The 72,089-nt window shown below is 38.9% G+C and overlaps 1 pseudogene; it reads right to left on the reverse strand.

Annotated features, from left to right (window-relative positions):
• Window positions 1-11,629: 11,629 nt before the first annotated feature.
• LOC126428265 (sex-regulated protein janus-A-like) lies at window positions 11,630-56,284 on the reverse strand (annotated as a pseudogene).
• Window positions 56,285-72,089: the final 15,805 nt, after the last annotated feature.

The following is a 72,089-nucleotide window of genomic DNA, read 5'->3' on the forward strand; positions in this document are numbered from 1 at the left end:
GAGAGAGAGAGAGAACACACAGACAGCACCATAAAGCATTCCCCATCTCTTTCTGCACAGAATGCACCACACTGCTGCCTTCTTAAGTGCACCCCAGTATAATATGTTGTTTGGGAAGTGGGTGGTAGTTATCACCATTGCCACGACCTCCCCTTGTATCCACTCCTGCAAGATTGTGAAATCTACAGCCACTGAGGAGATTTATGTGAGATGTTCCTATCAACTTTGTGTAATATTCATATTGCACACTTCTGCAGACAAAACAGATTTTCGACCTTAGCTTAGGAAAGAAAAGAATCATCACAGATCATTAAGGTTCAAAGAACTTGTCTTGAACACTGTAAGGGATCCGTGATCCCACAAACATAGATGCTAGTATCTGACGCCCAGGTCGATAGCGGACAGGAGTCGATTGTCGAGCACTGTAGTAGGCAGTGAGACTAGTGCTGAGTGCGCAGTAGTATGGTAGAGTGTCGAGTGAGAAGTAGTGCGGGAATGACAGGCAAGAATGGTGGTCGAGTGAGTTGTAAACGGTAAAACTCACCGGAGTATGACGAGTGAGCACGTCCCCCTGATCGTCGTGGGGTTGACTCTCACTAATGCCGATTCGCAAGTGATATGAAACAGAAAGTGACAAGTGCCGAATTACGTGTTTCGCATCAACCGCATCGGCCAGCAACAACCATGGATTGCAGTGAGGATTGTTGTGAATGTTAACCATCAGCATTGCGTGTGACAAAGTACTGAAAATAAGCAATCAATAAAAAGAAATAACCGCAATTAGACGTGTAAGGCAAAGGTAGCAACTGCCTCAGAATTTGTGTGTTAGTAGGAAATATATATCAGTTGTACATCACAACCTTTGTGATACTTAATAATAGACAAACTTTCAATCATTAGCTATTCTGTCTCAGAACAGCCGCATTCGCAGAACAACCAATAGCCTTTCATCCATTAAGTATACCGTCATATATCATAATAATTAACTGTTTGGTGGCTTCGGTAAATTACCCAAAATCCAGTAAAGGAATTAATCAGGGATGTTTCAACACGAATGCTTAAAAATTCTTTTGTAGTTAACCTATTTTCTGATTATGAAGAGTTCTTTGTTACAGCTTGTATTTTTGTTCCAGGTGGCACTGAACTTGATGGCTGTAGTGATGTCATGAAGGCACAAAGTTGGAAGTTGTTAAACCTTCAGAAACAAGATTTTCAAAAGTACTTCTTCTCAGATACCAATATTTTGCCCCTGTTTGTGTCGGATACACAGATGTCTCAGTTGTTATCACATAATTTGAGTGTAGTGACTGAATCTAGAAAACAGTTTCTTTTGCTTCCCTGTACCCCAAGCATTATGTGCAATGCAGGACTCCTAACAAGCCAAACACCCAGAGCACAGCCCTCTGTCTTCTCTTGCAGTTTCTGCAGTTCAGGAGCACAGTCCGGAAGTCTGACTCATGTTGACCGGACCGGCAGGGCGAAAATGGTCAACGTGGGTTCGAAGCTGGTGACAGAACAGACTGCTACAGCACGAGCAAAGGTTTTTGTGGGACCCGAACTGATGAAACTCGTACGAGAAAGGTGACGTACTTAGCGTTGCTCGCCTGGCGGGAATTGTGGGGGCCAAGCAGACGTCCAGCCTTATCCCTCTGTGTCATAATATATCTTTATCCTCTGAGGCTGTGGACATTGAACTGGACTCTGCTCTCAACTGTGTGATTATAACTGGCACGGCAAAGTGTAGAGGGCAGACGGGCGTGGAGATGGAAGCTCTCACTGCTGTATCGGTGTCTGCCTTAACAGTGTACGATATGTGCAAAGCTGTGAGTCATGACATTGTGATATCTGAAATAATGCTTCTGGCCAAAAGTGGGGGAACTAGAGGAGACTTCAACCGGACATGAGCATCTGTGTGGGTCAGTGAAATAAGTTAAGTATACCTGGTGTGATGTAGGCAAATTTCAAAGTCTGTTCGTAGTTATCATAAATTATATACACATCGAATTGGACTGAATATAAGTTGCACCTTTAATTTCGAAAAAGAGAGAAACTTAATTAAAAATAATTTGTCAAGTTGCCCATTTACAAAAGCTTTTCAACATGTGATTTACCCTTAACCACTTTTTTTGTAGTACACCGTAGATAAATTACACACAAAAACAAAGCTTTCAGTTGCAGTTTTCATGTAAGACACTCTTAACTTCACTAACATTCATTGTTTTATCACTGTCAGTATTTTTGTCACTCTCCTCCCAAAGTACAGTGCCGTCACTACAATCCCGGGCATTGCATGTGCAGCATTTCTTGAACCGTACCTTTAAAAAGCACATCTGTTAGATGAATAACTGTGAGTTTGAAATTTGCAACGTAACTGTACCGAATTCCAAAATTTTCTCTCAATGTTGTGCTTCATTGGTGAAGAATAAATTATATTCTTTAGTTAGAGAAAAATTGTGCCTGTCCCATTGTCTAAAATAGAGAAACTGTGAGAATGGTAATACAGAGGGGTCCAGAAAAATGTAGACTCTCTTTGATAGTCAATATTGATGGAACAAAATGGCATAGTGTCAAAATTCTTGCATGGGAGGAAGATCATTTTGTGTGTTCAAAGTGACACCTGTTAGCAGCCAAGCAACATCAATGTTGCTGAATTGTTGACTAAAGTGCAGCTGTCAGTGTTGCCAGTGTGGTAGCTGCACAGGATGTCTTGATGGTTTCTCATATCTCATTCAGTGTAGCTGGGTTCTGTTGGTAAACTTTGTTTGTTGAGATCCCCCATTGGTAGAAGTCGAGAATTGTAAGGTCCCGTAACCTTGGTGGGCACTTGACAGCTCCTCTTCGACTTATCCGTCGTCCAGGTAAATTTTCATCTAAGTAGAATCTGATATCTCTGTGGTGGTGAGGCGGAGTAGTCTTGTAGGTAAAAATCTTTTGTTTCCAAACACCTCTTGGATGGCTAATAAAATCAATGTTTGCAGCATATGATACACCTCACCAGTTATGTACCTTCAAAGAAGAATGGGTCAGAGAAACAATACTATGACGGACCACACCACACATTAACACCAAGTGAAGTAACATGTTTGTCCATGTGAACATGAGGATTTTCAGCAGCCCAATACACGCAGCTATGACAGTTTACATTACCATTCAGGTTGAATTGTGCCTCATTAGGCCAGATAACCTTCCCTGCAAACCATTCATCTTCGTGAAGCATGCCTTCAGACCACTCGTAGTGCTCCATCCTTCGATTCGAGTTGTCCTCATTCATAGTGTGAAATAATCTTGGAATGTACACTTTCCACTTTGCAGTCTTCAGAATTTATCATGCACTTGATCAGCTTACCCCACTTCCCCATACATCCTGCTTCATAGATTTTTGAGATGATCTACAAAAATGTTGCAATACAGCAGTGCTGGAACCTGGAGGTTGATGTTCTTGTTCGGAGGACCTTTCCTTGTGCACATTTTAAACAGTATTGTCGGCTTAAAATTTATACCAAATACAATAAATTGTTGTTTCAGTACAGCCTTGCATTGCTCAAACAATAGTTGTACTTCATTCAGTGCTGCATTGTCATCTGCTGGAAACCCACACGACAAGATCTGTTGGGAAAACAGTGGTTTATGCTACCACTCAAAATTGCAGCCATATAACACATTGTTCCAAAGGTAATAACTATCAGAGAATGTCTACATTTTTCTGGATCCCTCTGTAGTCACTACCTAAATGGGATATCAACAAAGAGAATGTTTGCATTGCTACCTCATACACAACAATTGATTTACAAACTGTAGTGATATTTTTGTTTCATTTCATACTTAAGAAGAAGCACTACAGTTGAGGTTTCTATGATTCATAAAAGTCCCAGTTTTTATGGGGTGTGCTGTATACTCTAATTTTTTTGGAGATTTTTTGTAGAAATGGTGTATCTTATATTCAGGCCAGTATGGTACCCGTTTCCATCCTGTTTTAAGTCTTAATTCAAAATATTTATCTTTCTTTTTCCAATACCTGATCAATTTGAGAGAGATATTTAAAACAAAAAATAAGCACTAGCAAGTACGTTAATTTGCTATTGTTAAAACTTTATCTCGTGTATGTTTTCTACAATTTTGATATGACACCACCTGCACTCTTATCTTGTTGCCAGTAAAAAGTGAGTAAGTAGGTCATTAAACTCTCTCTCTCTCTCTCTCTCTCTCTCTCTCTCTCTCTCTCTCTCTCTCTCTCTCTCTGTGCCCTCCCCCAGCTGTGTGGTAGTGTCCTCTGTGTTGCTCTATTGTTTCAATTTTTGATGGTCCCGTGCTGTGAAAAGTTGAGGTGAAGTGTTCATTCTTAAATAAATAGTGTGTATCAGCTCTTTTCTCCTAGGATCAGGTTGTCATTGCTGTGTTCATTGAAGTAAAATGACACTTTTTTAACAGTTCCTAAAATGTGCACCACTTCATTGACACTTTTGCTCAGGTGTAGAGCATATTGGCCAGACTAATTTACATGTTTCAGCTTTACACTGTATGGTATCCTCTTTTTTAAAGGCCTATCATCTTTCTTGTGTGTGACTTGTCCAGAGATTGAAAATGTTTTATTTTGTAAGTTACCAATCCAGAACAGGTTTCTGTCAATTTAATTCTTCAGGTTTTTCCAGAAGTTTGCTGAAATTCCCGAGTTGTCCTTTGCACAGTCGGACATCATTGTCTTCCTCGCATATTTCGGTGACATTAGTCGTTGCTTTTACAAAGTGCTACTTGAGACTGATCGTCAAATGGAGCAGGTCTGTAATTTGTTCCCTCTGCCTTCCTGCTTCATCTGCAATCTGCTCTGACAGACACCATCCTCGGGTATCCGTGTTGCGTGATATTCCGAGAGCCATCTACACTCACGGGCACGATCCTTGTGTGTTATGTTTTCAGTCCAAGCTGGCTGGTAGAATTCTGTTTGTGGGCTGCCCCCTTTGGGGACAAGGATCGGCAGGGCATGCAACCCTAATCTTTCATCTTTCAGTTAACTCAAATGTCGAGTGTCACTTTTTTCATGTACTGCGGTTACAAATATAAGAAAATACAAAATGAAAATTTCTCAACATAGTCATGTTTTTTTCAGTATGTTTCTCAGATCAGTACACTGCAATGTAAATATTCCATTAAAAGAATATATTTTTGATTGTTACTTCAGTCAAAGATGCATTGCCTTTTTGACTTAACAATCAGTGTCAAATCATTGTCCCTCAAACAATCCTGCAGGGGTTTGACAACGTGAGACCATGGCTTTATGGAGCATCACCTACAATTAGCTGCCGTCTTTTCTGACATGATTTTAAATCAATGCTATCATCACTGTTTCTTTTGCTTAGGGTTTTGAGTCTAGGAATGATGCAAACAATCAGCAGTTTATTTCTTTCTTACGTGATCTTTTTTCTCCTCCCTAGCCCCCTTTCTTCTTTCATTTGGTAGCCGTGAGCAAATTGAATATTCCTGATTTTGTTTGTATTTATTAATCTGTTTGTGCCCCTAATTCTTAAAAGACTTCATTATGACACTAATACTCTGAAGCAGCAAATTTGGGAAAAAGAGCTGCATTCATTTATGCTGTTGTAAAATGGAGGAATTGGTTGTAGTTGGAAAAAAAAATCTGCCTTTTACAGCTGCTGATTTTTGTCATTTATTTTACGTAGCCCACCCATGATCTACAATCAGGTCTTCCTTTTTATGTTGTATTTTTTATAAGAATGTTGAAATATAGATGATTGTTATGCATCTTTGCAGCAGCTAAACTTGAATATTGTACTTAAAAATGTTATTTGTTGTCTTTTTTAAATTAAATTGTTATGTTTAAGAAGTGAATTAAATAATTGTTACCTGTGACATAATTTTGTAGCAGCTAAAATTAAATGCTGGTCTTCAATATTTTAATTGTTATAGTTTGGGGTATGATTGTTGTAATTAGAAAATGAATGTGTGCCTTGTGCACTATGTTGTTACAGTAATTTGGAGTTTATTTTGTACATCATCTGGTGTAAATTATAAGAATTTAAGCAAAAACTTCTGTCTCTCAACAGCTTTCTTAATAACACTATTCCAGTAACTGGATATGCATATTGAACTATCTGTGTTGTATATTAGATTCGATGACCTGTACCAAGGCAATATTTTGCGGTTGCAAATTTTCTTGACTATTATTAAGTGTGTGTGTGTGTGTGTGTGTGTGTGTGTGTGTGTGTCGCTTATGCCCTACATACGAGTCCTCCAAGCTACTGATGATCTGACCAATGTACGACATGCCAAAATGCTACGGCTGCATGGGGAGATACAATTAAATCCCATCCCCCCCCCCCCCCTCTCTCTCTCTCTCTCTCTCTCTCTCTCTCTCTCTCTCTCTCTCTCTCTCTCTCTCTCTCTCTCCCCCCTCTCTCTCAAAGATCGGCAGGTTCTGGAATCTAACACAGAAAGAATTTAATCACGGTTTCTTTTTCATCTCTATCATACAATGTAGTCCAATTTTTTGCTAATACAGAAATAACATTTTGTGATTTATGTTGTGTACTCTTCAAAAGATCTAATGATGTCCTCATTCCTTTCTTATAAACAAAACAAGAAAAAACTGACAATAATTGTTGTTAAAATAAAACACAGAACAGTGTCTCCATAGCATCAATGAGAACATCCTTTCAGCACCTTTGACCCAGGCAGTGAACACAGCAGCGGTCAGTCTATGACTTGCAGCAGGTGAATCCCAGTCAGCTGCATTGCTCATGCACCCCACATAAATAATAATAAACAAAATCTAACAATACACATAACCAAGGCTTGATTTGTGACAGTATACTACCGCTGATGACGAAAAAAATTGGACCCAAAGATTTTGAGATGTGGTACAATAGAACTTTTGCTCTAGTTGAAGCGGTAAGATGCAAATGTTGTATTCACACTTTTAAAAAGCTCAGAAAAGTGTTATAACTTTTTCAGAAGTCTAAATCAAACTATGGAAACTCTCTGTAGGAACTTAGAAATATAGGAAATGATAGAGTGCTACTTACCATAAATACATGTTAAGAAGTCTATTTTTTTTCTTTTAACAAATCTAGCACTGCATATTACTGCCAAATTAGTCATTACCTATGATTGCCCCAGTGGCAGAAGTATGTATAATAATGTCAAAACGTTTGTGACACTACACACTAGGAGAAGCTCAAGTTTCAGATACACATTGATTGCGTTCTTGATGATGCTATCTACATGTTCATCCACACTCTGAAAACCACTATGAAGAGTATGACAGAGGGTACATCTCACTGTACCAGATATTAAAGCTTGTTCATGTTTCAAGGCCATTTAAATCTTTCTCTGCATGCTGTAATTAATCTAATATTGTCCTCACGGTTCCTATGGGAGCAATAGTTACAAGGTTGTAACATATTCCTAGAGTCGTCTTTTGGTAAGCATACTTTCTTAGGATAGTGTACATCTTATCCTGAAGCGTCTGCCAATTCAGTTATTTCAGCATCTCTGTGACACTCTCCCTTGGGTCAAACAAACCTGTGACCATTTGATCTGCCCTTCTCTGCATGCATTCAATTCCCCATTAATCCATTTTGATACAGGTCCCACACATTTGAGCAATATTCTAGGATGGATCACACAAACGATTTGTAGAATGACTGCATTTCTATGGTATTCTACAAAAAAAAATCTCACTCTTTCGCCTGCCTTACCCCTGAGTAGGCCCATATGACTGTTCATTTCATATCCCTACAAAGTGCTTCACCCAGGTAATTGTACGAATAGACTTAATCCAAGCAAGACATCCTGATACTGTAGTCATACCACACTGCGTTTTCTTCATTTTGCAAAATGCACGATTTTCCATGTCTGAACATTTAAAAGAAAGTTTGAAATTATCAAGATCTGACGAATGTTTGTACAATTTCTTTCAGACTGTACTTTATTCTAGATAAATGCACTATCTGTGAAAAGAGTGCTTTACTATTAATATTGTCTGCAAAGTCATTAATGTACATGAACATACCTCTCTGTGACACATCTGAGGTTATTTCTACATCAGATGATGACTCCCCAGCCAAGATAACATTTAAGTCATTCCTACCAAAATATCCTCAATTCCAGTGACAAATTTCACTCGATACCCCTCACGGTAGCAATTTTGATAATAAGCATCGATCTGGCACTAAGTCAAAAGCTGTTCAGAAATCGAGAAATACTGCCTGCACCTGTCGAGTCAGGAAGACTAAAGTTTTAAGGTCAGGTTGACAAAACAGATTTTTAATACTCTTGGAAACAACCCTAAAGTTTCTGATGTACTACAGGGGAATGACAAAGGGATCTTTGGCAGACTAGATTAAATCTAGGCGGCATCTCAGACCGACCAGAGTTACAACTTTAAAGGCTTCTACGCTGAGCAAATACAACGGGCTGTTGGAGGAAGAATGCAAAGGCAGCTTCTAGTAATGTGCAATTGCTATTCTGCGTGGTCTTTAATGGCCATTATCAAATTTTAAAAAATTAAGAATAACAATAACACAGTACACAACAGGAAGGGTACAGCAGACTTTCCCTGATTGTTCCTTACATTACCTTTCCTTGATTTTTTTTTTCTTTATGATAATGTTTCTAAGTCTTTCCTGGTTTCCATTGAAAGGTTTGGATTGTTTCAAAGATTAATTTACACATTTTTTAATATTTTAATGTATTCTAGGACAGGAACTCAAAGAGCACAAGTATAAAAAAACTGCATGTAGGACATTCATGTAAAGCTTCCCATTTTTAACTGCTGGGTAATGACAGTCTATTTTGTTACAAGAAAATGAATCAGGACTTAGTTCTCCAGAGGTGATACTATTATAAGGAGTTGTGATGGAAGAACATGAGTTCCAAACAATGGATGCCTTGGATCTGTTTGCTGCTGCTTCTTTTTAATCTCTGCTGCTAATCCCATGAGTGAAAGATCTCTACCAATGCAAAAGTAGATTTGAATGACATCAAGTTTCTTCTCTTGTCGATAGTTGTTTCTACTGAAGAGAAATGAGTCTGGTCATCTTTGTCCATTTGCAGTAGTTCAAAGGTGTCGTAGCACCTGACACGTATGCTTGAAAATAACAAACGATCAATATTGTAATTAACAAAAGTATTGTCAGCAGTAAGCAGTATTTATCACATCCAAAAAGTTTGTAAAAGCTGTGGACCCTTGTTTTATCATGTCAATCCATTTGTGCCAATGGCTAACAGAGTACCATTCACCATCATGTCAAGTGGCAATAACAGTTTGCTTGCATCATAAATATTGAGTGTCAAAAGTTAATTCTAACAATATGAAATAGGACAGATTGCTACTCACCAGTTAGAGCAGGCAATGTGCAGCAGACAAGCATACTGAAAAAAAAAGAAACTGTCAGATATTATATACTCAAAAAAACACTTAGGTACTGAAGGAATTATCCAAATACCAAATAGGGCTGAAATCAGTAAATGTGACATACATGTGAAGACAGAAAAATAATTACAGTTTCAGAAAAAACTGGGTGATTTATTCAAGAGAAAGAGCATCACAAATTGGATGAGATGGTCCACCTCTGGCCCTTATACAAGCTTGGCTCTGGCTGATAGAGTTGTTGGATGTCCAACAGAGGGACATCATGCCAAATTCTATTCAAATGTCACTGTAGATAGTCAAAATCCCGAGGTGGTCTAACGGCCTGCCCATAATGCTCCTTACATTCTCAATTGGGGAGAGATCCAGCAACTTTGCTGGCCAAGGTAGGGTTTGACAAGCATGAGGACAAGCTGTGTGCGGACAGGCTTTATCTTGCTGAAATGTAAGCAATGTAAGGCTTGCCAAGAAGGGAAACAAAATAGGATGTGCAGCATTGTCAACAGACAACTATGCTGTAGGGGTGACATCCATGTCACCCCTACAGCATAGTCGTCTGTTGACCAAAAGGGATTTGTTATGAAAAGAAATCACACCCCAGATCATCAGTCCTGGTAGTTGGACCGTATGGGATGTGACATTCACGGTGGTATCCCACCGTCTGGGGGGTCTTCAGACACATCTGTGCTGATCATTGGGGCTCAGTTCATAGTGGGATTCATCACTGAAGCCAATTATATTCCAGTCAATGCAATTCCAGACCAGGGACGTGCCTGGGGACACACCAGATAGCAGTGCGATACCAACCTGGCTGCTGGCTGCCATACAGCCAAACGAGGACTGATGGTCTACTGTGCCATTTCTTTTCATAACAGGACCCCTTTGGTTGTCATCTGTGTCACCATTACAACACAGACATCTGTTGACGATATTATAAACCCCGTTTTGTTTCTCTTCATGACAAGCCATCATTTGCTTACATTTCAGGAAGATAATGCCTGCCCACACACAATTCGTCTTCATACTTGCCACACCTTATCTTTGCCAGCAAGGTCACGGAATCTCTCCCCAACTGAGTATGTCTGGGGCATTATGGGCAGGGCCACCCAACCAGCTCATGATTTAGACAATACAATGTGCCACTTGGATAGAATTTGGCTTGATGTCCCTCAGTAGGACATCCAACAAATCTATCAATGCCAAGCTTGCTCAAGAGTCAGAGGTGGACCAACTTGCTCAATTTGTGAAGCTATTTCTCTTGAATAAATCAATCAGTTTTTCTGACATTGTAATTTTTTATTTTTTTTTTTTGTCTGTGCACGTACATCACATCTACATATTTCCATCCCACACAGATAATTCTTTCATGCTGCATAATGTTTATTTTTATCTTACGAGTGTAATCTAATGGACAGAGCCCACCTCAGCATAGGGAGTCTCTGCTGGTTGGGAGTGTGGAGGTGGACAGACAGAGAGAGGTGTACTAGGGGGACAGTAACAGTGTGTGAGATTGGAATGGGAGCAGTGGAGGGCATTGAGGTGTGGGGCCACAGGAACGAAGCCTAGAAACTTTAGCTGCGACATATTCTTCACTCCTGTAAACCCCGTTACCTAAACCTTTGCTAGTCTCTCTGTCTCACATATCTAGGCCTTTACCTGCTCCCACCCCAGCCTCACACCACCACACCTGCTTGATGAGGACTGTCCCATACTTTCTAATATCTAAAAATCTTCCTTCAATGTGCCAGTCTGCCACTCAGTGTCTCCTCTAGGTGGGGAGCAGAAAGCTATCCTATTTCATATTATTGTTATTCCATCCCAGATTTCCCAATGTTTAAAAATTAATTTTACACTTGCCGTAAAGTATTACACAAACACTAAGTGGTTATTTTTTCTGATTTTCAAATTATATTTTAATCTCATTTTTGTCCCTTTATCTAATCAACTTTGCAGTGTGAGATTTCTGACGAAAGTACGAGTTATTCAGAAAGTAGGTAAAAAGTAGTGAATTCTTCCTTTGAATCACTCTCACTTAGTCTCAGGCGCGAGCAAATGTGTGTACCCGTATATGCATTTAGCTGTATCAAATTATCTTCCCCAACACACAAAATGGGGGTCATTATTCATTTTATCTTGAAAGTATGTGTGAAACGCACTTTCCACAAAAAGGCTCAGATGCATAACTCTCAAAATATGTGTTTGAACAATAGGTCTGGAATTTTTAAAGACAAGGCGAAGAAACCATTGGATTGTATAACTTTTTTATTAATCACAAAGAAACAACATGATTCAAAGACATCAACAACAGCAATGGACGTTCAAGTGAATTGTCTGCCTCCAATTCTGATCACAGAGAAACACTCCAATAGGAAAGAGGGCACAACATCCAGCTCCATTTTCAAAAGCTGCAATGTCAAATATTACAACCTGTAACAAAAAAAGGTCATGTGATAAATATTGTTTACATATCGATTACAGTAACAGAGGCATATATGATCTAATAGGAAGGGGGGAACAGAAGGGCAGGACATGGGGAACAATGAACAGATGAGATGTGAAACCACGGTAAGTTAATAGTGGTGATAATGCCAGTTAATTACATGTGTGGGAAAAGCAACCACTCTTGCAATTCAGAGCTACTCTTGTTTCTGCAACTGATCTTCCGTTCTTTCATTGTTCCTATTTTTCTCATATTAATAATTCTAGTTATAGAAGGTTTTCTAACTAAAACCTTATTAGCATTTTGTAATGAAACCGATAAACAATACAGTCACATTCTCTAATGGAAGAACACAGTACATCGCGTTCGTAAATAACTTGATCCAACAAAACTTTTTATATGAGTATCTCGACATTCATTACATGACATTTAATTTTAAGTATCAATACAAACACTTACATAAAACATTATTTACACTCAAAACCCATTATTCAAAACTGATGTCCATATGTGTAACTGTTTACAGTAGCAATTATTAATATAGTTACTATTGCTAGCTTTAATATGGATTGTTAAAAAGTTTAGAAATGTTAACTTAAAAATGAACTGTAAGCAAAATCTTTTCTGTTAAAAAGTTAATGTTGAAACCACTGGAGAAACATTATAATGTATTATTGTAGTCATCATGTACACTGAAAAAAAAAAAAAAAAAAAAAATTGCAACACCAAAAAGTAATTAACGTAGAGTAATGAAATTTCAGGAATATATATGTTTAAGTAACTTATTTAAGTGATTAACGTTGCAAGATCACAGGATAATATAAGTGCAAGATACACCATTGCAAATGTGATACAGTAATACATTGAAATCCAGTGTAACTGCCCGAATGTAAGCATGCAAACGTGCATGCATTGTGCTGGATATGAGTTTGTGGGATGAAGTTCCATGCCTGTTTCACATTGTCATCGAAACAGGGATGGTTAATGCTGTTTTTGGGAGACACTGGAGTTGTTCGACGATGTCCCGTGTGCACTGAATTGGAGCCAGACCTGGTGATCAAACAGGTCAAGGCAACATGTTGACGTACTGTAGAGTATACACCCATGCCTCCATCTTTGCTACCCTCCCTGTTTACCTCTACCCTGTTGCTTCATAACCTGGGTTGTGAGTAACTGAATCCACTTTCTCTTCTTCCCCTTCTTTCCCCTCTCTCCTCCCTGATGAAGGAACAAAGTTCCAAAAGCTAGGATACGTAAATTTTCTGTTATGTTTTGTGTATCTATTGGCTGTACTGGCCAGCCCCTCTATCTCTTTGTTAGTATTTGTTTCACGTCTTTATATGAGATTTTCCATCATCACAATAATGTTAGTTTATAATTTATGGACAGCCTAATCCATTATTTCCTGTCACGGTTTGAAACTTTAGTAAATCATAATTTTTGTCTTGGTAAAATAAAGGTGATTAGATGTTTCCCTCATGCACATGTAAGAGACTCTCAGTTCACATCTACGTTTATAATCTGCAATCCACCAGGAGGTGCATGGTACAGGGTAAGTCCCATTGTACCAGTTATCAGGGTTTCTTGCTGTTTCATTCATGTATGGAGCGTGGAAGAATGATTGTCTGAATTTGTCTGAATGCCTCTGTGTGAGCAGTAATCATTCTAATCTTATCTTCACGACCCCTGTGAGAGCAATATGTGGGGGGTTGTAGTATATCCCTAGAGTAATCATTTAAAGACAGTTCTTGAAACTTTGTTAATACACTTTCTTGGGATAGTTTACACCTGTCTTCAACAGTCTGCCATTTCAGTTCCTTCAGTATCTCTGTGACACTCTCCCATGGATTAAGCAAACCTCTGACCATGCTGCCTTTCTTTGTATACATTCAATGTCTCCTCCTAGTCTTATGTGGTACAAGTCCCACACACTTTATCAATAGTCTATGGTGGGGGGGGGGGGGAGGGGGTCACACGAATGACTTGTAAGCATCTCTCTAGTAGACTGATTGCACTTCCCCATTATTATACCAATAAACCAAAGTCTACAACCTGCTTTACCCACAACTGAACCTATGTGATCATGCCATTTCATATTCCTACAAAGTGTTACACACAGGTATTTGTACGAGTTGGCAGATTCCGACAGTGACTCACCCATATTATAGTCACAGGATACTAAGTTTATACATTTCTAAACATTCACAGCAAGTTGCCAATCACTGCACTATGTTGAAATCTCATCAAGATCTGACTGAATATTTATGCAGCTTCTCTGAAATAGCACTTCATTACAGATAACTGCATCATCTGCAAAAATCCTGATTTACAGCAAGGTCATTAATGGACAAGAACTGCAAGGGCCCCAACACACTTCCCTGGGGCACACCTGAAGTTACTTCTACATCTGATGATGACTCTCCATCCAAGGTAACATGCTGTGTCCTTCCTATCAAAAAGTCCTCAATCCAGTCACGAATTTCACTTGATACCCCATATGATCGTACTTTTCACAGTCAGTGTAGGTGTGGAACAGAATCAAATACTGTTAGGAAATCAAGAAACACTATCTACCTGTTGCCTTGATCCAACGCTTTCAGCAAGTTATGTGAGAAAAGTGACAGTTGGATTTCATATCATCTATGTTTTTGAAAACCATGCTGGTTGATATTGAGAAGGTAGTTCCGTTCGAGATACCTCATTATGTTTGAGCTCAAAATATTTTCTAAGAATCTACAACAAATCGATGTCAAGGCTACTGGATGGTAGTTTTGTCACTCCTACAACCCTTCTTCTAGACGGGTGTGATCTGTAATTTTTTCCAAAAACTGGGTAAGGTTTTTTGGATAGATTACAGTGAGAAGAGAGGATAACTCAGCCACAAATTCAATATAGAATCTGACGGCGATTCCATCGGGGTCTGGAGCTTTGTTTAATGATTTCAACTGTTTCTCAACACAACTCACACTAATACCTATTTCATTCATTTTTTCAGTGTACTAGGATTGAATTGGGGCAGTTCTCCTGGGTTTTTATTTGCAAAGGAACATTTGAAAATTGAGTTCATAATTTCAGCTTTTACTTTGCTACCCTCAATATCAGTTCCTGTCTCACTTGCTAGGGACTGGACACTAACTTTTGTGCCACTAACAGGCCTTACATACGACCGGAATTTATTTGGATTTTGTGAAATGTCATTTGACAGTATTCTGCTACAGTAGCCATTGAAGGCTTCATGCATTGCTCTCTTGACAGCCAAACATGTTTCATCCAGCGTCTCTCAATCTATAATCCTACACTTTGTTTTACACCTATTATGCAGTAATCTCTGTTCCTTTAGACGTTTTCTTTACAGTGACTGTATACCACGGAGGTTCCATCCCATTATGAACTGTTCTACTAGGAACCTATCTACTCAGTGCATGGTCAACTGTTCTTTTCAAGTAGAGGAAGAGCACCTCTACATGCTCCTGACCTGTCCTGAAAGTTTCAAGTTCCTCACTGAGATAAGATAATACTAATTTCTACTTAGTTAACTGAACGCATAATAAGAGGATCCTCACGACACAGTAAATAACTGTGCGTCAGTCGGGTGTGGCCAATGCGGAGCCAACAAACGACGACTAAGTCCCTGCGGGTGGCTCGCAGGGATGACCGCCAAACAGTCGTCGTCTCCTTGATATGACGGAGTTTGTTTGGCACGGGCAGGTTGCGCCATTCAGTGTCCCAGAAATCGAAAACTTTGCGGCGTAATAGTGCCCGCAAATCAGTCGCCGGGAGGCCAATCTCCAGAGGTGGTTTACTGATGGCCTCTTTCACCAGGCGGTCAACATTCTCATTGCCGGGGATCCCAACATGGCCTGGGGTCCACACAAAGACCACAGAGTGGCCGCTACGTGCAAGAGTATGCAGGGACTCATATACAGCCATCACCAGACGAGAACGAGGGAAATACTGGTCGAGAGCTCGTAAACTGCTCAGGGAATTGCTACAGATAACAAAGGACTCACCTGAGCAGGAGTGGATATACTCTAGGGCACAAAAGATGGCGACCAGCTCAGCTGTGTAAACGCTGCAGCCATCCAGCAAGGAACGTTGTTCAGAATGGTCCCCTAGAGTAAGCGCATATCCGGCACGACCAGCAACCATCGAACCGTCAGTGTATACAACGCCAGAGCCCTGATACGTGGCCAAGATGGAATAAAAACGGCAGCGGAAGGCCTCTGGAGGGACGGAGTCCTTCGGGCCCTGTGCCAAGTCGAGCCGAAGGCAAGGCTGAGGAACACACCATGGGGGTGTCGCAAAGTGGCCCGGAAAGGAGGTGGAACTGTAAAAACCCTAAGCCCGGAGAGAAGCCCTTTGACGTGGACTGCGATCGTACAACCTGACCGGGGCCGACGTTCAGGAAGATGGACGACCGATTGCGGGAACAGGAGACGATAGTTTGGATGCCCGGGCAAGCTAAAAACATGGGCAGCATAAGCGGCCAGTAAATGTTGGCGCCTCAATCGCAGTGGAGGGACACCTGCCTCCACAAGTATGCTGTCCACAGGGCTGGTGCGGAATGCTCCTGTCACCTGTCGAACCCCACAGTGGTGAACGGGGTCCAGCAGTTGCAACGCTGAGGGCGACGCTGAGCCATACGCCACACTCCCATAATCAAGCCGGGACAGCACAAGGGCTTTGTAGAGCTGCAGCAGCGTATTACGATTGGCACCCCAAGTTGTGTTGCTGAGGCAGCGAAGGGCATTCAGATGCTGCCAGCACTGACGCTTGAGTTGACGAATATGTGGAAGCCAAGTAAGCCGGGCATCGAACAGCAATCCCAGAAAACGGTAAGTGTCAACAACCCTGAGCATGGCATCCTGAAGATAGAGCTCAGGGTGGGGATGGACAGTTCGACACCGACAAAAGTGCATAAAAAAAGTCTTCGCAGGAGAAAATTGAAACCCATGAGCTAGGGCCCATGCCTGCGCCTTGCGTATGGCCCCCTGCAACCTACGTTCTGCAACACTAATGGTGGAGGAGCTGAACAAGATGCAGAAATCGTCAGCTTATAACGTGGGTGAGACAGACGACCCAACTGCTGCTGCAAGGCCATTAATGGCCACAAGGAAAAGGGGCACACTCAATACTGAGCCCTGTGGAACGCCGTTCTGCTGGATATGAAGTGAACTATGGGATGTGCCAATTAAAACGCGGAATGTCTGAACAGATAAAAAATTCTGAATAAAAATGGGGAGAGAGCCCCGGAGACCCCACCCGTGCAACGTGGCGAGTATATGGTGCTGCCACGTCGTGTCATATGCTCTGGAGAGGTCGAAAAAGACGGAGACAAGGTGTTGGCGCCTGGAAAAAGCAGTGCGGATTGCAGACTCAAGAAAGACCAAAGTATCGGCGGTGAAACGGCCCTGACGGAAGCCGCTCTGGCACTGAGCCAGAAGACCCCGAGACTCGAGCAGCCAACACAGCCATCGACACACCATACGTTCCAGTAGCTTGCACAGAGTATTTGTCAAGCTGATGGGTCGATAGCTATCCACAGTAAGCGGGTCCTTACCAGGCTTCAGCACCGGAATGATGGTACTTTCTCGCCACTGCGACGGAAAGACACCATCGCCCCATATGCGGTTGAAGATGGCAAGAACACATCGCTGACAGACCGGGGACAGGTGTTTGAGCATCTGATTGTTGACACCATCTGGCCCAGAGGCTGTATCGGGGCACTGTGCCAGGGCGCTTTGGAGTTCCCACAAACTAAATGGGGCGTTATACGTCTCAGGGTGGTGAGAAGCTAAAGAAAGCCGTTTGCCTTCCTCCCGGCGTTTAAGCGCGCGAAACGCAGGCGGGTAATTCCCCGACGCAGAGGCCCGAACATAGTGCTGTGCGAAATGCTCGGCGATTGCATCAGCATCGGTGGATACCGCCCCGTTGATGGTAAGCCCTGTTACACCTGTAGAGTGCTGCACTCCAAAGATGCGCCGAATCTTCATCCACACCTGGGAGGGTGAAGTACGGGAACCAATGGTGGAAACGTACCTCTCCCAGCACTCCTGTTTCCGCCTCTTGATGAGCCGCCGTGCCTGAGCACGGAGACGTTTGAAGAAAATGAGGTTCTCCAAAGACGGGTGCCGCTTATGTCGCTGAAGAGCCCGCCGACGTTCTTTAATGGCTTCAGCGACCTCCAGAGACCACCAAGGCACTGCCTTTCGCCGGGGGCACCCTAACGAACGAGGAATGGTACGTTCCGCAGCGGATACAATCACTGCAGTCAGTGTCTCAACCGCCACATCGATGGTACCGTGGGGGAGAGATGCTACAGTGGCAGCAGAGGAGAATGTTTCCCAGTTTGCCTTGCTAAATGCCCATCTAGGCAGGCGTTCATGGGATCGACGCTGGGGTAGTGAAAGGAAGATGGGAAAATGGTCACTACCACACAAGTCATCATGGACTCTCCAGTGGACCGATGGTACAAGCCCTGGGCTGCACAACAACAGATCTATGGCCGAGAACGTGCCATGCGCCACACTGAAATGCGTGGCAGCGCCAGTGTTTAAGAGGCAGAGGTCAAGTTGGGAGATGAGATTCTCGACATCTCTGCCTTGGCCAGTAATCTTCGATCCACCACACAGGGGATTGTGGGCGTTAAAATCCCCAAGGAGAAGAAAAGGCGTGGGAAGTTGGGCGACAAGAGCAGCCAATTCGGTCAGGGAGACTGTACCACCTGGAGGGAGATAGACACTGCAGACGTTTAAGTCCTGGGTAGTCCTTACGCGGACAGCCACAGCTTCCAAAGATGTTTGAAGGGGCACAGGAGCACTATATACAGAGGTAAGGACATACACGCAGGCTCCACCTGACACACTATTGTAAGTGCTTCGGTTGCAGTAATAACCCCTGTATCCACGGAGGACAGGGGTCCGCATTGCCGGGAACCAGGTTTCCTGGAGAGCAATGCATAAAGCAGGTGTCAAGCTTACAAGCTGACGTAGCTCAGGTAGATGGCTAAAATAACCGCCACAATTCCACTGGAGGATTGTACAAAGCGTGTCCTGTAGAGGCATTCAGGCACTGAAAAGGCAAATTACTGGGCAGGGTCACATGCTACCACCGACTGAGTGACGGATGTCGCTACGGCCATCGTTTCTGAGGAGACGGCGAGATCCAGGTCATCAGGGGACGCAAAGAGCTCGACCTCATCCTCAGAGGCTGAGCTGACAGGAAGCGTTGGTGCGGGAACCACTGGGTCCTTATCCTTCTTGGAGAGGTTCCTCTTCTCTCTCTTGTCTTTCGGAGGAGGGTTGGCATGCTGGGTGGGCTTTCCTGACGCATTATCAGGAACAGAGGAAGAGCGTGAAGCCCTTCGACCAGCAGCTGGTGGCTTCTTCAGCCACTGGCTAGTGTCTTGTGAGACACTGGGGAAGTCCTTGGAAGGGACTCCCCCAAGGGATCCCTTCCGAACAAGTGAGGCCGGAGGAGGCTGTTGCGTCTCTGGCTGAACAGCCGGAGAGAGATGTCGCTTCCCCGGCTGAGGAGCCGGAGAGGGCTGTCGCCGCTCCAGCTGAGAGGTGGGGACCGACGTCCCCGGTTGCTTGGGGCGCACTGCTCCCAAACTGTGTGTTTTGGGAGCAGTGGAATAGAGAGTGGCCCCCACCGGTGGTGGGGCAGGTGAAACGTGACTGTTCGGTTGGCCAACTGTCAAAGGAGTCTTTGCAGGAACTGGTGGCTGCAGTGTTACAGCAGCATAACTCCTCAACATAGGTGTGGGGTTGAGCCATTCTAATTTCTTCCTCGCCTCTTGGTAAGTTAAATGGTCCAGGGTCTTAATTTCTTGTATCTTCCGCTCTTGATGGTAGACTGCACAGTCTGGCGAGCAGGGAGAATGATGCTCCCCACAGTTAACGCAGGTGGGAGGTGGAGCACACGGAGCACTTGGATGCAAAGGTTGTCCACAATCGCGACATGTGGGGCTGGCAGTGCATCTGGAGGACACGTGTCCGAATTTCCAGCACTGGAAGCATCGCATAGGGGGCGGGACATAGGGCTTGAAATCGCACCGGTAGATCATGACCTTGACCTTCTCAGGCAAGCAGTCGCCCTCAAAGGCCAGGATGAAAGCACCGGTAGCGATCCTATTATCCTTGGGTCCCCTAAAGACACGACGAACGAAGTGTGCACCTCGTCGTGCCAGGTTCTCCCATAGCTCGTCATCAGACGGTAGCAGAAGATCTTTATGAAAGATAATCCCCTGGACAAAATTTAGTGACTTATGGGGAGTGACGTTAACGGGTATGTCACCAAGCTTCTCACAGGCGAGCAACGCCCTTGACTGTGCAGAGGAAGGTGCTTGTATCAAAATGGCCCCGCTCCGCATTTTGGAAAGAGAGGCCACTTCCCTGAACTTATCTTCAAGATGGGTCACAAAGAACAGAGGCTTAGTCCCCAAAAATGAATCCCCATCAGTTCTGCTGCACACAAGATATCACGGTGAATATGGCTCCTGTCTGTCCGCAGCCCTGCGTCCCTCCCAGGGCGTGGCTAGGGAAGGGGACGATTTGGGGTTACATGCCACAGCGTTAAAGTCTACTTTATTGCGCTTAGAGACGTTGGTGGTCATGCGACCACCGGATTGAGATTGTACCCATTTCACTGCGGGATATCCACCCCGATGCCACCCACTCCGACCAGGTGGCTCTCCCCACGGGTGGCACCCAGCCACAGCAAAGGCCACCTAGCAGGATGGCCGTTGCCGGGAGTCCTGATGCCCCGGAGAGACGGGCATCTACTCCTTGGCTTACGTGGGGAGGCGGCAGCTCAGGCATCGGCAGTACGATCCCTGTGTTGTCAGGGGGCTACAACCTAGCGGGTACATGACGACCCCACCACAACGGGCTGACTACCGTGCTGGATTTTGGGTGCCATGGGTAGTCCATAGTGATCGTGGGTGCAGATGATGATGCACTAAGGGCGTAACTTACACAATCCATCAGGTGTGCATGCCCAAAATGAGGGATGGAGGGTGCAGTTACGACGCCCAGACGATAAAGAGTGCCAAGGTCTTAGGGCACAGAGGACTGATGGTGCACCACGTAAGGGGTCCTTCCCCAAAAGGCTCTTACTTCTGTTGAATTTGGAAAAATGGAGGTCAAACCCTAATGGGGACCATCACATTAAAGGCCGAAACAGTTGAGACTCCTTTTAGTCGCCTCTTACGACAGGCAGGAATACCGCGGGCATATTCTAACCCTCGAACCCGCAGGGGGGAAATGGACACAGGCAGACAGTGTTTGTTGGTAATGAGGATCACCCTGTGGCTAAACTTGCCTTGGTGCACAGCCAGCACATCTTGGCACAGTGTTACACCGTCCGGGTTATCTGGATACTTCCCACTAACACCAACCTGTCAGAACTCCAGAGATGGGAACTTGCCCTTCAGTATATCCTCTCTTCTCGTTATCCGCCAGGCCTCAACCTCCGCTAATTTCAAGTTGCCGCCGCTCGTACCTCACCTGTCTTTCAACATCATTTTTGCCTCTGTACTTCTGCCTCGACTGACATCTCTGCCGAATCTCTTTGCCTTTGCAAATGTCTGCTTGTGTCTGTGTATGTGTGGTTGGATATGGGTGTGTGTGCAAGTGTATACCTGTTCTTTTCTCCCCCTAAGGTAAGTCTTTCCGCTCCCGGGATTGGAATGATTCCTTACCCTCTCCCTGTGTGTTTTTCCCTCTATTATATAAATATAATCATACTATCATTTATTGTTGATGTGCCCCATTCATGTATACACGTAATATACAGAGAAGAATTGCATTTTATGTTCTTTATATCTGCTTTTTTCATATTCTATTCGAATTTTACGATTCCAACAGGATAAAAACATGACGCGTAAACTTACATTTGAAGAAATTCTAGCAGAACTAGAGAACCATCAAGAGAGTGACGATGAAGATGATATACAGAATTGGCGATTATTCCACCCGATGCAGATGTAATAACAGATGAAGAAGACACTGACGAAAATGTACTGTTGTACAAGATGACGCCGGTACTTTAGAACTCACAACCAGCTGAGATGAAGTTAATGCTACAGTTGTACATCCAGAAGCCAAAAGAAGGAAAGCGTTGGGAGGTGGAGGAGAAAGTGGTATGTTATCTACAAAAAAATATATATGTAAGTGGTATAAATGTCAACCAACGTACACAAACAATAGTGAACCAGGGAAGAGCAACAAACATTATGATGCGGAATGTCTAGAAAATAACACAATGCCCCAAGTGTTTGAGGATTTTTTTTCTGAGAAACTAATGGATACTATTATTGAACAAAGCGAAATTTATTCTTGCCAACATAACAGAATAAATTTTCTGCTAACCAAAGAAGAACTAAAATTATTTATTGGCGTACTACTTCTGAGTGGTTATCATAAGCTTCCCCACAAGAATAAGTACTGGGAACAGGCTCCTGATGTCGGTGTTCCTTTAGTCTTCAACTCTGGGTCAAGAAATAGGTTTGGGAAATAAAGAGATTCATTCATCTCAATGACAACTCCAAAATAGACAGAAACGACAAGATGTACAAACTGAGGTTATAATTTGAAATGCTGAAATAGGAATTTGGTAAATTTGGCGTATTTCATTCAGAACTCTCAACTGATGAAATAATGGTACATTATTATCGCAAACATTCAGCTAAACTGTTTCTGAGGGAAAAGCCTATCAAAGTTGGATATAAAATTTGGTGTCTTACAAGTTCCAATGGCTTTCTTTATAATTTTTCACCATACTGTGGCAAGACTGACAACAAACAGGAGCCTTTAGGTGCAAGGGTAATAAATGAACTAACCAGCATGATTCCAGAATCAGAGTATCCGAATTATAAGCTTTTCTTTGACAACTTTTTCACCAGTGTTGACACACTGATCACACTCGGAAAGAGTAAAATGAAAGCTGCAGGAACAATAACAGAGATCCGAACTAATGCATGTCCTTTGATTGACTCGAAAAGAATGGCAAAAGGAAGGAACGAGGATTCTATGACTACAGATTTGACAAAGAGAATGAAGTTCTGGTTGTGAAATGGAGTGACAACAAACCAGTATGTGTAGTGACAAATAACAGTACTATTATTCCTCGAGTTCTACAAAAAGATATTCACGGGCAAAAAAAAAAAAGGAAATATCTGTTACACTGCCACATATCATTGAAGAATACAATGCCCATATGGGTGGCATATATCTACTGGACAAGCAGATATCACTTTATAGGACGAGGATAAGGTCAAAGAAATGGTGGTGGCCATTATTCACACAGATGATATATATCTGCGTAGTAAACACAGGGCGTGCATACCAAATTGCTAACTCTAATGAGAAGCTCTTACTTTTGGATGTCCGACAGAGAATAGTGATGTTTTTTCTATCAAAGAAAAAAGGATCAGTACCAAAACAAAGAGGACCACAAGGAAGCAAATTGATGGGAGAACGGGTGAGCACAGATGTACGACTAGATCCAGGAAATATTTTCTTTGTGCCAAGTAAAACACAGAAGAGATGTGCTTACTGCAAGAAAAAAACAACAAAAATTTGTGATAGGTGCAATGTTGGTGTACATGACAAGTGTTTTGCTTCATTTCATACTGAATATACATTCCATAACATTAAAATATTCTTCATTTAATGTTTGTGTTGCTTCTTACAATATTATGCATGGAGAATAAGATTGTGAATTTGGATAGCGCATTTGGCCAATGTCCCAAAAATGGGACTTCTGTAGTTTTTGTTCTAATAAACTGAAACTTTTCAAAACAACTTTTTATTCAATTTATCACTCAATGTAACATGTTTATGTATAAAAGTTTGCAAAAAAAAGATCCAATAGAGTTTTGGCCAGTAAAGGGTTAAGGGAAAACCAGATGTAACACAAAATGTCTGGCAGAAAATCTGCTACAGGAACTACATCACAAACCCCGACTGCCCACAGATTATGCAAAGGACAATGGTAACTTCCCCCCCATGAACCATGGACCTTGCCGTTGGTGGGGAGGCTTGCGTGCCTCAGCGATACAATTAGCCGTACCGTAGGTGCAACCACAACGGAGGGGTATCTGTTGAGAGGCCAGACAAACGTGTGGTTCCTGAAGAGGGGCAGCAGCCTTTTCAGTAGTTGCAAGGGCAACAGTCTGGATGATTGACTGATCTGGCCTTGTAACAATAACCAAAACGGCCTTGCTGTGCTGGTACTGCGAACGGCTGAAAGCAAGGGGAAACTACAGCCGTAATTTTTCCCGAGGGCATGCAGCTTTACTGTATGATTACATGATGATGGCGTCCTCTTGGGTAAAATATTCCGGAGGTAAAATAGTCCCCCATTCGGATCTCCGGGCGGGGACTACTCAAGAGGATGTCGTTATCATGAGAAAGAAAACTGGCATTCTACGGATCGGAGCGTGGAATGTCAGATCCCTTAATCGGGCAGGTAGGTTAGAACATTTAAAAAGGGAAATGGATAGGTTGAAGTTAGATATAGTGGGAATTAGTGAAGTTCGGTGGCAGGAGGAACAAGACTTCTGGTCAGGTGACTACAGGGTTATAAACACAAAATCAAATAGGGGGAATGCAGGAGTAGGTTTAATAATGAATAGGAAAATAGGAATGCGGGTAAGCTACTACAAACAGCATAGTGAACGCATTATTGTGGCCAAGATAGATACGAAGCCCACACCTACTACAGTAGTACAAGTTTATATGCCAACTAGCTCTGCAGATGACGAAGAAATTGAAGAAATGTATGATGAAATAAAAGAAATTATTCAGATTGTGAAGGGAGACGAAAATTTAATAGTCATGGGTGACTGGAATTCGAGTGTAGGAAAAGGGAGAGAAGGAAACATAGTAGGTGAATATGGATTGGGGGACAGAAATGAAAGAGGAAGCCGCCTGGTCGAATTTTGCACAGAGCACAACATAATCATAACTAACACTTGGTTTAAGAATCATGAAAGAAGGTTGTATACATGGAAGAACCCTGGAGATACTAAAAGGTATCAGATAGATTATATAATGGTAAGACAGAGATTTAGGAACCAGGTTTTAAATTGTAAGACATTTCCAGGGGCAGATGTGGACTCTGACCACAATCTATTGGTTATGACCTGTAGATTAAAACTGAAGAAACTGCAAAAAGGTGGGAATTTAAGGAGATGGGACCTGGATAAACTAAAAGAACCAGAGGTTGTACAGAGATTCAGGGAGAGCATAAGGGAGCAATTGACAGGAATGGGGGAAATAAATACAGTAGAAGAAGATTGGGTAGCTTTGAGGGATGAAGTAGTGAAGGCAGCAATGGATCAAGTAGGTAAAAAGACGAGGGCTAGTAGAAATCCTTGGGTAACAGAAGAAATATTGAATTTAATTGATGAAAGGAGAAAATATAAAAATGCAGTAAGTGAAACAGGCAAAAAGGAATACAAACGTCTCAAAAATGAGATCGACAGGAAGTGCAAAATGACTAAGCAGGGATGGCTAGAGGACAAATGTAAGGATGTAGAGGCCTATCTCACTAGGGGTAAGATAGATACCGCCTACAGGAAAATTAAAGAGACCTTTGGAGATAAGAGAATGACTTGTATGAATATCAACAGCTCAGATGGAAATCCAGTTCTAAGCAAAGAAGGGAAAGCAGAAAGGTGGAAGGAGTATATAGAGGGTCTCTACAAGGGCGATGTACTTGAGGACAATATTATGGAAATGGAAGAGGATGTAGATGAAGATGAAATGGGAGATATGATACTGCGTGAAGAGTTTGACAGAGCACTGAAAGACCTGAGTCGAAACAAGGCCCCCGGAGTAGACAATATTCCATTGGAACTACTGACGGCCGTGGGAGAGCCAGTCCTGACAAAACTCTACCATCTGGTGAGCAAGATGTATGAAACAGGCGAAATACCCACAGACTTCAAGAAGAATATAATAATTCCAATCCCAAAGAAAGCAGGTGTTGACAGATGTGAAAATTACCGAACTATCAGCTTAATAAGTCACAGCTGCAAAATACTAACACGAATTCTTTACAGACGAATGGAAAAACTAGTAGAAGCCAACCTCGGGGAAGATCAGTTTGGATTCCGTAGAAACACTGGAACACGTGAGGCAATACTGACCTTACGACTTATCTTAGAAGAAAGATTAAGGAAAGGCAAACCTACGTTTCTAGCATTTGTAGACTTAGAGAAAGCTTTTGACAATGTTGACTGGAATACTCTCTTTCAAATTCTAAAGGTGGCAGGGGTAAAATACAGGGAGCGAAAGGCTATTTACAGTTTGTACAGAAACCAGATGGCAGTTATAAGAGTAGAGGGGTATGAAAGGGAAGCAGTTGTTGGGAAGGGAGTGAGACAGGGTTGTAGCCTCTCCCCGATGTTGTTCAATCTGTATATTGAGCAAGCAGTAAAGGAAACAAAAGAAAAATTCGGAGTAGGTATTAAAATTCATGGAGTAGAAATAAAATCTTTGAGGTTCGCCGATGACATTGCAATTCTGTCAGAGACAGCAAAGGACTTGGAAGAGCAGTTGAATAGAATGGACAGTGTCTTGAAAGGAGGATATAAGATGAACATCAACAAAAGCAAAACAAGGATAATGGAATGTAGTCTAATTAAGTCGGGTGATGCTGAGGGAATTAGATTAGGAAATGAGGCACTTAAAGTAGTAAAGGAGTTTTGCTATTTGGGGAGGAAATTAACTGATGATGTTCGAAGTAGAGAGGGTATAAAATGTAGGCTGGCAATGGCAAGGAAAGCGTTTCTGAAGAAGAGAAATTTGTTAACATCCAGTATTGATTTAAGTGTCAGGAAGCCACTTCTGAAAGTATTCATATGGAGTGTAGCCATGTATGGAAGTGAAACATGGACGATAAATAGTTTGGACAAGAAGAGAATAGAAGCTTTCGAAATGTGGTGCTACAGAAGAATGCTGAAGATTAGATGGGTAGATCACATAACTAATGAGGAAGTATTGAATAGGATTGGGGAGAAGAGAAGTTTGTGGCACAACTTGACCAGAAGAAGGGATCGGTTGGTAGGACATGTTCTGAGGCATCAAGGGATCACCAATTTAGTATTGGAGGGGAGCGTGGAGGGTAAAAATCGTAGAGGGAGACCAAGAGATGAATACACTAAGCAGATTCAGAAGGATGTAGGTTGCAGTAGGTACTGGGAGATGAAAAAGCTTGCACAGGATAGAGTAGCATGGAGAGCTGCATCAAACCAGTCTCAGGACTGAAGACCACAACAACAACAACAACAACAACAATGGTAACTTCCGAAAATTCTCAAAAATACACATTTATTTGCATTGATATACAATGTAATTCAGGGGTGATGTATACTTTGGCTGAGCTGTGAACCACAAATCATTGATTTGCTACGTAAATTACATATACAAAACACTGGTAGCACTAACTTACAAAGTATAGTTTTGCAGGCATCTCAAAATTCTGAAACTAAACTATTTCTCACATAATTGGACAACAAAATAAGAGACAGACTATTTTGAATGAGGATGATAGGCATACTGTTCTAAAAATTTTTGAAAGAGCACAATTTAGTTTAAGCCTACAATTGACGCTAATAGTACTAGTTTATCACGGGATTCCCAAATGTTTGAAATTTCACAACATATCAGAATTCAAACAAGTATCGATACAATCAATGAAAAATTATGCAGAAGTGACATGAACAGCAAAATATACAAATATAGAACTTCAAACAGACACATTATCTAGTACAAACAGTCCCCACATAAGGGAAAATTTCTAAGTCAGCTTTATTTAAATGGGCAAATAAAATAAATAACAAAACTGGAAATTGTCCCTCCTCTTGCAATGAATTGCTACTGGACAACTGCTTTTGTACATTAAATGGAGAGTACAGTACACATCTAATTAACACCAATGGATTTCTTTTCGCAGAATAACAATCTTCGGATACTGTACTGCATAGTGTGGGAATTCTGAGACATTCTGGGTTGCTGCAGAGTGATTCATTTTCTAAAATAGACAATGTGTAGTGGTGTACACTGTTAACACACTAGGCATATTACACGGGCCACTTGTTCACTCCTTTTGTACACACATCACTTAGACTGAGGTAGCAATGGAGTTTAAAAGAAGACATTCATACATGGCACTGAATTTAAGATAGAAGTGAATTTAAAGCAGTATTTGGAATCTCTTCATGCAATAAACCAACAGTCTGCTGCTGATTTAATGATTTCTGAGACACACTCTTCAAGACTGAAGTCAATAATGACAGCCACTACTGAAAGAAACTAGCTTCACCTCTGGATAATGATGACTGAAGAGGACAGCTTCCCACTGCCTCTACCAACAAAATGAATGCAATCTTTGAATCAGATCAGAACTAGTTTGTTGAGTTCCTGCATGGCAATCTTCAGATCAGAAAAATAGTTGTGAAGATCAGAAAAATAGTTGTTAGATACAACACCTTTTAACACTTCAGTAAAAAAACTTGCTGCTAAATCCTGATAATAAACAGTTGAAAAATTTGATTCTCAGCGGTCAAAAGCAGCATACAATAACTAATGACAGAAAACAACTGTACCAATCTTAGAAACAAACATGTGATAGACCTTCTCAAACACACCCATATGGCAGAAGTGAAAAAGAGGACACAAAAATTATTAATGTCATTGGATGAAAATGATATTTTTCAACTTAAGATAATAGAGTTACTAAAAATATTTTTAATTAAGCAACTAGTTTCAACTCGAAAAGCCATTTTTCGGTTTACACACATAGCGAGGTCCCACAGAAATAAAAAGGCAGCAAACTCACACTATGTGCTACTGTTCATCATGGCTTACAAATTACAGTAGAAATGCTACTGTTTGTTGTACTTTAAAAACATTTAAAATGACTTTTTGGGCCAGAACTACCTGTACAGGGTGATTCAAAAAGAATACCACAACTTTAAAAATGTGTATTTAATGAAAGAAACATAATATAACCTTCTGTTATACATCATTACAAAGAGTATTTAAAAAGGTTTTTTTCACTCAAAAACAAGTTCAGAGATGTTCAATATGGCCCCCTCCAGACACTCGAGCAATATCAACCCGATACTCCAACTCGTTCCACACTCTCTGTAGCATATCAGGCGTAACAGTTTGGATAGCTGCTGTTATTTCTCGTTTCAAATCATCAATGGTGGCTGGTAGAGGTGGCCGAAACACCATATCCTTAACATACCCCCATAAGAAAAAATCGCAGGGGGTAAGATCAGGGCTTCTTGGAGGGTAGTTGACGTTCAGGTAGTTACGGACAGATAAGTGCCAATGTGGTGGTGCTCCATCCTGCTGAAATACGAATTATTGTGCTTCTTGTTCGAGCTGAGGGAACAGCCAATACTCTAACATCTCCAGATACTGTAGTCCAGTTACAGTAGCACCTTTGAAGAAAAAGGGACCAAAATCTTTATTGGCTGAAATGGCACAGAAAACGTTCACCTTAGGCGAGTCATGTTCATACTGAGTTGTTTCCCACGGATTCTCAGTGCCCCATGTACAGACATTGTGACGGTTGACTTTCCCGTTAGTGTGGAAAGTTGCTTCATCACTAAACACAATCTTCGAAACGAAAGATTCATCTGTTTCCATTTGAGCAAGGATAAAAACACAGAAATCGATTCTTTTAATCTGATCAGCTGCAGACAGTGCTTGAACCAATTTCAGACGATAAGGTTTCATAACTAACCTTTATCGTAGGACTCTCCATACAGTTGATTGTGGAATTTGCAGCTCTCTGCTAGCTCTGCGAGTCGATTTTCCTGGGCTGCGAACAAATGCGTGCTGGATGCGTGCTACATTTTCATCACTCGTTCTCGGCCGTCCAGAACTTTTCCCTTTGTACAAACACCCATTCTCTGTAAACTGTTTATACCAACGTTTAATATACCACCTATCAGGAGGTTTAACACCATACTTCGTTCGAAATGCACGCTGAACAACTGTCGTCGATTCACTTCTGCCGTACTCAATAACACAAAAAGCTTTCTGTTGAGCAGTCGCCATCTTAGCATCAACTGACGCTGACGCCTAGTCAACAGCGCCTCAAGCGAACAAATGTACAACTAAATGAAACTTTATACCTCCCTTAATTTGCCGACAGATAGTGCTTAGCTCTGCCTTTTGTCGTTGCAGAGTTTTAAATTCCTAAAGTTGTGGTATTCTTTTTGAATCACCCTGTATAATTAAGGAGAGGTCTTATTAAAATACAACAGCTTAAATGCAAAAAATATCACCTTCATTCATTATGAAGGTTGTCGTAATGTCAGAGACATTTTGAATGTATCACGCATATGTAAATTTAATTACCTGAGCAGATCAGTATCCTTCATCACTCCAAGTAATGTTGTAAACAGGATATGCAGTCTTCAGAATTTCTACTGTCTTGCTGTGGTCTGCCTTCCCAAACCCCTGAAATGAAGCAGTCTTTGGGTATTTTAAAACTAAAGTACAATTAAACAGTGTGCTACATATCACAATAATAATTAAACACTAAAACGAGAACTCTTAACTACAACTACATCATAAGTAACCGATGTGCTTGTACGTACACTAAAAATGCATCTAATACAGAGCACATGAAACCGTAAAGCAATCTGAAATTTTCTAAACCACACATCACAACACAAAAGCAGCAGAAAAAGGGAGTGTGTAAAGACCTTCAGAACAGATGTGCAATATGCAGCATCAGAATTGGCATTGTACACAACACTGAAACACAAGCAGCAGTAATCGTGCAAAAACATTAAACACGTACCCACAATCTGCAACTGTATTAACTGTGTTAAATGAAACAGGTAGGTTACAAAATGTGTGAAACACAGTCTGAAAAGTATAAAATAGGTGCGAGGGGTACAGAGGAATCATTTGGTCTGCTCCAAGTGCAAGTAATTGTTGATTTGAGTAATTATGACAACTGTCCTGGCAACTGGAAAAAGTCTTGTAAAAACACCAGGCTCACCACAATTCATGTGCTGCCGTAACTATACTCAATCAAAAGATACAGAAGCTGGTAATAGTAATAATAATAATAATAATAATAATAATAATAATAATAATACAGATTAAGTGTGGAATATACCAAGGAGACTCATTAAGTCCTTTCTGGTTCTGCCTTGCTCTGAACCCACTATCCAACATGCTAAATAATACAAATTATGGATACAATATTACTGGAACATACCCACACAAAATCACACATTTGCTATACATGGATAATCTAAAACTACTGGCAGCAACAAATCAACAACTCAACCAATTACTAAAGATAACAGAAGGATTCAGCAATGATATAAGTATGGCTTTTGGAACAGACAAATGTAAGAAAAATAGCATAGTCAAGGGAAAACATACTAAACAAGAAGATTACATATTGGATAACCACAGCGACTGCATAGAAGTGATGGAAAAAACGGATGCCTATAAATATCTAGGATACAGACAAAAAATAGGAATAGATAATACAAATATCAAAGAAGAACTAAAAGAAAAATATAGACAAAGACTAACAAAAATACTGAAAACAGAATTGACAGCAAGAAACAAGACAAAAGCTATAAATACCTATGCCATACCAATATTGACCTACTCATTTGGAGTAGTGAAATGGAGTAACACAGACCTAGAAGCACTCAATACACTTACACGATCACAATGCCACAAATATAGAATACATCACATACATTCAGCAACAGAAAGATTCACATTAAGCAGAAAGGAAGGAGGGAGGGGATTTATCGACATAAAAAACCTACATTATGGACAGGTAGACAATTTAAGAAAATTCTTTCTAGAACGAGCAGAAACTAGCAAAATAAACAAGGCAATCACTCATATAAATACATCGGCTACACCACTGCAATTTCATAACCACTTCTACAACCCTTTAGATCACATAACATCAACAGACATGAAGAAAGTAAATTGGAAAAAGAAAACACTACATGGCAAGCACCCGTATCATCTAACACAGCCACACATCGATCAAGACGCATCCAACACATGGCTAAGAAAAGGCAATATATACAGTGAGACAGAAGGATTCATGATTGCAATACAGGATCAAACAATAAACACCAGGTATTACAGCAAGCATATTATTAAAGATCCCAATACCACAACGGATAAATGCAGACTTTGTAAACAACAAATAGAAACAGTAGATCACATCACAAGCGGATGTACAATACTAGCAAATACAGAATACCCCAGAAGACATGACAATGTCGCAAAAATAATACATCAACAGCTTGCCTTACAACATAAACTTTTAAAACAACACATTCCTACATACAAGGATACACCACGAAATGTACTGGAGAATGATGAATACAAATTATACTGGAACAGAACCATTATAACAGATAAAACAACGCCACATAACAAACCTGATATCATACTCACCAATAAAAAGAAGAAATTAACACAACTAATCGAAATATCCATACCCAATACAACAAATATACAAAAGAAAACAGGAGAAAAAATTGAAAAATACATCCAACTGGCTGAGGAAGTCAAAGACATGTGGCATCAGGATAAAGTTGACATCATACCAATTATACTATCAACTACAGGAGTCATACCACACAATATCCACCAGTACATCAATGCAATACAACTACATCCAAACATATATATACAGCTACAGAAATCCGTAATTATTGATACATGTTCAATTACCCGAAAGTTCCTAAATGCAATATAACACATACCGTACAGTTAAAAGGAAGTGACGCTTGATCAAGGTCCGCGTCACTCCATTTTTAACGGACTTAACGTCTGAGAAAGTGAAGGTAATAATAATAATAATAATAATAATAATGTCATAAAATTATGGGACAGAAGATTCTCTCTCTCTCTCTCTCTCTCTCTCTCTCTCTCTCTATCTCTCTCTCTCTCTTGCTACATATACAACTCTCTCTCGCTATATATACAAGTGGAAGCAAGGATTGTGGCCTCAAAAGTAATCTGAAAGGTGTAAGAAAAAATCATGAATCAGATTGAACAGCACAGTTGGTATCAGCATTGTCCACGGAAGACAAGGTTTCAGGATGTAGTCCTGGCCCGGCACACAGTTTTAATTTGTCAGGAAGTTTCATAATCATGGCTGCTACCCAGAACAACAGTGGCCATTTCAACCATAACACTTGTCCACAACACTACACACAAATTATTGTACACGGTTGTAAGAAGCATGATGATGATGATTTACAGGTATTAACATCTGGTGACATTTGCTTCTGACCATATAACAAGGTATTCTATAATTTGTGCCATGTAACCGAAGCAGAAACTGCTTTCCCATGGAGGAGCTTGGCGTATAACATTCTTAAAAACTTTAAAAATACTTGAATTATAGGGCACACAACATATGAACAGAAACTTCACTGTTCTTAAAATATTTTTTGTTAACTGTGGTCTGCAGCTTATACGAATTGTAGAAATGACATCACGTAACACTTTAAGCTGTTGATAAATTTTTTTTACGATGCAACCAGTTTTGGTCAGAGACCATTCTTGAGCACATGTTGTACCCACAGCATGGAAACAGGAAAAATTCAGGCAAAAAGGATACTTCAAAATTGTAATAACAATACATACAATGATGTGGATATTTAATTTATATTTCTGATATTGTATTCTTTTGATATATATAGTTTTTGCTGGTAATCAAATTCTGTAAGTGTTGCTTGTATTGTTACTATAACTTTCAAACATTCTTTTCATCCCAAATTTTCCCGTATCCACGATGTATATACAACAGGTGCCTGAAAATGGTCTTCAACTGAAACCAGTCACACAGTAAAAAATTAAGTTGAATAACAGCTCAAGATGACACATACTGTCATTTCTGCAACTCACTGCTTTAGGTATCACCTGTGAGTAGCTGTACACTTTGATGACCTTGGCACTGGGGTCGTGCTGTATTCTGCCACCACCAGTGCACTCGGTATCAACGCCGAGGCCTTTCACCCTGTCCATCGTCTCATCGTAGACGTCCGAATGGAAGCCAACTCACTTGTATTCTCGCACCTAGTAGCAGGAACCATAGTCAAACTTTGAACAAAATGTATCAAGAGTACTAAGCAAGAAGAAAACACAAAAGTAACAACGTGAGTGGAAATTGTGGCATCAAAAATAATCTGAAAACATAACTTAAAGGAGCTGTTGTTATATCCACTATCTATAGGAAACACAAACAGGAGCTTCTGTTTTTTTTTTTTTTTTCATACCTACTGCAAATGCAAATGAAAGCTTTTGTATATTCGGACATGTGTTCTCTCGGAAAACACTGAACATAAAGTAAATCATCTAGCTGACAAGGTAGTTGGCAACATCAGCACACGGCTTTTGGAGAACGGATTAATACTTCATTGCCAACAACTGAACTCTTGTAAAATAGAAATAGTCTTGTCCTGAGCTGGTCGAACAGACATTTTAAATTCTTAAGACTGAAGATAGATGAAAAGCTCTCTCAGAAGTATCATGTTCAACACCTTAAGCAGAAAATGAACACTTCTGTCTTCACTATACACTATGTCTTGGACACAAACACAAAAGCTTGTTTACTTTTGCTCTGTTATCTCATATGGTGTTATAGTTTGGGGCAATTCTGTGCACTTCGCAAGAATATTCTCATCCCTGAAAAATGCAGTCAGCAAGCTCTGCAGTGCCAGCTTGTGAACATTCAGGGTTGCCGCAAGTTTCCCCAAGTGACGTTCCCCGATTTCCAGCAACTTTTAGCATTTTTCCCTGACAAATTTCGAGGTCTCAAGAGCAAGTAAAGACATAAGTTCACAAAAAAAATGTAAGGACTTCTGTATTTCTTCCCCTCATGAGCAAAAATCTTAAGTACTAATGTCAGCATCTTTTGTAATGAACAGTTTTTAGATGGAGAAAGAAAGACGATGGTATATAATATTCCATGAAGACCACTGATGTTATTTTATTTCAATAAAACTAAACATATTTGGTGACACAAATACGCATTTCCTTGGAGTCGCAAGACAGATTTAAAATACCTACACTGATTTCAGAAATAACCTCAGAAAAAAGTAGGCCTATTGAAAGAAGTATATAAGGCAGGCCAAAATATACAGGTACATAGCATACAAACCGCCTGTGACTGCCGCAAGTTGTTCTTCCTATCACTCATACTTTCTAATATACAGGGTGTACATTACATCTGGGAACACTTTCAATTATTTATTGCACAAGAACCAAACATAGCACAGATATCACACATATGTCATTTTGAAGAGAAACCCTGAAAGTTCTTTTTCATGTATACCACCACAGCATACTTTGGTGATTTGCCGATAGCACCAGTCATAAACATGGCAAGTTCAGGTGCGGAGCGAGCTTTCTGCGTGTTGGAGTTCGACAAAAAAAGTGTGTGCTACAGCTGTTCAATGGATGTTTAGAACAAAGTACAGTAAGAAACCACCAATAAGGAAGGCACAACAAATTTATTATGACCGGTTGCTTGTGCCCAGCACAGAGAAGCAGACATCCCAGTGTGAGTGAAGTGAATTTGGATTGCATACCAGAGACATTCATAAGGAGTCCAAAGAAATTGGTGCGTCGTGCATCCCATGAACTCGAAATGGCTCCACTGACTGTGGCAAGTCATGCGACAGAAATTGTCTATGAAACCATTCAAATTGGAGCTAGGGTAGAAGGTCAATAACAACGACAAAGACAAGTGTTTTGAGTTTTGTTCACAGTTGCAACAATTGAATAAGGACGGGGATGGAATTTTTGATCGCTTAAGTTTTAGCAATGAAGCCACTTTTCACACTAATGGGAAAGTGTACAGGCATAATTGTCGAATCTGGGGTGCAAAGCATCCACACTAATACATTGAATTTGGGTGTGATTCGCTAAATGTAAATGTTTTTTGTGCTTTGTCGTGTCGAAAACTGTACGGGCCATTCTTCTTCGCCAAGAGAACTGTCACTGGATATTCCTACTCGGATATGTTGCAGCAATGGCTGATGCCTCAGATGCAATTGGGCTCTCCGTTCATCTTTCAGCAGGATGGGGCTCCACCCCATTTTCATTGTTAAGTTTGTGGGTACCTGAATACGGAGCTGCCGCATCGATGAACTGGCCGTGCTACAGAAGGGAACAGCTGTTTCATGAAATGGCCTCCCTGATTACCAGACCTCACTCCGTGTGACTTTTTTTCTGTGGGGACACATTTAAGATCCGGTGTATGTATGGTCTCTACCACGTGATGTAGCGGAGCTCCGGGAGAGAATACGAGAAACAAATATCACAATCGACGATGCCATGCTGGGACAGGTATGGCACGAATTCGATTACTGTATTGATGTCTGCCGGGTCACTCATGTTTCGCGTACTGAATGTTTGTAAAAAAAAAAAAAAAAAAAAAAAAAAAAAAAAAAAAAAAAAAAAAAAAAAAGATATGTACATCCTGTATAAATTATTTTCTAAGCCCCAAAATGTACTAGAATAAATAAAATGTTTATAAAACAATGTACCACACAATGTACTTGCAGTGAGAAAGTCACAATTCCTGAACTCCATCGCCCATGGCCTCTGGCCTGCGAGGAGCACCACAGTCCTGAGTCCTCGGATAAATCACGAAAACCCACTGCATTATACCACACACAAACAGAGCCGGCCTGGGAACAGATCGGCGAGACTAGATCCGATGGGCAGGGCTTGCACATTATTGGGAAACGATGGGCTTCAAATCGGCAGACCCAATCCGTTAGAGAGACCCACAGAAATGACCTGTGGTTTTGGCCCATCATGGAAGTCCATTCATGTGGCCAGCTTTACACAAGTCACTGACATTATGTTGACGAAATGAGATGGTGGTGGTAAATCCATCAATTTGTGCAAATACTCTGAGAATTAATGCTAATGAAGATAGGTAGCAACTCACCGTAAAGATGATCGCTGAACCACGGACAGACACGTAGAAAAGACAATCACACTCTCACAACTAAATTTTTGGCCATAGCCTTTCTTGGAAAATAACACACACACACACACACACACACACACACACACACACACACACACACACATATTCACACAATCACTCAGACACAACTCGTGCACATATGACCGTTGTCTCCAGCCACTGGGTCAACAATCTCCAAGAATCATATCAAAACAAACCACCCTTCACGCCTCCCATCGGCAGCTACTAGGCTAGTGGCAAGAAGTGGTGGCAACACTGACTGCAAGCTGAGGGGAGTGGTAGGAAGTGGAGAAGCAGTAAGAATGAGGGAGTAGGGAAGCGGTGCATGTATTAAGCTGCACCCAGCCAGCGACGATGCAGGAAATCCCAGTAAACAAACTGTTTCATCTACTGAGACAAAAAACTAGATTTCTCCAGGTTTTTTTTTCCAAATTTCCCAGCAGGGCAGAAAAAAAGAGTGATACACCTAAGTATTCAAATCCACACACAAAGGTTACCTTGTGGTATGCTAGAATTCCGCACAGGAGGCCCTCACAACACATGAGAACTTCTCTATGCAACATGTAATTTATCCTAATTTCTCTTAATTTCATATTTTATTAATTCTGTAATTTTTTGTTTATAAATTTTATATTCAGATTTCTGTAAACTAGGTACCACCTCATCCCACGAGCTTTGGCTCAAAGTCTCAAGATATGCGATAAAAAAAGTAAATGTCAATCCCAAAACCTCACACGCCAATATAATGATCTGCATGCAATCATTCTGTTGATAATGGCACATTAAATTTGGGGGGGAAAAAAAAACTGATGTCCTTGATAATTCAAAGTTGTCATTTAAAGTCACAATTGTATGTATTATTGAACACTGTACAGGAAAAATGGAGTTGTAAATGTAGCTGTGTTTTAGTGAAAACAACGTTTTTTTCCAATGATGGAGAACCAATGGAATACTTGTTGGTAACATCTGCTCTATACCATAAAACAGCACAGTACGGCACTTTATGAAGTTTAGTCAAAGGCCTGTTTTGTGAGATAATTTCTTTCTGGAAGTTGAATGCATTGCTTCCGTCGCCAAAGCAGGCGTAAAAAAAAAAAAAAAAAAAAAAAAAAAAAAAAAAAAAAAAAAAAAAAAAATATGCATTCAGCCCACTCACATCATTACATCATCAGTGCAAACCAGACGATATTTCTCGTGTAAATCTACACAGCTATCTGGCAGTTCACACTTAAGGATACATGGCATTTTTCCAGCTCAATATTATGTAAAAATCAACACCTATTTCTTTCAGGCACTGTTTATAATGTATATGTTTTAAGATTTTTTTGTTGATATCAGGTAATAGAGCACACTTTCTAAACAAATTAGAAGTATTTTGAATATTTTTGAACCTGCTTAGAGTTATTTAAAAAAAGTAACAAGGAAATTCTTCCTCAAACTGAGGTACCATTTAATCCAATGTTATACATTTGAAGGAGACCAAATTTTTACCAGACATGCATGACATGGCTGAGGTACTAGACCTATTTAATTCCACCTATTACGTATATTACAAGGATAAAAAAGTATCACATCTTACATTTAATATTTATAATTTTTTCCTAATAAAAATGTTATTTTTTCAATGATTTAGCTGATTCTGCAATAAAGCTTAGGTCTACTACATAAGTATGGACTACCGAAAGTTACAGAAAAAATTAGAGCAATGCTTTCTAAACTTTAGGAAATATTTGTACCTGAATTCTGAAGAAAACAACTTGCGGGAAATTGCGAATGAACATATGAGTCCAATTAAACTGTGCCTCAGAACATTCCTGAAGCATAGTCTACATCCTGCAGCCTTTCTTCATCTTCAAGCTTCCTCTTGGCATTCCTTTTAGCACTTCTTGCTTCTTTGGTAACTTGAAGAGCGAATCTTTCAACTTCATGCACCCGTTGTCTGTCACACAGAAGAAATTGATCTTTCATATTAGAGCCACATTTTATGCCTAAATTTCTCAGGACTTCCTACCTTCCTATCACTCCATCACTGAAACATAGCACACCATCTAGTACACCAACTATTAATGTATTTATTCCTACAAAAACATTCTTGAGTAATCTTTCCCGTATGGAATGGTTGAAACTTTCATTTGTATTCTGAGTGCCCCCATGAAGACATTTACCGTATTTACTCGAATCTGAGCCGCACTTCTTTTCCGGTTTTTGTAATCCAAAAAACCGCCTGCGGCTTACAATTGAGTGCAAAGTAAGCGGAAGTTCTGGAAAATGTTGGTAGGTGCCGCCACAACTAACTTCTGCTGTCGAATATATGAAGCGCTACACAGGCATGCTTTGCAGGCACAAAGATAAATACTGGCGCCAAACCCTCTGCATGAGTGTATTAAAAAAAAAAGAAAAAGAAAAAGGGGTGGCAGACAAGTTTTTCCTCCGCCTCGAGTTTTGACCACTGCATTTTCATACATTATCCAACGAAGTAAATACAAATTCCGTATTGTGCACCTTTGAATGTAGCAGCATTTCAATGCACTATGAAAATCCCACTGCCAAGACTGTTTGGGATGTTTGTCAATATGGCCAACTCTACGTTCTGAATTTTTTCCTAACTGTGAGAAGAGATGGTTCCTTATAGGAACTTTTATGAATTGTGAATAGCATGCAGTATTCTCTTCACATAAGAATAATTAGAATATAAACATTTTGCCATGTATTCTTTCGTGTTTGCTGCTAACTCATTTAAATCCTGTCTGCCTAATAAACTACGAAACTAGAGTGAGACAACAGCAAACGCGGAAAAATATAGATATCATCCCATGTTTATATCTGTATTATTCTTATGCCTAATAGTGATACAGTCAGAAATGAAGCACGGCAATTGACTAGATTTTTAAATCTAAGATGACTAATTTCAATGCAGAATGTAATGTACTAAAGAGGTGCCTGCAAAGATTTTCAAACGGAGAAAAATTTTCGCTAAACTCCCGTTCAGAATATCTTCTATCATACGCTGTCTATTATTTGTTTCTTGTTGATCATTCTCAAAGAAAGCAGGAGTGTAGGTAACAGCAAATAGCAGTCTCTTGCCATTGTTTCGCTAACGAAGTACGCGAAAGAGGAAGGGTACCCGTATAATACGGATGGAGCGCCTGACGCATAATAATGGCTACCTGGTAAAGCTTAACTACTGAGCTTACGACTCGAACCAAACTACTGTAGCTGTATCGTCATTCATTTGACCTAAATTGTGTCTCATATTACAATGGACCAACTTTGTTTCGATTTGGAGGTGCGGCCTAAAACTTTTCTCTCCCCTTGAATTTCAAGTCTCAAATATCAGGTGCGGCTTAGATTCGGGAATTTTTTTTTTCCTGGATTTCGAGTCTCATTTTTCAGGTGCATCTTAGATTCGAGTAAATGTGGTACTAAGCAAAACAGGGTCCACTCAGGTCTCCAAAAATTGGTTTTATTTCATTCATAACAGGCTCAAGAAGATAATGCTTATGATATTTTGATAGTATATTTGACCACTTTCTTTTGCTTTTTGGTAACCACACCTAAGAATCTGCTCCTTTAGTGCAAAGTCCATGAACAGTGTGGTCATCTGTGGACAACTTATGAAAGTAGGTGGCCCATACAGCTTTCCTCATTGCTGTATCATCATTCAGAGGTGCAGTTTGTCTAATGGCCAGTCCTTAATACCTCTGAAGGAGGTCTATTTCAGTTTCTGTCAATCTGTCTCAGCCAGACAGAGATTTTCCATCAGATAGCAATTTTCCTTTCATTTCTCTTCTTAGCTTCCTCAATCTAGCACCCATCCTCTTTTGCACGTGTCCACAACACTCCAGTTTTGTTACGAAGCTATCACCATAAACATTGAACTCATTAATTTTATTGAAAGCTTTAGATTCCCCTTCAGCTAGGTACTTTGTATATCTAACGTTATAAACGGGCACTGACCTCTGAAATAATTTTAGAGCTCCATCACACTCCATACCTCTACTGTAACCATCATAATTATTATAACACTGATGTTCAATAATCCTTCAGTGTTACTATGGCAGGTGTGGCAATAATTAGATAAGCACTCAACATCAAAAACTTTTCCATTCTCCACAGAAGTAGCACTTAAAACACCATTCAAGGAACGATGTCCTCGATGTTGCCATGTCCCATCAAGTGCAACAGCAATGTCCCTTGTTTCACAAATATTAACAGTTTTTTCTACTGCACATTTCACAGATGCTTTAGACACAACCGTCAAGGCACCTAAAAGTATTCTTATGTACTTGCTGAACCTACTGGGAGGAGGAAGGTCAATCAAATGACAAAACGTTTGTGCAGCCTTTTTTTCCTTTTCCTATTGCACGCATTGCGTACACTAACTTCAAATTCACATCATATGAATTATGCACAATGTTCGAAGTCATTTTCGAGGTAGATTTATTGCAGGATCTACACAGACCAACTAATTTTGACGCTAAACCCTTCCTGCTACTTTGTTGTTCAGTTATTTCCAGACAGCCTACACCATCACATTGTTTACATTTTTCCACTTCCTTTATAAAAGAAGATAAGATACCCACACCAACAACAACAAATCCACTACAAACAGCGTCATTTTTAACACAAAAATTTGAATCACCAGGAGGTGTGCCATGTGCGAATTTCTTCACTGAAGAACTGACACGTACGTTACTTTCAACAGTGTGGCTTGTTTTGTTTGCCAACTGGTTACCACAGAATTTCCTTTTATTGAATTTCTTGATGTGTGGCACACTAAAAAATATGTATTTTCACAAATATATGTAGCACTTGGGAAACAAAATTTTATTAACATGTGAACAAACTGCTTCAGAACACAAAAGTAAATACTTGCAAAGATAATCATTTACAGACGCTAGAAACCTGCACTGTTACCAACATATACAAAGTATCATACATATAATCGCTGGAAACAGAAAGAAAGTGCACAGTTCTTTTCAAAATAATACTGGTTTCTGTAACAGAAATAAAGGGGGCATGGCAGTATACAAGGTGCGAATGTAAAGTAATGACACTGATGTGAAAAAAAAATGTTGCTTACAGTTTTAGTCAATTTTCGTGTTGTCTCCTTCAAAGTTCCCTTCAGATTGCACACACTTTTTTTAGCACTTCTGTCATTGATGGTAACATTTCTTTAACTCATCTTCTGTAATATCCTCCAAGACCTTCGTGACAGCTTTTGGGACATCTTGTGTTGTTTGAAAATGGTGTCCTTGACCACCATTTTGACTCTTTGACAGAGAAAAAAGTTGCACGGAGCAATATTTGGTGAATAACGTGGCTCTGGTAGTACTGAAATTTGTTTTGAGGTAAAAAATTATTGTACTGACAGAGCAGTATGGGATGGTGCATTATCGTGATGCAGAATCCAATTATCAGCAATGTTATTATTAGACGAACCGTTCCTCGATTGATGTGTAGCTCTCCTGCAATCATTTTCATGGATAACCTTCTATCAGATTTTACGAGTTCATGCACCCTGGCCAAGTTGACATCCGTCCGTGAGGTTGACAGTCGTCCACTGCAGTCTTCATCTTCAACATTTGTTCTGCCTTCACTAAACATTTTATGCCAATCAAAAACTTGAGCTTTTGACATAATCTCCTCTCCAAAAGCCTTCTTAAGCTTACCGTAAGTTGTCGTCGCGTTTTCACTCAATTTAACGCAAAAAGAAATGGCATACTGTTGCGCAATATTATGCAGTTCCATTTCTGTGATGAGAGACACTAACACGTGTTAACTTATTACAGCACAACTCATGACTGAGCAGTTGCTTCAACATGCCGCTTGGACTAGAAGCGGCTTATAGACCAAGGTCACAGATATTGTGCCTACGCAAGCCTGCAGGGGTGCCACACCTTGCAAAGAAAATCAGTCTCATTACTTTATTGTCGCACCTCGTACATGACCGTAACTTTAAAATTTGGTATGTATAGGTCTTTTTTCATTTCAAACCCTACAGTGTATATATCAATGTAATCAGGAAAGACTATAGAATTTAATAAAGTCATTAAAAAAATTTTGATTTTTCCACCATTTATAAGTATCCTGTATCCTTAAGTGTTCGGCAGAGGATTCATCGAAAAGCCTTCAGACTATTTCTGTAACATTCCACTCTTCAACAGCACTGGGGAAAAATATCATTTAAATCTTTCTGTGGGAGCTCTGATTTCTCTTACTTTATCACGATAATAATTTCTCCCTATGTAGGTGGGGCCAACAAAATATTTTGCCATTCAGAGGAAATTTCCTGAAAACATCTCATCATAACAAAAAACACCTTTGTTTTAATGACTGTCAGCCCAACTTGTATATCATTTCATGCGATTTCGCCAGCCGATCACAGCAGGTATTCAGAGCTTAGGACACATGATGTAGTCAACCAACAGCAACATCACTGTTAAGTAGCGCGAACACACAAACAGAAAAAGTTAATGGTTCAAATTAATGTAAATAGAGTTGCTAAACGAAACGCAAAGCCTTCACATATAATATTGGTCTATCAGATTAATACGCTGCAAGAGAAGCTAAGCTTTCACATAAAATGTTGGTCTTTTATGCGCGTATTACAATTTAAGTTGTATCACACAAAGGTGCCAGTAAAATTTTTAATAACGACATAAATGTCTGATCTTCCAGGCTCAAAATTCATCTAAATGGCTCATCATCAAAGAGTTGATTTTTAAATGAGAGTCAAACACTTTGTGATTTAAGAAATTCATCGTACATTACCTCACATATTTCTGGTGTAACTGCTAGAATGGTACATTGATGGTAACGATTTTCAACCCACCATTCGAAATATTTTCCCACGACCTGTTAGAAATAGGTTCGTTTCTGCAGTTGCCAGAGAGCGCCAGATGACAGGCATCACTGCGCAAGCGCAGCTACGATGTCGTAGGGAGCCCGCATGTTCGTACGTGTGAAACAATAAAAGATATTACATTATGTAAGAAACAAGACATCAGAGGATACTCCAAGAGAATCGGAATTTCATGGCCCATACTAAAATGTTCACATTTAAAGTGCAAATTTGTATGTCCAGAATCCCACGACCTGTTATTAAGCTTTTCTATGTGGTTTTTGGGATGTAAATTTTCTTCGAGTACCAGTACTGGCCTGTCTCATGTTTGGTTCTTTATTATGGCGTAATGCCAAATGTGCTAGAAGTTGAAAATGTGCACTTGAAATGCAGCAAACACAGTGTGTGGAATTAAACACTTTGTCTCAAATATATTGTCTGCCTTAGTGGAAAAGATTAATGAAAGAAAATTTCTTTGGCAAACCAACAAAAATAACTTCATTGTTCTAAAAGGCAATTAATGCTTGACTGTCAGAAAGATGGAAATAAAATAAAATCTGCAACTAATAACACAGTTTAGCCTTCCATAATTATGTGAATGTATTTTAATTCACTTGATAGCTCCCGGCCACAGAAATCAGTTTTGTCTTCATTTGACGTGGGAGCAGTAAATGAAGAGGAAACAGCAAAAACACTAAATGTAAAAATGGGTCACGTGGAGACTACCCACTTCCCAACTGTAATTCAGACTGTTCTGCGCATCAGTCCCGGATCTCTAATATTTCCGAACCGGGGCAATACCCCGCCATCCCCTCGAGCGTTTGAGATAGGACGTTAAAAAAAAAATTTTATGGATGATGTGACTTACCAAATGAAAGTGCTGGCAGGTCGACAGACACACAAACAAACACAAACATACACACAAAATTCAAGCTTTCGCAACAAACTGTTGCCTCATCAGGAAAGAGGGAAGGAGAGGGAAAGACGAAAGGATGTGGGTTTTAAGGGAGAGGGTAAGGAGTCATTCCAATCCCTGGAGCGGAAAGACTTACCTCAGGGGGAAAAAAGGATGGGTATACACTCGCGCACACACACACATCCATCCACACATATACAGACACAAGCAGACATATTTAAAGACCATTTTTTGTGGGGGTGTTGTGAGGGTGACATGGTATTAGAAGGTGGAAAGTGTAACATGAGGTTGAAATGAAAATGAAAGATAAAAATATATGGGTAGAGATAAAGGTGAACTAGAAAGCAACTGGAGATCTGGTATGAAAAAAGGCGAAAAAGTGTAGGTTAAGTTGAGACAGCAATGTGCATAAAGGTTAGGTGGTTGTGTTGCCGCTAAAACACGTTAAAGGATGGACAAATTCGGGAAAATTTCGAAAAAACGTGTAATATGTCTGCTTGTGTCTGTATATGTGTTGATGGATATGTGTGTGTGTGTGTGTGTGTGCGCGAGTGTATACCCGTCCTTTAAGTTCATTTTGTAGTGCACGTCTTTCTGAAGGGTCTGATGCATGCAACATGTGTGTTCGAGGAAATTTTTCGCTCTGTGGAATTGAAATGTGTATATTTTGTAATGGATGCCATCAAACCATATTCAGGACAGTGGAAATTAAAATGTCCTGTGGTGCCTCTCCGGTTTACAGTTGGCCGGTTTGACATTCTGTCCCTCTTTTTTTTTTAAAAGAAAGAACTCTTCAGAAAATCTGCACTCTTTGTTCCCTATCAGCTAACATCTTGCTGCTTTGTGTGACATAAAATTAAATATAGGATACATAAACCCAGTAAAGACATGAGACAAGCAAGACAATACATGTTTCTTCAATCCTTAGCTCCTAGAATTTTTTACCCTCTAATCTTGGTACAGCTTTACATGGAGTGCTTTCCTTCTGTGAAAGAATCTATTACCTCATCAAAGTTCGTCAAACATTTTGCTACACGAAAAGTCGAAATGTCGTTGTCTAATACTGAAAAAGCTGTTAATACAAATAGGACCCAAGACTGGTGTTGTTTCCTGATCTGATTACATCTATTTTGTCACTGTCTGCTAGATAAAACAAAATAGGCCTTTCTAATACTACAACAATTGTAATACACACAAAATAAATGAGACTGTTTTGGCACAAACGGTCTTTTTTGTAAGGACAGAAAATAATTCACAAAGTACCCATATCAAATGCCTATTAGGCCAACTACAAGCAAAAAGCTTTACGTTAGGAAATAGTTTCACACTTCATTCATACACTCCAGTTTCTCAAGCACGAGATCGAAAAGTAGTAGTATGAAATTTTTATACGAACTTGGAATCGTCATATTGTTCCATAATTTGTGTGATGCCCCCATTTCTTCTCCTTCATCATTCTAACAAACAGTCTTGTTATCACTAATTCTGTAACTATTCCTGCCAATGTCAAAGCTTATTTGCAGGTTAACTTCATTAACTCTACCAGAATCACCGGTTTAGCTATCCCGTGATTATTTTCCGGTTAGGCATTGTTACATGGTCATACAACACGTTTTCCGTGCTTCTTCCAGAACAGAACCTAAAGTAGCTGCTAGCTGTGGACTGCACAACTCGCCCTTACTAGTATAGCGATCTGCCCAAAAATTTTTTGTCAAAATTTCATTTTCTTGTATACACCGAGAAGGTAATACGTAATCATTCTTACCTGTTATTCGTTTATTTCCACTCCTGTAGTCTGAATCTATGGATTCCGCTAGTAATTACAACAACGCTCATCATTCGCAAACACAATCAACCCCACAATCAGACAGCGGTTGGCATTCATCCGTTCAGCCTTACTTCGCTCAGCTCTGTCAGATTCCACTGACAGAGGAAACATGTACACTACGCACGCATTCACAAATCAACTTGCGATTCATTCAAAATCAACTAGAATGTGTTAAAAATGTTCAAAAACCGACAGGGATGAGTTTCAAAGTAATATGAATAATCAATAAACTAACAAACTAACGTGCGCTGGATGCGAGTCGCTTTGTGAAACAAGGTTTCCTCCCCCCCCCCCCCCCCCCTCAAGAATATGAATTTGCCCCCCCCCCCTCCCTAGATTTGGACCTCCTGCGCATGTATAAATCTGGCAGCTTGGGCGCTCCAGTAAAATTTTTCCCGGTAGCATCTAGCTGCTTGCTGCGACTGCTTACACAGCCAACAATTTCTGTAGCCAGAAGCGGGAGAAGGTACTACTCAACTGTGCATGTGCATGATCGAGCTCGTAACTGTTAAAATGAATTTAATGTAAACAGTTGTGACGTCACGCTCAGCGGAGGCAAATTGCTGTTACAAAGCATTGCACAGTCTTCCTATAGCCTTTGACACATTTTACTGTTGGCGTACACTTGTATGAGCACCATTTTGTTGCTGTATATGGTGCATTTCCCTTGAAATTTAAGTTTTATTTTCGTTTTTTCTCTTGTTCATGTTTTATTGCTGCAGTATTGAGACACAGTAATATCCTTTGTTAGAGTATTGGTTCTTACCAATCAAAATTACAAAAATTTAACTGAAAACAAAAACAATGAAAAATTTCCCGGGTTTTTCCCCGGATCTTCTGGGTCGTATACACCCTGCATGTCCATGGCGCACTCCCCCTTCTTAGCAATACAACAACATAAGTTGCTCTTCTTTGAATGCTTTTTCATATCCTCTGTCAACACTATCTGGCAAAGATACCATAGCACACAGGGCCATAACTGTAGTTCAACAGTGTTTCAGTGAAAATCTTTTGTGTGTTTTCAGTTGTATCGCCATCCACCATCTCACTTCCAATTTAACAGTAAACACTGAAACACTATGTTATGCAGATAACAACCAACCTTAGGCTACAATTCCCCATTGCAAGTCACCGACATCAAAAGAAAAATTCAACTGAGAAAATTGAAAAATGATGCAAACGACTGTCTCTCAAATAATAATGTATCACAAAGTTGACCAAATATTAGTTTACCAGTTACTGACCACTAATTTGCTCGGTTCTTTGCCATCAGGACCCTCTGGACCAAAGACATGTATTAGAACATACTTAAATGTTCCCTCTGGGTCGATATCCACATCAGGAACAGCGGCAAGCTTCTCTGCTGCTGTCATTAGTGTCCTGTTAAACAGGTGTTAAAATTATTCCAGAAATATTTATATACAACAGGTGAGAGAAGAGTAGTGGTGCAGTCACAATGTAAACAATACAATTCTGCCTCTAGGATTTATACTGGAAAAAATGTTTCCTTCAGAGAAATAATGATCTAATATTTGGATTTTGAAACGTGTGCCTATTAAGTAAATACAAGCATTCTGTGGAAGATCGTACACCATCCAAACCATAAAACTATCAATTAATTGTATCCAAAGGGAAACATACTTGAGAAAGCCATAAAATTACAAAGAGAGACAACTGCATTCTCGTAGAAAGAATTCGCTGGGTGAATTCCTTCATGTTTGGTGGACTCAAAAATATTTTTTAAAAACATTTATTGGTTATCGTTTAGAAAGAGCAGCCATTTTTGTTTCAGGCTGCAAGCATTCTTACACTTTTATAAGTGTCTGTGGTTTTTAAAATTATTCGGTAATGGATTGCCCCAGACCTTTCATATAAGAGGTATTTATTTCAGCAGACACTGGACTACAAATTAAAACCATGATCACCCTGCTGAATGTATTAGGGAATACACTTTTAATGTCTCAAAGTTGTTGGTTGTAAATTTAAAAAACCCATTTTTAATACTATCTTTCCAAAGAGTAGTTTCTTAGCCTTAATACATTTTGTGGTATTACACTACTCAGTACAGATACCTTTTTTTTTTTTTTTAGAGAAACAATTATGACAAGCTTATACTATAAGCACTTTAAAAACAAATGTTTTGAATTTTTTCATTCTTTGGTCTGCAAATCTTTGTTAATGGACCAGATATAAATCTGAAAATTACACATTTAATAGACCTTTATGATATCAAACTTCTGTATAAATTTCAACCTTGAGATTCCATGGACAAAAAAAATTTCAAATATGAGTCAAAAATATGTTTCTTACTGTTTGCAATATCTGGGCTGATGGAAACAGTGTATAAATTACATAACTTAAAAATATCTAGGATAACTCTTTAAAAAATGAGACAATTCATTACATTATCCCGTTTTCAACTTATTTGTTTTTACTATGTTGTTTATTGAACAACAGAGATATTTCTTCACTCATGTTGGGCACAGGGTTAAATGTTCACCTAGTCACAGTCATAAATTCCAGGGGAGAAGACAACTCCTTTAATGATTTTTAACGGGCCTCTCGAATTGATCCTTTTCAAATTTTTTAAACGGGGTTCTTGGTGCTGGTAAAATGTAACATCCACATCTTGGTTTTGACGAGCAATGTTACCAACTTTGGCAATCCACCACTGTTCGCCATAGACACAAGCCACTATGTCCTTCCTTTGAAGTGTCAGTGGTACAAGTTTTCCACAGTGATGACGTTCACTATCAGAGGATGTTGATGTGAACTTACAGTTGAGCAAGTTGTATGACTAAGGTATAAAACAATGAAAAGATCAGGTGCCTTTAATCTTCTGACAAGTTTTGAATCTTTCCTCCAAGACATTGGCATAGAGTTCTAGTATTTCCTCACATTTAATGAAACATACGTAATCCCTTTTACCCATTCTTTATACAGAATTTGAACATTTCTTGACGTGTCCAGATTTGGTTCTCATAGGTCCGTTGCAGACTAGCTTTTGTGACAGCTCACTTTGTTGTACCCTTTATGCCATCACACTCACTCTTCCAAGGGCATGATGCAAAAAAGTGCTATTCTGCACCGAGCCAACGGTCTTTTTTCTTTGAGAAAGGAGATATTAATATTTGTTTGCTTTTATATTGGCTTGCAGCACCATCAGAAAAGTTCATCAGTTTGTTTATGGAACTGTCGTGCTGTTTTACGTAGTTTGTTAACTGCAGGTGAAAAGCATGCACTGCTGTAGCTTTGTGCTCAAAGTAATCATTTGCAACACAAAAACTATGACTCTAGTTTATCTGGATCTTTATAACAGAACATAAATGGACAAACTGTGGCCTCTTTGTTTACCCAGTGGTGCCCTTGTATTTCACTTTAACAACAAAGGAATAGTTTTCAGAAAAGTCAGCAAGAACTATACATTCATCAACTGCCAAGGTTTGCTTTTGTCCTTCAGAAATTTATCCTGACTTTGGCAATTAAATGACACACTATTGAGTTTTCAAGGTTAGTAACCAACACTTAGAAAAACTATTCTCGTTATTTTGAGACTCCATTGTTCAACTGCACACTTCAAGGGCTCATTATTAACTAAGTGTGAGTGAACAGATGTTGGTGGAAGGGGGATGACAACACACAAATTTGTACAGGCTTGTCTACATCTACATGGATACTCTGCAAATCACATTTAAGTGCCTAGCAGAGGGTTCATCGAACCACCTTCGCAGTTCTCTATTATTCCAATCTCGTATAGAGCGCAGAAAGAAGGAACACACCTATATCTTTCCGTTCGAGCTCTGATTTCCCTTATTCTATCGTGGTGATCATTTCTCCCTATGTAGGTCAGTGTCAACAAAATATTTTCACATTCAGAGGAGAAAGTTGGTGATTGGAATTTTATGAGAAGATTCTGTTGCAACAAAAAATGCCTTTCTTTTAATGATGTCCAGCCCAAATCCATTATCATTTCTGTGACACTCTCTCTCATATTTCGCAATAATACAAAATGTGCTGCCCTTCTTTGAACTTTTTCAATGTACTCTGTCAGTCCTATGTGGCAAGGATCCCACACCGCGCAGCAGAATTCTAAAAGAGGACGGACAAGCGTAGTGTAGGCAATCTCCTTAGTACTGCCAATAAATTGCAGTCTTTGATTACCCTTCCCCACAATATTTTCTGTTTGTTACTTCCAATTTAAGTTTGATATCATGAAGATCCATTAAGTGTGTAATTTTCAGACTTTTATCTGCTCTCCTTACAAAGATATTGTAGGTCAAAGAATGAAAAAATTCAAAAAATCAATTTTTTAAAATAGTGTACATTTTGTGTAAGCTTCTCACTATAAGAAGTAGTTATACTGTATAGTGTAATAGCACAATAAATATTAAGGCTGAGAAATTACTCTTACTTTGGAAAAATACAATTAGGGTAGATAAAAAATCTACTCACCAAGTGGCAGCAGAACTCGCACATAAAAGACGGAAGAGGGGTGAAGGAAGAGAACTGGAGAGGTCTAGGAAAATTGGTAGATATTGGGAAAGTCACCCAGAACAGCGGGTCAGAGGAGACTTACCGTAAGTAATGTCTTTCCTTCTCATCCCGTATGGTAAGTCTCCTCTGACCAGCGGTTCTGGGTGACTTAACCAATATCTACCCCTTTTCCTAGACCTCTCCAGTCTTCCTCCTTCACTCGATTACTTCCCCTTCCACCCTTCTGCCTGAAGAAGGAGCCACTGGCTCCAAAAGCTTGCCAATTACAGCTGTCTTTTATGTATGTGTTCTGCTGCTGCTTGATGAGTAGAATTTTTATCTATCCAATTAAATAGTTTAAAGAATGAGCTTTTTTAGCTTGCAATCAACAAGTTTGAGCCATTAAAAGTAGGGCCTATATTAAGGAATACATTCAGCATGGTTATCATGGTTTTTAATTTATAGTCCAGTTAATGATTCTTATTTGAAATTTCTGGGGCAACTCAGTACTGAATAATTTTTAAAAAACAGATGCCTGTAAAAGCAAAAAATAGCCACTGTTTCTAAATGTTGAGAATAAAATTTTTTTAAAAATGTCTTTAAACCCATTAAACATTCGGGAATTCATCCAGCAAATATCAATTTTTTTCTGAAATGACCGAGCGACTGGTTACTTTTTTCCCTGGCCCACTAGTCCTAGCTTACATAACAGAAATTTTGATTTTTATCAATACCAACTGTCTGCTTTCACCTATCACATCATCAAAATGCTGGACATAAATCACTCATCAAAATCAGCCACACACTGCAACGACAATTTTATCTATTCTCATAACGAAACAATCATAGGCTCCCCAACTTGCATTTAAAAATAATGCAGAAGCAATATAAATATGGAAAAAAAAAATGACATACTGTTTTAGAGATAAGGGATCTAAAATTCTTTTATATATTTTTTGACATAATCTCACAAGCATTTCACAATGCTGTATCCAATTTTGACAAGCCAGCTAACGCCTTTAGGGTAAAGGCACATACTGGTTTCCATTCTGTTCTCAACAACATTGAACACAACAGAAACAGATCTCTGTCTACCATCAGCATATGCCTTTCGTCTGAAGACTACCACTGACTGGTTGAAACTAACACAACCCATGTGTTTGTGTGGAAGTTTTGTGCATGGATATCATACACACCACATCATCACTAGCATGCTACCAGTCAAAGGCAGTGTCAGTAGATCCAATTAAACCTTCAGAACTCGGCATTAGGGAAGCATCCGATTTAACCCATCTGCTTTGACCCATGACGTCATCTATATGACAGAAACGCCTACGTCCAGAGTATACAAAATGTCGACAATATTGTCACTATGTACACATGCCAACAAACCTGCAGGAAAATAGAAACAGTGAAAGTAATCTTACTTCAATGATAAAATGAAACTACAGAACAACCGCGGGAAATAGGGGGTCTAGGGCAAGGACAACCTAATTTTAACAATACAAAACATCACATCACATCACCCCTAAAAAAGTCTCAACCTACGACATAATGCTACAGCCACAAAGCCAGCAGGAATCATACCGTTCACTCGACCTATATAGCTCAAACCAAGCCCACAATACCAAAAAACCATCATCTGCAATAACGAAAATGGCACTTACGTAGTTTAGGGGGTACATGCGCTGATCATGAGAAAAATACCTATTTTTGAAGCAAACACATATTTCTGAAGAAATAAGCATATATATGCATGGAATACCAAAAAAGTACGTATTTTCATATGGTGGTGGGGGGGGGGGGAAAGATTAATTAACTGCCTGCTTTCACCAGGTTATTCATGTTGCTATGCCAGTATGCTGCAGACATTTTAATATATTTCTTCACAGAGTTCTTTAGCCATAGGTAATGCTTACAGTTTCATACATCCTTACCATGATAGCTATTGTTGGCTTTGCATATTGTTGCATGTGGTATATGTCCCTGTTGCTCACAGTTATGCATCTTGATCAGTGCGACCAACAACCTATATTTTTCTGTTGTGGCTGTCCATTTTGAAGTATCGTATATTACTGCGTGTGCCAAAATGGCGAGAAATTTTCCAGATTTGAGCGACTTTGTAATGGAAGATTTATACCATGTTATGGAGAACACCCAAAGCTCAATACAATGGGCTAGGCAACAAGGTCTTATGAAGAACGATTTGGTGTGTGAAAATGGGTATTGTGTTGGATACAACGAGATGAAGCTGGAGAAAACTACAGGGAAAGATGGCGAAATTTGGAGCTGCTCCATTGGCAGGGACTGTACAAAGAAATGTTCAATCAGGAAAATGTCATTTTTTGCTGGCAGTCATTTAGACATTTCTAAAATTTTGCAACTGTCTTACATGTGGGTTTTCGAACGCAATAGGCAAAAGTTTTTAATGAGGGAGCTCAAAATTGGCAGCGAGCACACTGTGGTCGATTGGTGCCAATTTTGTAGAGATATCTGCCATGAATATTTCTTAATTGAGCCAATACTTTTGGGCGGCCCTGGCCATACTGTTGAAATAGACGAGAGCTGCTTCGTCAGCACCATCGAAGTCATAGGTGCAAGAGCAATGGGTCTTTGGTGGTTATGACGTTGAGACAAAGCAAAGCTTTATGGTTGCTGTGCCACAACGTGATGCTACCCATTTGCTGCCAATTTTGCAACAGTATGTTTTGCTACTGGAACCACAGCAGTTTCTGATTTGTGGCAACTTACAACACCATAGGTAACTTGGGCTACAATAATCTGGCTGTTAATCATTCGCTTTATTTTCTCGATCCCTTTACAAACGCAACCACAAATCACATGGAGTCAGTCTGGCAAAAAGCTAAAGAAAAAAATCCTATAAGGCCTTTCAGAACTCACTGTGCTATGCTGAATAACTACCTGGCGGAATTTCTCTGGCGTCAACGTTTTGGGGAAAATCCATTCCACAATTTTGTTATTAATTCCACCTTTCTTGAAGAGAAAGAGAGAGAGAGAGAGAGAGAGAGAGAGAGAGAGAGAGAGAGAGAGAGGGGGGGGGGGGGGGGGGAAATAAAAATTAAAATCCGTGCATACATATGCAATATGTCATTTTTGATACAAAAAAAATTTTTGAGACAGTTAACTGATTTTTTCTTTGCATCCAAATGAAAAATAAGTACTTTTTTGGTGAAGAGCGCGCCAGATATGACTGTAACACTCAAGTTTTGAAATAAAAAAAATTTTGGTATTCAGCGCATATATATGCTTATATCTTCAGAAATACGTGTTTCCTTCAAAAATAGGTACTTTTCTCGTGATCAGCGCATGTACTCCCTAGACTGCATAAGTGCCACGAAAAGCAGAATCAGATGTTTCCCTCGACCTATACAGCTGAAAGGAAGCCCAGATAGCAAGGAACCAATACAGCTGAAAGGAAGCCCAGATACCAAGGAACCAATAGCTACAACCCGAAGAGTGGAATCAGACATTTCCCTTGACCTATGTAGCTCAAATGCAGCTCTCAATACCTACCAGCAATAATAATAATAATGAAAACAATGTAAACTTCACACACCAACATAACTCAAATAACACCACAAAAACCCAAACCTTCAACAACTCGAAAACACAAAAACCTGTATATACACCAGATCAATTAAAACCAACCAAAGTACGATAAATGTAAAACAGACAGAACATCAGAATTACTACAGATTAAAACCAAAATAAAAGTTTATTACCAACAAAAGCATGCAACAAAATCACCTAGGTTGGCCGCCGCCACCAGTACACACACACACACACACACACACACACACACACAAAACTAATCAAACCTAACAAAATGCCACACACATAAAAAACCATCACTGAAAAATGAAGATTTCCAAATCCACATTGCAGCACTGGCTACCCAGACTCAAATAAACCCACCATGTTACCATAGTGATAATGAACCCAATATCACATGTTAAACTCAACAAACACAAACCAATTCAAAAACACACACACAACACCATTATGTCATGGGTCAAAGGAGACAGGTGGAATAGAACACTTCTAATGGCCCCTTAACTTAGTTCCTACCTCACGCAGACAGACAGGATGTGAGGACAAGAATGAATAGTTCTGAAAAATAAGATTAGTGTTTCACTTTTAAAAGTGTTAATCAGCAGTAGGGCCTCCTGGGATCTTGCTTCCTTGACTATCAGTAGTGACCAGCCATACTGTTTCTTTGTAAAACAATTCCTTAATAACTTCATTGTTTAATATTTGGATTCTTGCACTGATGTCACCTCACGTGTAAGATTGTTCCCCCTATTGTTATCTAGACAACAAACTTGAACTCTAAGACATGATATCACAGTACATAAAAAGATTTTTACATGTTAGTCTGAGAACGTGGACAGTGACCAAGAAGGCATACCCTAAAATTGCACTTACTTTAAGTTTTCAAAATGTCACAACCCCTTTCTTCTGTCATTTATCACTCTTTAACCTCTGGCAACAATCTGTTAATATAAAAATTGCACTGTTTTTAGGGTTCATGTTAAACCACAGACCTCTCTATAACTGACTGGTTGGAGAAAGGCAAGACAAAGAACTGGTTATGAACTGTTGTGTCCAAATCAATCTTTGAAATGCCAAAAACAGGATTAGTTAAAAATGTGATACCAAGCTTATGAACGACAACACCCTTAACGTGGTGGAGATATAAGACACAGAACTGATCAACTGCTCACCTAACTAATAACACGAAAATGTTAGCGAAATAAAATGCTAGAGACTACCAGGATCTCTGTGAGAAAAGGTAGTTTTGGGCCCAGGATGTTCTTTCTATTAGTCCTTCAAATATATTAAAAAATTGAAAATACCAGACCACAATTCGAAAATGGAGCCTCACATAGGTACTTAAATGTATCTATGGAATGACCTACCAACCCAACCTATCCTAGATATATGTTTACACTAGTCTACAGATCAGCCTGTCAATGTAAATGAACACATATATACATCTTGTATGCCACAAGCATTCCCCCAGTCGAACACCATCTCCAGTAGGCCTAGACTTAAAGTACACCTAGCAAACAATACAGTCTAAGCTACCAGCCACAAAAAATAAACTTCATATTATGATCAAAACACACACTCAAAATATTTTACTGAAACAAACAAAATATCCTAGATGCCATATGACATCACACTTCATATAGGCTACCTATGGCTCATGTTGTTCACTGAACTCCAAACACGTTTATTTTTTCACACACAAGCATTTATTGCTTAGTCCACTTTCTTGAATAAGTATCATGAGGCTATCGTGGTTAAGTTTGTCAAATTAACTCCCAAAAACATCTTTTTGATAGCAATATTCTTGAATACTGGTTGTTTCTCAGATCCCTCAAAAATAAACAAATATTTTCACTGCAAATAACCAAGCCTCAATATTGTCTTCGTAACTTTTGAAATTGCAATAAAATTTGTCATTTGCATCTAAGTCCTGGCTGTTGTCTACAAGTAGATTCCTGCACTTGACACAATTATGTAAAGAAAAAAGTTTCTTCAATATGTAACCAAACGCATATCTCATACTGTATTGTTCTCCAAGGTCTGCTGGAACTTCCACATTTGGTAGCTTTGTTGCAGAACTTGTATCACTACTGCATAACAACTGTGAGACCTTTAATGTTTGAGCAGATTTCATGTCCAGTATTGCCTGATCCCAGTCAATTCCTTCACAATTACTGCTTGCCACATTAGAAGAATTTATCAGTTTGCTTAGTGTACAGTTGTTAAATGCAGCACAAAACTGCCTTGGAGATGGGTTGCTGCAAAAACCACCTCTCTGCCTCATAGTTGAAAAAAAGTTTTCCAATGTGTCTTGGTTAATTTTACGTGAGAATAAGTACAATTTTGTTCCAGTCAGTACCTCGGCAGCAAGCATTTCCAAAGCACATATATTGCTTAGAAGCCCCTTTACACATTTTATCCTCAGGAAGTAATCTTTTCCATCAGAGCCTACAAATTTCCAAGAGTGAATCCATGGCTTCATCACATGTAGAACATCCAGATGCTCTGAATCACTCCTAATACAGTTCCTTAGATGCACAGGCCCTTTCACACTGTATGTATTAAAGAAATCAAAAATGTCATTAACTTTCTGACGAAAGTCTGAAGTGCCAGTTGCAGATAATGGCATACTACCACAAAATACAAGTGTGTCAATACCAGCTGCCACTCTGTGGCTTAACACACAAACTGCAATACCCACTTTCATTTTTGAAAAAGCTGGCAGTTCGACAGCTTTTTTAGTCAGCTTCGGAGCTAACTTGTATTTCCTGTGCAAGTCATTTGAATAGAGCTGAGAAATGTCCTTCCAAGAAGCAGTACCAACCAAACCATCATTTGATGTATGAATTATGTCATACCTAAATAGGTTGTTTCTGATGTTCTTAAACAAATGTGGGGTATCATAGAAGAAATAGATCTTCTGCTCCTCATATACCAAACTTGGATTGACTTGTGTAATTCCGTCTCTTTCTCCAGTCCACAAAATTTGAACCCTGATCAGTCACACAGGTCTTTACAACCAAGCCAATTTCCTTAAGTCTCTTGACTACTTCATAAAATATAGCAGTCGAATGCATAGCTCCCACTGTTCCTTTACAAAAACAGTACAGCAATGGTTGTTTGAAACATGAAAAAATGCCACTAATCATTATCACCAACATACTGTTCGCAATTTTAGCTGTGCCTCATATGTCAAATTTGCCATTAGAGACATTTCATCCAATGACATGTTCACAAGTTTATCATTATAAGAAAAATGTTGCACCTTTTGCTTTAAAAGATGGAATATATTGTCACTTATCCCACATTTTATTTGTATGCCTTCCACATACCTTTGTAATGTAGCCCTACGCACTGATGGAAGCATAAAACATTCTGACAAAAACCTGTATGCCTGAGTGCTGTAATATAATAAATTTAGAGCAAACAGCTTATTTTCGTCTTTCCATCTTGCAGCACGTTTCTCTTTCAATGGCATGCTAATCTGGCTTAACAACAAGTCAAGGGCACTTTTTTTAAATATGGGGATCCTATGGTCTTTAACATTCGTTTGTCCTTGTTCACTTGCTCCTTCTGATACAGTTTCTGTCGCTGTCTGTAGGCACTTTCCTTGTCCCGTAATAGTTTCGCTCGAAGTCTAGCGATTTGCACATTCTGACACTTCACACGCTTTTGTAAGACACGAACAGCTGCACTTAATCTAACCACTTCATCGTCAAAGCAAGTCTGTGTTGACAATTCACACGAATCTGGCACTGATACATGCAGAGTTGAACCGGCTGCTTCTGTGTCATAGGACTGTTTTACTGATTTAGATTGACTGTCGAATCTTTGTGGCAGTTTCCTCTTCATCGTCAGCTGAGGTGGCTTATTTGGAATGTCAAACAGTGTGGGTACTGCATTCCACACGAGTTTGTTGTTGTCTGCGTTCATGAACAGGTTTTGTTCGAAATGTAGCGAACAAAACCTAATATTATTATACAGGTACACTGGTTCTTTCTTAATGAGGTCTTCTCGCCTGCTATTAACAAGCCATTTTCTGCTCCTAAAACGAAACATTCATCATTTATACACATATAGTTTGCAAGTGAATCCTGACGATACAGTTTAGTAACATGATGGTATATACCTCTCAGGATCCTTAGGAAACCTAAAAAAAGACAGCTGTGGTGTCTTCTTCCTGTTGTTGGTGCAATGTATTGCGCTACAAACGCTCCCGCCAGTAAAAGCCATTGTATAAATCAAAATAAACAACCACTATTCTCTTTCACGATCGCGCCGAATTCACAGTGTAACCTACCAGCCTCTTGGGGCGCTGCTGGCAACAAAATCGAGGCGAAGTGTCGCGACTGTTATATTAGACAATAGACTGTGATGTATCGAAGAATAGCAAAGAGACTGATTACAAGTGAAAACTTGTGAATTGTGTAAAATATCTTTGACGTTGGAGTCGTCTTTGACTATTGTCGTGGTGTGTGTTGACGGAAGAACAATGAGAAGGTCGCCGTCATAAATAATTTTGAATTATGTTACTATTATTTTTGTATTAACTAAAAAGAAGAAACTACATTTGAAGAAACTGTATTTGAAACACCAAAATGAGAGAAACACGTTGAACCACGTCTTTTCTGCAGCCGACAACGATGCATTGTGGAATCATACTTAGACAACTGAAGCCAAGACTAATATCGCCTTGCAAACGTCTAACGGAAAAGGTACTGTCACGAAATATGGCAAATTTAAGTAAATAAAAGATAGTGATCATATTTTCAACTTGTCTCTTAGCCGGGATGCCATATTGCAACTGGGGACTGTAGCCGGGATATTGCGTTCACGAGATTTTCAACAGTGCTACGAGGAAGAACAGTTTTGTGTGTTAATACCAGTTTCTTCAGAATGTGTGTTGCAGTGTTTGTGTTCATCGGGAAGTAAAAGTTTTGGAGAAGAAATGTTTCGGCAAAAAATTAATTTTCGACAGAAGAAAATACTTCAAGAATTTTGGTCAACAATAACATGGATGGAAAACGTGGTTCTGCAACAGTAGAAGAGTGTTCCAGATAAGTCACGAAACCCTCGTATTTTGTTAAAACAATATTTTTATCTTGTTTTATATTGTTGTGTATAAATTTTTGTTCTTCACAATGACTTATGAGATTTTCGAGAGTATTGTGCCTAAAGTAGAAAGTAGTAATTTAATAGACTTCGAACATCAGGACAGGTCAAATGAAAAAGAAAGAACCGATAAATTTGATTTAAAAAGTTTTCTTGTAAATTTTACGAAAGAAATTAAACAATCAGTTGACGACAATGAGACTTACTGGGATGAAAAAATTGATAACATTTTGTTGCAAGTCCAAGCAGTCAATACCCAAGTGGGTGAGCTTTCGAACAGAGTTGGCAGTGTTGAGGAAAAAATTGAATCTGTGGAAGCAAAAGTAAATGAAATTGATGCTAAATTGAGCGGTGAAATTAATACTGTAAAAAATGAGTTACTGGTAGATAGGGAACGAAATTTAATGGGTTTTAATGAGATAAAAGGGGATATTAAAAATTTGGATGAGAATACAAAAAGTTGGGTCGACAGAAGCGTCCGATCCAACGCGTCGGCTTTGACCCGTGACGTAAGGGTGTTGTGTGTGACGTCATGACGGCGCGGAGTTTGGTTTGAGTGTGGCTGTCTCCAGTTCCGTTTTATCTTATTTTATTTACTTTTCTGATCTGTTCGTTCTATCTCGTAAGATTTTTTTAAATTTAAAAACACTTATTACTTATTTTAATTATCTGTTTCCTTGAGTTTCTGTTTTAGTTTATTATATTTATCTTTGATCTGTTCGTTCTATCCCGTGAGATTTTTTTTTTTTAAAAAGACAAAAAACACTAATCAGCTACTGAAGCACCTTTTATCTTCTATGGGTTGCAGTGGTTACGACCCCTGGGGAGGTGGGTCGGTATTCATGCATGGCTGTCTTCTCTTACATGTTGTAGGTACGCAAGGCGTCTAAATTTGTTTATATTTAGTTTGCCCCCCACCCAAAACACCCCATTTCCCGCGCTTGTCCCGTTAGTGTCATTAGGCTTCTTGTGGAAAGTGTGTGTGTTTGTTTTTGTTTCCGCCATATTTGTGACGTCATGGGTCAAAGCAGACGGGTGGGATCGGACGCTTCCGTATTTCTCAAAAGTTTTAGTAAAAAATGTAGAACAAAAAACTGACAATCGTTTGGTTACTCTAGAAGAAAAAGTAGAATGCAATTATTTAGAAAACAAAACATCTGTCAAAGAACTTAGCGAAAAAATTGAAAGTTTTAGCATTGAATTTCAAAGCAAAAATTACAATGTCAACACATGTAATCTTGTATCTAATATTCCATTGAAGCACTTTTCGGTAGATGGACCCTTACATCCCGTTGATTTTATGCTGTATTGTAAGGATTGTTTTTTACCTCACTCACCAGATGAAATAAAAATTAAATTTGTGAAAAAATTCTTGGAAGGGGAAGCTTTGACTTGGGCAAACCAGATTGTAACTCTGGAAAAATTTTGGGATGATCTTAAACAAACTAGAATCAAAAGTGAATTTTTGAATGGGCGAAACTATAGAGAATCAGATGGGAGCATGAAACAATTTTGCAAAAGTGAACTTCAAAAACTTATTCATTTAACAAAACCTTTGGATGACTTGATCAAAATTGATACCTTAAAGAGAAGATTGCCATCAGCAATGCAGTTGAGTTTAGTTCATTGTCCTGATAGTAATGTAGAGCAGTTTCTCAATTATATTGATAAGTTAGATAGGGTAACAACACGAACACACAGTGGGTTTACTCAGAAAGGTAATGGTCAAAATTGGGGAAATGACAACTTTCAAAAAAGGGAACAAAACAATTATCATGGCGTCAGTCAAAATTCAGGGGGATATAACAATTTTGAAAAGAAGGACCATAATTTTTATCCAAAAGAAGAACAACATTTTCACATTAATAATCAACAAAATAGAGAACACTTTAGGGATCAAAATCACAGAAATTTTTATAGAGGTCAGTGCAATAGGAACTACCAACAATCAGGTAATGTTTGGCATTGGAATGGGATCAGAAATGTTGATCAGAGACATTGGCAGAACCACAATCAGCAGTTCATACAGGAACCAGAAATAATAAACGAGTAGACGCCCCCTTGAAGGTCCGCAAGGTTGAGGCAGAAGGTGAGCATGATGAAAGGACCAATGGATGTGACTATCATAAACCCAAACATGACAGTTCCAAACCTAAGCTATCACATGAGGTTATTAGTTGTTACTTATTGAAAAAATTTCAAGAGGAAAATAATATTGATAAAGATAAAATTTTCAGTACACAAGAACATACAGTAGATAAAAGTAATTGTGATTCATTTAATTTAACAGAGTTTTACACTCGGGCAGAAAAGAACAACACTTTGTCAGATGATGTAATTTGTAGTAGTTCAGAGATGTGTGTGAATGAAAGAGAGAATGCATGCTGTGAGAATGAAAATGTTGGTGAAATTGATCTGGTAATTTTAGAAAGGGGAAATAATATTTTGGGGAATAATTTGAATGTGTATGACCTGAATATGTGTAATGATAATGATGTTGTTGATAAAGTTGATAATGATGGTAATGGTATTGATGATGATGTTGAGGAAAGGTATTTCATTAGTTTAAATAGGGAGTTGGGTATACACATGGTTGAAAATGGATTAAATAGTGAGAATATTATAGAAATTCCCAGGGATGTTACCAGGATGAATAAAGCTCACAAGCTGGATGTATGTGAAAGTGTGAATTTTGATGTTGTTGGTAAAGAATCTGACTACACAAATAACGATGACACATGTATATCTTGTAACCTAAGTGAAACTTTTACAGATACTAATGATACACACACATTTCTTATGAATATATGGCTGAACAGTGAAACTATTTCTTTTGACAAGAACTTTAGAAAGATGCTTATTAATGTATGTGAAACTGTATGTCCTGAGTGGTGGAAAAAGATGAGATATTTTATTTTTGAAAAGCTGAAGGATAAGTACTTCAATAGCATACAATGTGATTTGTATGAAAACTCTTGGCTATTTGAGATAATAGAGAGTACTCATGACACTTTTGTCTCTTGTGCAAATTTTATAACTGTGACAATTAATACATGTAATGATATGCCATATGATTCTGATAAGTATAGGTTTGGGGAAATTGAAAGTGATTTATTACATGAGGATACAGGTTCTGAGAAAATTTTGCAGTCCTTATATAAAAGTTCAAATTGGGTCATGGATTGGTAAATGTTTAATTGATACAGGAAGCGAGATCTCGGGAATATCTGAAAGGTTAAGCAAGAAATTGAAAGTGGGGAAAGATTATGTTGAAATGCCAGTTGTTGGGGTAAAGATAAAAGGTGCTACAGGGAAGAGCAGTAAATTGGTAAAAAGCCAGGCTTTAGTGACATTTTTAATTGAAGGCAAGTTGTTCACACATGGATGTTTTGTAATTCAGGAATTTAATGAGGATTTTCTTTTGGGTATGAATTGGATAGTAGAAGTAAATACAGCATTTGATTGGGTTGGAAAATAACTTTTGTAGAAACTAGTGAAAGGGAATACATTCAGACAAATTTTGTGAACACACTTGGTGATCGGAGTAATGGAAATTTTGACAGTATCAATTTACTAAAAGAAAATAGATTGGAGAATATTGAAACTCATAGATTTGATACTGATGAAGTTGAATTTGGGAATTTAGTAAATTTGAAAATTTCAGAAACACAAAATTTATCTGGGGAGCAAAAACAACAGTTAGAAAATCTGCTGTGGGAATACAGTGATGTTTTCAGTGACATACCTGGAAGGGTAAAGGGTTATCAGTGTGAGCTTCAGGTAAAACCTCATGAACCATTTTTCATAAAACCATACAGTATTGCAATATCAAAAAGACCTGCTGTTGAGAAAGAGCTGAAAGAGATGGAAGGATGTAATATAATGGAAAGGAGTATCAGTGCATATAATAATCCTCTAGTAGTAGTTTCGAAAAAAGATGGTGGAGTAACATTGGTTTTGGACTCTACACACTTAAACAAAATTTTGTTCAGACAGACAGACCATCCTGAAAATATTGATGAGTTACTCTATAAATTTACAGATTTAAAATATGTGTCAAGTTTGGATCTAACTTCGGGTTTTCATCAGGTACCACTTTCGGTTAATCCTAGAAAATATACTGCTTTCTTGTACAATGGTAAGAGTTACCAATATTGTGTTGTGCCATTTGGGTTAAATTCTTCTGTTTCTGAATTTATAAGAGCTTTGGATCATGTACTGGGGCAAGAACTTGCGTCTAAACCGATAATTTATGTAGATGACATTTTGGTTACAGGGCAAAATTGGGAGGAACATTTTTTGATTTTGAAGTCAGTTTGTGAAAAACTTAGAAAAGGGGGGATGACATTGAAATTAGAGAAATGTAAATTTGCAGTTTCTGAATTAAAATTTTTGGGTCATGTTGTCACAGACAAAAGAATTTTGGCAGATCCAGAAAAAATTAAAGCAATTTCAGAAATTCCTATTCGTAAGACTAAAAAACAATTAAAGTCGTTCTTTGGGTTATGCAGTTATTACCGAAAACATATAAGTGATCAGAGTCTGAATGCACCATGTTTAAGTCAATTACTTAAGAAAAACACTGTTTGGGTTTGGTATAAAAGTTGTCAGGAAGAGTTTGATAAAATTAAGCAAGAGTTGAGGAAGCAACACTTATTACACAGACCAGATTTTAATTTACCATTTTGTTTGAACACGGATAGCTGTAATTATGGGCTTGGAGCAGAGTTATTTCAAGAAAGAGTAGAGAATGGAGTTAAGATACATTGTACCATAGCATTTTCAAGCAGAATGTTGCTCAAGCGTGAGAAAAATTATACAGTCACAGAGAAGGAACTTTTGGCAATTCATTGGGCTTTTACAAAATTTAGAATTTACCTTGTTGGACATAAAACCATAGTATTTTCGGATCACAAAGCTTTGAGTTACTTACAAGAGTGCAAATTATACCACAGTAGATTGACCAGATGGGCAATTTTACTGCAACAGTTTGACTTTGAAATCAAACACATAAAAGGTTCTGAGAATGTAGTAGCTGATTCACTTTCAAGGTTACCAATTGGGGGAGAAAGGGAGATTTTTGAACAAGAGGAGGAAAAGCAATTTAAAATTAGATACTTGAAAGGGGTGGAAAATGAAAAAACAATTAGAGCTATGTGTAACAAAATTAGAAAAAATCAAAATTTAGATCAGAGTTGGAAATTAATCAAAGAATGTTTAGGCAAGAAGGGGTATGAGAAACTTGATAAATTTTACAAATTGCATAAGGGGATTTTATTTCGGAGAACAGATGTAGATTCTGATAATTGGAAACTGTGTTGGCCAGAGGCAGATGCTGATAAGCTGATCATTTACATACATGAAAGTTTTGGTCATTGTGGGATACAGAAGTGTATTCAAAAGATACAAGAAAATGTTTATTTTTACAATATTGGAAAGAAGGTAAGAAAAGAATTGGCAACCTGTGACAAATGGCAGAGAGTTAAAGTGAGCAATCAAAGATGTGGTGGAGAGATGCAAAACATTATTCCGGAAAAACCTTTAGATCTTATCGCAGTGGACTTATATGGAATGTTACCAAAGAGTAAAGGTGGTTACTGTTACGTATTTGTTATGGTAGATGTATTTTCAAAATTAATTAAACTATATCCAGTGAAAAAAGCTACTTGCCATGAAATTATAATAAAAATTGAAAGAGATTATTTCGAACAGGTGGGTAAACCAAAAGCTATATTATCAGATAATGGTTCACAGTTCACCTCTAAAATTTGGAAAAAGTTTATTGAAAGATCAAAATTGAAGCATATACTTATATCTGTTTATTCTCCGTCCACCAATCCTGCAGAAAGATATATGAGGGAAATTGGGAGACTTTGTAGAACCTATTGTAGCCATAAACATCCAACCTTGTTTTGGGCACATTCGAAATTTTGAAGATATTATGAATAGCCTACAACATAGTTCCACAGTATTTTCACCGTATGAGATTATGTTTAATATTAGACCTCCAAATCTTATATCAGAACTTATTGAATTTCCTAAATGTACACCTTTAACTATGCAAGAGAGAGAAGATATTTTCAGGGAAACTATGAGGAAACAAGGGGAAAAGAGGAATAAAAGACATAACAATAGGGTAAGATTAACCACTTTTAAAATTGGGGATCTTGTTCTGGTCAAATCTCATGAAAAATCAAAAATGTTAACTTCTGAAATTAAAAAATTCTTTGATATCTATATTGGGCCTGTTGAAGTCATAGAAAATCCACACCCTAATGCTTATCGTTTGGTGTATCCTAAGTCAAAGAAATTATTTGGTCTCAGGAATGTTGTCTCTTTAAAACTGTATAAACAGAAATCATAATTTCAAAATTTAAATAACCTATTATCATCTAAAACAAAAGTCCTCCACTGGAATACACTTGTTAGAACAAAACTGCCTGTACAACCAAGTGTGTATATTTGCATGTATAAATTAATAATTTGAAGTCACATATTAATTGAAACTGATGAAAAAACACTGTTGTAACAAAGAATGAGAGAAAGATTTATTTTTACTTTTTTACAAAAAAAAGTCTCCATAGTGAGCATTTCTGAATTTTTCTAATTTTTGAAAGCTAAGTCTTCCCTGTGGGTGAAGGCATGCATGTGAGGACATGCATGCAAAGGTATAAGTTTCAAAACCAATTTTAGATAAAGCCTCATGATATATGAGCAGTTGATTGTTGTTTATACTGATGTTGTGGGGAGCAAAAGTACTCTTCACAAGAATGTGACTTGTAGTAATATTGTAGTAGAGAGGAAAGTGTACATAAATAATTGCAAAAAATTTAGATAATACTGATGTATCTTTAGCTGTACTAAAAGAAGAAAATCATAAGGAAAAAAATACAAAATAAAAAAACCTAAGTAAAAAATTTAAAAAGAAAATCATAAGCAAAAAAATATACAAAAAACAAAAAACCCATGACTAATAAAAAAATATAAAAATTTAAAAAAATCAGAAGTTAAAAAAATATATATATAAAAGGCAAATATAGAGAAAAACACATTACACTATATATGTCCAATATCATTTTTACTGTACAATATGTAAGCATAATGAAATTAACATTAATATTTTTAAAAAAAAATTAAATCTTATTCTAGGAAATGAGTTTTACCTTTCTATTATTTTCAATCTGTATGCTGTATGTTAGAATATTTCTCATGTATGTTTTATACCATGTATATTTGTCATGTTAAATAATTTCTTTACTTGAAATTTTTGTGTATGGGATTGATGGGGAAGTATCATTGCAACAACAGCCAGTAACAAGTCCACAGATTCAAAGAGTCCAAATTTGGAAGAGGTTATCAGACTGCATCATTAATGTACTAATTGTGTAATACAGATCCATCACTGAGTGTTGTCGGGATTTTGTTGTATATGTCCATAACAACAAAAGCCCTGGGGAGCAGTTGTAATGGATCTGGGAGATGTTATTTTTTTACCGTATTTGTCGATACCGAATTGTAAATGTTTTCTTATATTTTTGTCAGAATTTATTATAATTTGTCTTATTATATGTTAATTTACTTCTGTTTTTGAGAGTAAAAGCATATTGATTACTATTAGAAAATGTATCAAAGAATAGCAAAGAGACTGATTACAAGTGGAAACTTGTGAATTGTGTAAAATATCTTTGACGTTGGAGTCGTCTTTGACTATAGTTAGTCGGCAGCTAACTCTTGGTGTGTGTTGACGGAAGAACAATGCGAAGGTCGCCGTCATAAATAATTTTGAATTATGTTACTATTATTTTTGTATTAACTAAAAAGAAGAAACTACATTTGAAGAAACTGTATTTGAAACACCAAAATGAGAGAAACACGTTGAACCACGTCTTTTCTGCAGCCGACAACGATGCATTGTGGAATCATACTTAGACAACTGAAGCCAAGACTAATATCGCCTTGCAAATGTCTAACGGAAAAGGTACTGTCACGAAATATGGCAAATTTAAGTAAATAAAAAATAGTGATCATATTTTCAACTTGTGTCTTAGCCGGGATGCCATATTTCAACCTTACCAATGATTTACGCTACAATTAAAACAAAACTTATTCACAATTCCAATTACAATAGCTACACATTTCATGTACCGGTATTCGTAAATACAGATCTTTACATACTTGGTTTAGGTGATATAATGCCAATGCATCACAATTATTTCGATGTGAGCAATGAAACTTCACGTAAAACATGACTGCGATAAAATGCGTAATAAAATAAATATACCGAGGTCTAGAAATAAGCATGATTACACATAAAAGGGATGATTAATACAGTTCAATATTAAAAATGTGTATTCAACAAAACCGTAGTCCTACAGAACTGGAGGGGTGTGACGGTAATGGTTTTATTTTATCAGTGAAATTACATACCGGTACTGGATGTTACTAATGCTCCTGAAACCATCAAATAAATGATTACAAAGTTAATTTACCGGTTTTTCTCCCCCGGAATCCAAAACATCAGACAGTATATATAATAATGGTATGAGACAACGAAGGGAGATTATTTTAGGACGTATTTTCATCAATTTTGAGACGTTATGACTCGTAATAGCCCTGGAGACGTCTTTTACAACAATCGAATAATTTGTAGCAGTACACCGATAAAAATAACTGCTTGCAACTAGCAAGTAATCGCGCAACGCGCAACCAAACTTCGAACACACAAATAACTTCTTAACACAATACGATTACATGACAATGGACACCAAACGCATACTCAAAATAACAAACCTAGATAAACACAGCACCGGTTTTCGTATGCCTCCAAACAAACTACTTTTCAGAAATTGTATTTCAGTAAATGAAGACATACCGGAGCAGTGGATTTTAATAATACCAACAACCAAAGACAACAAAGCAACAGAACTACGCACTAGAACAAGCCAGTTTATTTGATTAATTTAAAATGTGAAGGAAAAAGCAGAGTTGTTATTTGCTGACATGAATCCATGGCTTTTTATATTAAAGTACTGACTTCAAAATTGGGGGCATTTGATGACAGAATTAAAAATCATTATTGACAAAGCCAATCCAATCCAATAGAGACCGTAGATCTTACACTAATAACTAAACAAGAAATTTCCAGAAACTTACCTCCGCTTATAAAAATGTCCACAGTGTGCGTTAGAAAAATGTGTAGAAGAATGAAACTCAAGGAGAAAATACGAATTGCTTTGGAAGTAAAGGATACTTATTATAAATGTCACTATCTTTATCGTAAATTTTGCATATGATTTTTACGGCTTAATGCTTTGGTTGCTATTATTGGCTCGTTGTAATACGAGAGTTTCTTATTTAAATTTGAACAAAACCATTAAACAGAGGCCCATTTTCGAAGTGTTGTTTGACTGATTTAGTCACTCAGTACAAAACACCTTCCTATACTCTTTACTAGTTTCAAAAAATGGTTCAAAATGCTCTGAGCACTATGGGACTTAACTTCTGAGGTCATCAGTCCCGTAGAACTACTTAAACCTATTTAACCTAAGGATATCACACACACCCGTGCTCGAGGCAGGATTCGAACCTGCGACCATAGCGGTGGTCTGATCCCTGAAAATGTTACTGCAACTTTTCTGAAGTGTATAATCCTTGACTCATTTGCCAGATTTATGCATTCTGTAATCTCACTAAATAACTCAAGGAAAATAACAGAGACAGTTCTATCCTTCTCCAATCCACGCATGTATCATGTCTTCAGTGAATTCGGCACCGACAGGACATTACGAATTTTACTTTTTTAAATGTCCAACCACACATGCATATTTCCTTGTCCAGCAGTTCATTCGGTTGGGCAGTCTCCAGTATACGTTTCCTTCTGTGTTTTGTTTGTACAGACATACCGGAGCAATGATCATTCACATAGATTTTAACTTATTTTTTGCCAGTGCACTGTTAGTATCTGTGAAAACAAAAACTTGTGCACAAGCTCTGCAAACAACAAATGTGATCTTACAAAACACCAAACAATGGTTCTTCGACAATAAAATGAAAACAAATGAAGAAATAACACAACAAAATCTTACATGTAGCCTTACAAATGTTGCATACCCCGATAATATGGAGGCTATCAAACTGCTGGGATTCCTGATTGACAGCAAATTAATAATGAATGAACAAACAGTGTATGTGTGCTCCCAGCTCTCTGATGTACTGTCTGCAGAAAGTAAGTTGACACTCGGCGCCGTGGCTTATGGGAATGACTGTAAATGGGAGATGCCTCCACTGTCACTCGCTTCAGCCACCGTGCCGAGTGTCAACTTAGTTTGGGTGTACAGTAATATACCTTCTGAGGAGAACAGAAGGTGTATTAGCTGACCCATACCTTATAACAGTGCATTATGCAATATTTAATAGCCACATCAATCATGGCCTACTGTTATGGGGATATTCTGAAGGCTGCAAGAATGTGGCAGTGCTACATAAAAAAAGCAATCAGAATCTTTGCATCAAGCTAAAGACTGCAGCACTGCAAGCCTATGTTCACCCAATTAGGAATAATGAAATCTACATCCAGTACGTGTTTTTATGCCACATCTGAGTAAAAGAAAACCAAGTTGTTATCTGCATGAGGCAGGACATGCATAATCATGAAAGGAACATTGATACAATGGTTGCTTTAAAAATATTCAACTCATTGCCCCAGAAGTGTAGTTCCTGTCACCAGGACCATTCAAAAGGACAACTGCACAAGATATGAAAGAGTAATCTTCTCTCTCTCTCTCTCACACACACACACACACACACACACACACACACGCACACACACGCACAAACACCGAAGCGCCAAGGAAACTGGCATAGGCATGTGACTTCAAATACAGAGATATATAAACAGACAGAATATGGCAATGCCTATGTAAGACAAGACGTGTCTGGAGCAGTTATCAGATCGGTACCTACTGCTACAGTGGCAGGTTATCAAGATTTAAGTGAGTTTGAACATGGTGTTATAGTCAGTGCAAGAGAGATGGAATACAGCAGCTCTGAGGTAGCGATGAAGTAGTGATTTCCCCATATGACCATTTCTCGAGCATATGGTGAATATAAGAAATCCAGTAAAACATCAAATTTACGACTTCGCTGTAGCTGGAAAAAATCTTACAAGAATGGGAGAAACGACGACTGAAGAGAAGCTTTCAGTGTGACAGAAGTGCAACCCTTCTGCAAATTGCTGCAGATTTCAATGCTGGGCCATCAGTGTGCAAACCATTCAATGAAACAGCATCAATATGGGCTTTTGCAGTCAAAGGCCCACTTGTGTATCATTGACAACTGCACAACACAAAGATTTACACCTCACCAGGGCCCGTCAACAATGACTGATACCATGTTGCCTCTTTTCAAATTGTATCGAACGGATGGACATGTATGAGTGTGGAGACAACCTCATTTATTTATTTTTTTATTTATTTATTTATTGTTCCGTGGGACCACATTTAGGAGAAGTCTCCATGGTCATGGAACGAGTCAATACATGAAATTATAACACGATTGTAGAAACAGATAAAATGAAATATAAGAAACATATTCAGGCGACAAGTCGTTAGTTTAAATAAAGAAATCAAAAATGTACACTGGAATTTGCTTAATTTTGTATCTCTTCCAGGAGCTCCTCGACAGAATAGAAGGAGTGAACCATGAGGAAACTCTTCAGTTTAGACTTAAAAGTGTTTGGGCTACTGCTAAGATTTTTGAGTTCTTGTGGTAGCTTATTGAAAATGGATGCAGCAGAATACTGCACTCCTTTCTGCACAAGAGTCAAGGAAGTGCATTCCACATGCAGATTTGATTTCTGCCGAGTATTAACTGAGTGAAAGCTGCTAACTCTTGGGAATAAGCTAATATTGCTAACAACAAACGACATTAAAGAAAATACATACTGTGAGGGCAATGTCAAAATTCCCAGACTATTGAATAGGGGTCGACAAGAGGTTTTCGAACTTACACCATACATAGCTCGAACAGCCCGTTTTTGAGCCAAAAATACCCTTTTTGAATCAGAAGAATTACCCCAAAAAATAATACCATATGACATAAGCGTATGAAAATATGCGAAGTATACTACTTTTCGTGTTGAAATGTCACTTATTTCAGATACTGTTCTAATGGTAAATAAAGCGGCATTTAGTTTCTGAACAAGATCCTGAACATGGGCTTTCCACAACAGCTTACTATCTATCTGTACGCCTAGGAACTTGAACTGTTCCGTCTCGCTTATAACATGCCCATCCTGTCTGATTAAAATGTCAGTTCTTGTTGAATTGTGGGTTAGAAACTGTAAAAACTGAGTCTTACTGTGATTTAGCATCAAATTATTTTCCACAAGCCACGAACTTATATCATGAACTACATTATTTGATAATGTTTCAATATTACACACAAGATCCTTCACTACCAAGGTGGTGTCATCAGCAA

The sequence above is a fragment of the Schistocerca serialis genome, chromosome 12 (assembly GCF_023864345.2).
Source record: "Schistocerca serialis cubense isolate TAMUIC-IGC-003099 chromosome 12, iqSchSeri2.2, whole genome shotgun sequence".
NCBI lineage: Eukaryota > Metazoa > Arthropoda > Insecta > Orthoptera > Acrididae > Schistocerca > Schistocerca serialis.